Source organism: Lagopus leucura, unplaced genomic scaffold (assembly GCF_019238085.1).
Source record: "Lagopus leucura isolate 7727_CA_CO unplaced genomic scaffold, USGS_WTPT01 Super-Scaffold_100002, whole genome shotgun sequence".
In the NCBI taxonomy this organism is placed as follows: Eukaryota; Metazoa; Chordata; class Aves; order Galliformes; family Phasianidae; genus Lagopus; species Lagopus leucura.
This window is the reverse complement of record NW_024962263.1, coordinates 16,592,527-16,664,615: the sequence shown is the minus strand read 5'-3', so window position 1 is coordinate 16,664,615 and position 72,089 is coordinate 16,592,527. Positions and strand designations below refer to the sequence as shown.

The 72,089-nt window shown below is 33.8% G+C and overlaps 1 protein-coding gene across 2 annotated transcripts; it reads right to left on the bottom strand.

Moving 5' to 3' along the window:
* Window positions 1–13,559: 13,559 nt before the first annotated feature.
* CDH10 (cadherin 10) lies at window positions 13,560–62,215 on the bottom strand. Of its 2 annotated transcripts, none has more exons than XM_042869360.1 (11): window positions 61,985–62,215; window positions 44,892–45,186; window positions 39,460–39,579; window positions 38,718–38,885; window positions 33,447–33,634; window positions 30,648–30,901; window positions 27,508–27,644; window positions 25,357–25,478; window positions 17,143–17,251; window positions 14,969–15,220; window positions 13,560–14,189 (listed from the first exon to the last, which is right to left on the bottom strand). In XM_042869360.1, the coding sequence occupies exons 1-11, from the start codon at window positions 62,213–62,215 to the stop codon at window positions 13,696–13,698; spliced, it is 2,370 nt and encodes a 789-aa protein (XP_042725294.1). In that variant the 3' UTR covers window positions 13,560–13,695. The 2 variants fall into 2 exon arrangements, with proteins under 2 accessions (XP_042725294.1, XP_042725296.1); XM_042869362.1 differs by having other exon boundaries at window positions 13,560–14,183.
* Window positions 62,216–72,089: the final 9,874 nt, after the last annotated feature.

Here is a 72,089-nt window from a genome sequence, read left to right as displayed (position 1 = left end):
TTACTTTTTTTTTTTTTTTTCAGCTTGAAAAATATGCCTTCTGCAACCATTGATACAGCTTCCTTAGAAAATTATATGTCCATTTTTCTAGACTATGAGTGCCTTAATGAAGAATGAATCACCTTTGAAGGAAATGTGTTTTGGGAAATCTTTCAACACCACTGTATTTTCATTTCATAGTATTTGAAAAAAAAAAAAAACTACATCTTTTAATCATACGTGTGGTTTTCTGAGGAAAGATGCTAGAATAGCCATGGGTTTAGGCATTAGAAGGTTTAACTGACCAGGAATGTCTAAGTCCTGAATAGGATGCCATTGCCTGCTGAAAATGAGCTAAAACATTCCCGAGAGTTCATCCAGAAGAGATGCTGAAGAGAATCCCAAGATGTCAGTGTGCAGTCTGTATACTGTGTAGTCTATAGATCACTACAAAAGTATGTTTCCTGTTTAGTTTCATGGAAAGCACAATATAATAAAAAGCACAATAACACTGTTTGATAGAGCAATATCTCTGCTACAAAATATCGTTTTGCAGCATAGTCAGCTCTATTATCTATGCATTTTTTTCCCAGCAATGAACAAGAGCCTGCATGCTGTGCTCATAAAAATCTGCACCAGAAGAGGTGACCTATTGTTTCACAGCTGCTATGATGGCATCTTTGGTAGGAAAATGTCACAGTTCATCTTGTCTTTCTATACAGTGGGTGTGGTAGGACAGCACAGCCTGGCAATTTGCTGCATGGCCTTCAAACTGTTATGGGGTCTTTTGCTACACTGTTGCAAGAGAGAGATGTTAATTTTTTTCTGTTTCTAATTCTTAGTACTTTACAAATTACATTTATAGTGCTACTGTGGAACATCTAGTACTTGTGTATCCTTTACGTAAAAGACTTATAATAATACAGTTGAAAAAAACTATGATTCCAACAATCTAATAATTCATGTAGAAGGAATTAATGCTCTCATTACGTGATTGAGCCCAAAATATTAAATTGAAAGCAGTTTGGTAGTACTGTTGCTTAATATGACTGCTGAAAATATCATAGTCCGATTTTAAAAAATAAAATAAAATAAAATAAAATAAAATAAAATAGTAATGATAATATTGTTTGGGAGGGAGGAGAACAAAGATACAAATGAAAAGATGAGGATTTGAAGTAAAAAATATCTTGATTTCCAAATATATCATTACACTACGCTGTGATTTTACTTCCTTGCTTGGTTTAATGAGTTGCTCCATCAAATATAAACAAAAAATCTAGAAGTGTTTTTTATGTCCTGATCTGTTATTCCAAGGCAAGAACTCACTAAGATAAAATAGTGCAAGTATCTCTGAATAATCTAAACTAATAAATATTTTCTGTCATGATGTAACTTGCTCTCTTCCACACCTGAAACCAATACTTAAATAAAAAGCTGTGGTTAGCGTTGTGGTTTCACCCTGATGAACAGCTGAACTCCACCACTTCCGGAGTGGAAGAAAACACAATGAAAAAAGCGTTCATGAACTGAGACAAGGACAACAAGTTCACCCACCCACAGTTCAAGATGGTTAATGTTTTTTAAATGATTCTGTCTAGAAAATAAATGTGGTGTTCTAGTTCAAAGTCCCTGTGCTATTTCATATACCTCTTAGTCATATAATAGCATAGCTTGTGCAGTCAAAAATCTATATCAAACATTTAGTGAGCAACTTCATCTTTGTAAAATTAATACTTCTAATGATACGTTGAAATTTGAACTAGCTGTACTTCAATAAGAGAAAATTGATATTCCAGTACACTGGAACTGTCATGACCTATACTTGTTTTTCTGAAGTCCTTTATTGGATTCCTGCATACTTTTTAAAATTTCTTTTGCTCATTGTGTGCAGTTAAGATAGGAGACAAGAGTTTAGTTTGAGAAGATCTTGGCAATGTCATAATATTTAACCTACTTCCAGTTTTACATATTGTAAAAATAAACTGCAGTTTGCTGTATGTCAAGATAACTTTTTTCTTCAAGAATTAACAATAAAGCATTAGGTCATAATTGGTAGCTTTTAAATTTAGCATCTCATTTTTTTATTTGAATATACTCAAGAAAATATGACTGATATATGCTGTTCTTTGCATATTCAGCAGAAGAGATTATGTCTTCCATAGGCATTAGGAATACAGGGCTGAAAGTCAGAACTTTTTTAGTGTATAGAGTATTCTGCAGACAGATATGCTTGAATCTCCCCTTAGTGGCCCTGGTGTTTTCAAAATGTGTATCTTTTAGGAAAAACACTTAACAAAGAAGATCACAAAATGGACCATGTTTGTATAATTTTTGCCATCTTCTGGATAAGATAACACCAACCTGTAACCAAGTATATTGAAATCATTAAATGCAATGTGTTATGAGCATGTATAGGACTGATTTTCAAAGAAATCAAGAAATAGTAACTGTAATTTTCACTGAAAAATAGCAGTGTCAGTCAGAGATATGGGAGATTTTCAGTCATAGAAATTCCAGACAAAAATACAGGTAGTTGTCAATTTTACATAATTTTTTGGAGACTAATTTAAAGTGAAAACAAGCTCCATTTCTTCTGGTTGCTTTTATGAATCAGGACAGATGTTGAAGTTCCACTGTCTTTTTTGGTTTTCTTATTTCTTTCCTGCTCTTTTCGCTATCCATCTGACACAGAAAACAAGTTAATGAAACTTCCCTTTGGAATGACATCAGGATATAGTAGTAAAATCTACTGCAAAGTCTTTTTGAACTTAATTATCTTCATGCCCAGAACACAGATTAGTTTATGACCAGCTATACTTAAGAAAATTAAGAAATATGTAGTCTTGTGTTTTACAGTTTTTAGCTCTGTAACAGATCTTCACTGAGGAATATATGAGGGACTGGTGGATTTTTAGAATGAATAAACAAGTTGATTTTTACCTTGTACATACCGGTTTCTCAAATGCAGTATATTATAATAGGAAGTTCTTATTTATTTATATGTTTTATCTTTGCCTGTTCTCTCTCTGTACTGAATGGTGCATGACAAAATCCACTCTAACTGTGAAAGTGATGGGAAACTCAGATACCATGAAGTAGTTGATTTTGATTAATTGAGATTGGATGCTGTTGAAATTACATGAACATTTCCTTACAGTAAATCAAATTCCATTGCCAGACTTAGGGCTCTACTTTATTTAATATCAACAACAGAATATCAAGGTACCAAGAGGTTCTATGGCCTAAAAACTTTGAAGTAGTTTGTGGATGTCATCATCTGACTTCTGTGTTTGTCAAAACTGAACTGAACCTCTCAACTGTTTGAGGTGTATCTACTGCTAACGGGAGAAAAAACCTAACTGATGATAGAAAAAAATGTCAGCCATTTTCAAAAGTAATGCAGTAATATTCTACTGTTATACTATTTTAATAATTTGTGTTATACTTACACAGCTCAAGAATCAGTGGAACTTATTGTTCAGCTCCTGTTATTTTATAAATAAGATTGAATTTATCCTATTGCGGAATGAATTGATGCTCATCCATTTTATACTGTTTAGTTGCTAGGCAAAAACTGGAGTGCTCCCCTCTCCTGTCTGGCATTTTCCTTTTAAAAATGAATTGGTTTCCCCTTAATAGATTATGTAAGATTATTTGTGCATTAAATGGCTTAGAATTTTATAAATAGATGACACTGACTGGAAGGAGTTATTCTCAGTGTGTTTACACAGGCAGTATGTGCGTACAAATGTCGATTAATATTGCTTTTAGTTATATAATTAAATTAATGGATGTAATCACAGAAATGTTTAGTCTTCATTGAAAAGGAGAAAAGTGATAAATAACTATAAAGCTGTAGATCTCCTATCCAAACTGTGAATATTCTTGTTAGCTTCATAGATTATTATTTTTTCTCCTTAACAAAATTTGAGAAAGATTTTCTCTTCTTTTCCAATTACAGCTTTTTGTAGGTACACACAAATCTGTTCTTGGTGTTTTCAACAAAGCCTACTGCCATTCTAGTTAATTGTATTAAGGCATACTTGTGTTTTGTAACACATGCTTTTCTTGATGATGAAAGCACTAGCATCTTTTAGTAATGAAGAACAATCAATCATCTTTATAGTGTTGGAGCTATACAGACTCCAATCTTCAAAGCAGATACTCTGAGGGTTGTTTGGTCTCTTAACTAAAATACACTCTTTCAGTTTACAAGCTTGTTTTATATCTGCAAGAATAATGTTATGTCCTGAACCAAATGTAGAAGGCTAAACCACTTTTATCCAAGTAGTTTTGCTTTACAAATTTGATATTATTCTGATAGTCAAGATAAATAAATGGAAGCTTTATATGAGTCAAGACATGCCTGTGAATCAAATCACAACGAGCAAACATTCATAGTTTTACTAACTAATCCCAGGATGTATTTCTATTCTGTCATATAACAACTATCAAATCCCATTTGAGACTGAGTCATAGGCCTCCAAAAGAGACTATAGTGAATTTTGAGGTGCATATCCCTAGAATTAAGTTTTATCTCTCTTTTCTCCTGCTTTGCAACTCAGTTGGGCAATAAGAGATTTCAGAATATACAGGTTTACAAACAGGATTCGTCTTTGTAAAGAGGACATCCAGCTTCTCTCTGGATCTTGTTCTCCCTTAGGAGTTGATTTATTTGTCCTTTAATTGTACTGGTCACTAAGTACAAACTACAAAGATTCTAATACCCCTAGCATTTGGATTTCTCTTCTCTCCACTTGTGTTCCACCTATATTTTCCATCTGTACAAAACATTGGATAAAGAGACTGTTCTGAGTTTAAACCTGTGATTAATGAATGGCTAATCATATCTAAGTGGACACAATATTCAGCGGTTCTAGATACTTACTGAGAAACCTCTTGTGTTCGTGGATCTGAAATGTCAAAGGGAAAGCTGGAGATATTTTCCAGAAGAAATTGAAGTGTGTTAAGTCTTGAGATCCAGTATTTTTGCCCTACTTAGCTCAATGGGAATAACTTAATTGACACTGAAAAATAAAAAACACAATCTCCTACTCAACATCTTGCTATGTAACACTGGATATGAATCTTCTATTCAAACTGCCTTTTGTGATAGCCTTTCCTCTCTCTCTTTCTCCATCAGTACTCCATTATCTTAAAACAAAGGAAATACTAAATGACAAGGGCAAGGGCTTAAAGTTCTGTGCCCAGATGGGAGAAAATTCAGGAAAGTGAGTCTTTATGGTAGGACAGGTCAACTGCACTTGGAAAAGCCAATAAACTATCCAGAATTGAACTAAAACTAAAAAGAAAATGAAACTGTGTGTAAACATCTGATGTGAGAGAGGAGCACTGGATGAAGATGCCCAGGTGCTGGTAAGAGAGATTGCAGGGGTGGCCTCTGTGAGAAGAGAGGGCACATTGTGAGGAGAAAGGACTGTCAGGAAGGAACTGCTGGGGTCAGACATCAGCTCCATTCTCCAGCCTGTGTGCTGCTGGAAGGGAGTTGGGAATGGAGGAGTGAAGCTTCACCTGGGGAAAAATATTTGGCAAGAGATGGATGTTTTACTTTTTGTCTTTTATTTCCCTTTACCTAACATATTTTAATTATCAGGAAATCTAATTTATTTTACGCAATGTAAGTCTGCTTTGTCCATCGTGTAATTGATAAGCAATCTTGTTTTATCTCAACCCTCTCAGCTTCTAAAACTACTCATTTAGCCTCCTGTCTTGTAGTAGTGGATGAGTGAACAGCTGGGTGGGTGTCTAGCAGATGGTCAAGGTCAATCCACCACAGCATGATAACCATACCTGTGCTTCACTGTCCTTCAAAAGAGGCCCCTGATCATTAACTTTTCCTAGGAAGAACTTGGTACAACAGAAATGAATTTATTATGGGAAAGTTATAAAAAAACAAAACAAAATATTTTTGATTTCTTAGTCTTTATCATTTCAGCAGTTATGTTCTTTCTGTGCAGAAACTTAGTATCTCATGTATTCATTTATATCAATATTCTATCTTAGCTGCAAACCTCTGTCCAGTGAGAGAAAATAAGAACAGAGGTGTTTTCAGTGAATATTTCCTAGTCAGTAATTTAGGAATGTTTAGAGCTAATGGTCAGAAATTCTTTGTAAATATTTTGTTTGCATTAATAAAAACCTTTTTTTAAAAAAAAGTCTTGGCTGAAAATAATAGCATTTGACTGAGGCATCAAAATGTGTTCTAGCACAGACTCCCACAAGTTTTCTTTTTGATTTTTTTGAAAAACTTTAAATTGCTATTATTATATCCCTCATACATATCATAGAAGCATTCTGAAGTTTCACTGGGCAGTTTGTTAGGAGCTTCTGTTTTTTAGGACTAATGGAGTCTTTTCTGCTAGACAGGGAACAGTGAAGCAATCTAGACTCAATCAAGTTTGAAATTAATTCAAATTTTTATGAATGGTTAAACTATGAATGAGTCTTAGAGCAGAGAAATTTGAAAAATTGTACCCATGGCATTATTTATTACACAATGCAGTATGGAAAGAGTTGCATTTCAAAAGAAAAAATTGATGACTTTTAGCACACAATAGTTGCTATTGCACTCCAAAAATACTTCAGTACAAAGGTTGCAAATAATGCTATTACTGAGGTTGTTCTTATTTCTTCTTTCTATGTGCATTTAGTTTTTAAATGCACAGTCATGTGTTGTTGTTTTTTTTTTTTAAGTTTTCTGCTTTACTAAATATGAAGAATAGCCAGAATGCACTTCATAAGTAATTAATATCCTTGACCAATAAACATCATTTAATTTGCTCTGTTCTGCTTACAACAAACTATCAGGGATTATGTTTCTTTCAGTCATTCCTCTGGTGCTCATCACTATAGAAGGAGAGTGTCTCACAAGTAGTTTAATCAGAAAAATCCCCAAGGCCTAAGGCTGTGGAATTTTTGTTTATGTTGTTGTAGTTGGTAGTTTTCATTTTAAATCTCCAGTTTACAAATGTGAAGCTAAGAAAGAACTCTTACAGACAGAAAATGTTGAAATACGTAACTCTAAATTGTTAATCTTAAGGATTGATGGTTTTACATATCAGGAATGATTTTTCACAAATCTGAAACTCAGTAATTCCAAACTATATGAGTAATGATTACCAATACTTATTTTATTTTCTTTTTAGACTCTGTAGTAGAGATAGAATACTACTTGTCTGGTAAGAATGTAGTTTTTGTTAGAACATGTGTAATCCAATCTGCCAGTTTCCATATAAAAATAGGTAAATCTCTGCCAAAAAAGTCATTATGTAGGAGCCTTGAATCATTCCCAAAGCAAGCCTATCCAAAGTATAATTGAGGAAAATAGAGCAACATGATGTAATGTAAGTGACAATATAGGAGCTATGGAAATGATTTGTGCATCAGGAAATTTGCAGTAGGAGTAGGTTTCTCCCTCTTTCTCTCTCTCTCTCTCTCTCTCTCTCTCTGTCACTTGATGGTGAGCTGTTATGGAATAAGGCCAGAGAGATTCAACTCTTAGCAACAATGGAGTTCTTTTATACAATTTTTTTTTTCTTTTTTTTTTCCAGATACTGTAACTAAAGGCCAGAAGACAACCTTCATGGTTTTTTAAAAATCTATTTATTTTCACTTCCTTTACTCTCAGCCTCATTTATGTCAAGACTTCTCAGGTCACTGTTTTGAGATGATGACACAGAAAGTTTTATGCATTTTTGGCAGAATTATGCATGGAAGCTGTCTGAAGTTTCTCTGCTGGAAGTGTCATTTAGAAAGGTTACCGTGACATTTCCAAAATTGGTTCTTGTTAATATGAATGAAACATGTTTTCCATGTCATGCCTATATTTTGTGTACATGTATACATATATTTATTAAGGACACACACGCATACAGTTGCCATATCCACGATATTGACATTCAAAATAATTTTTTTTTTTTTTGTCTATTTGTTCACTATTCTGCCTTGAATGCATCAATAAAGAGTAGCAAACAAAACAACACTTTCAAACATGGAGAAGAGAAAATAGACAAGTTTCCTTCCAATAATACAGTTTTCATCAGCAAGTTTCACCCATTTCTGTTGCTAAATAAAGTGCTGTTTATGGCAGATAAATTTAGTATAATATTTTTCAATGTGTCTGATTGACTTTCATTCAAAGAAAGAAATTAAGTGGCAATTTAAATACAAAACCTAAATATATAAGTATTAAACCTAACAACTGTTAGCAAAGTCTTTGAAATATAAAAAATAAATTTTCTTAGAATAAATTCATATCTTGAATCAATTTATGTTAAAAGGCAAGGTGTGCTTAAACTGAGTTTAAAAAGTTGGAAAAAATTTTTCTATCATTGCCATCTACTTTTCTTCTAGATTCTGTTGTTAAAGCATTTGTTTGTAAAATTACCCCATGATTTTGAGGGCAGAGGGAATGACTCCTGTTTCTCTTACTAAAAAGCACAGTCAACAATAGATTCTTCCTATTTCATCATTCATGTTTTCATAGACTTATCTGCGATGTCAGCTGAATAATCCTAGCCTGCTCCATAATTCCTCACAAAACCTAAACAAAACAAACAAGAAAAAAACCCCAGAACATCTGCCTTTGGTCATCTCTCAACCTCTTTACCTTTTCTAGGCTTAAGACGATAAGGACTTTCAATGTGGCAATCAATGAATACCATATGATAGCATATCAATATATATTTTTTATTCTTTCTGTATAAATCTTAATGTTTGATTTTCTACATTTACTTAAGGTTTTCATATAATTTGCTTTTAGAAGATTTCACCTTGTAATAATAATCACTGCATCATTTCACATCAGTCTAAATTGATTATATATGCTCATTTATTGTCCAGGCATGGTTGTAATACGTCCTTGTGGTTCATAGGACTATCTTTTTATTTACTGGTCTTAATCTTAATTCTTATTATTATTATTTATTTTATTAATTTTATTAATATATTAATATATGAATATATTATTAACTATTAATTGTTGTTGTTGTTGTTTTGTTTTTAAAGAGAAATCTGTGTTCAAATTAAAGCATTACTTTAAAAGCTGTCACTGTGATTTCCTGCTTGATGGGATGGATAGGTTATCTTATTGGCCTATTAAATGATAATAATGATTCTATAATATTCCTTTAGAATGCAACTAAGATTAACTGTAAAAAAGAGAAAACATAAGAAGAAGAAGAAGAAGAAAGGATCCTATCTGCTTTATTGAAAATAAAGATTATGACATCATTGCTATTTTTTACATCTTCAATTAAGTTGAAAGTGATTTTTCAGCCAATTCAGTCACACTGGAGGACAGAATATTTCACTATAAAACTGCAGAGATTATAGAGAAACCCATGGCATTTTTGAGGAGAAAAAAATCATATTCACATATCTTCTTTTATTTACTTTTATCTCTTTATGTTTACTATTTACATAATACATTGAACGCAGTAGATAGATAACGTTATGAATACAGAATCACAGGAATACAGAATGGCCAGGGTTGGAAGGGGCTTCAAGGATCATGAATCTCCAACCCCTCTGCCACATGCAGGACCACCAAGCTCCCCATTTAATACTAGACCAGGCTGCATAGGGCCCCATCCAACCTGGCCTTGAACACCTCTAGGGATGGGGCATCCACAACCTCTTTCGCAGCCTGTTCCAGCATCTCACTACTCTCTCTGTAAAGGACTTCCCCCTGACATCCAACCTAAATCTTCCCTCCCTCAACTTAAAACCATTTCCTGTTGTCCTGCTGTTATCAACCCTTTCAAAGAGTTGATTCCCCTCCTGTTTGTAGGCTCTCTTTAGGTACTGAAATGCTGCAATGAGGTCATCCCACAGCCTTTTTTTCTTCAGGCTGAACAAGCCCAGCTCCCTCAGCCTGTCTTCATAGGGGAGGTGTTCCAGTCCCCTCCTCTGGAGGGAACATCTTTGTGGCTCTCCTTTGGACCCTCTCTAATAGTTTTCTGTCTTTCTTGTACTGGGGTTTCCAGACCTGGACACAGTACTCCAGATGGGGCCTCACAAGAGCAGAGTAGAGGCAATCACCTCCCTGTCCCTGCTGGCCACCCCTCTTCTGATGGAGCACAGAATACCATTTGCTTTCCGAGCTGCAGGAGCATACTGCTGGCTGATGTTAAGCTTTTCATCCATCAAGACCCTCAGGTCCTTCTCCGCAGGGATCGTCTCAAGGGCTGCTTCTTCCAGTCTGTATGGATGCCTGGATGGATTTGCCCAAGTGCAAAACCTTGCACTTTGCTGTGTTGAAACCTCATTAGGTTCACCCAATACTTGAAATTGTTTCAGTTCATCTTGCTGTGAACAGATTCTGATAAAACAATGAAGTTGTGGAAAGCTCTTACTAAATTTTGTAATCACATCAGTAATTTCCTGATTTGGAGAAAAGCAAGGAAGCCTAAACTCTTTTGTTGATATGCTATTATTGCACATATGTTGCTAACAAGCTTTCTAAATATGTTCATTGATTTTTCTTCACAGAAGTTAGTAATAGGGCAAGAGAAAACACTTAGTTGACTCTCCTTCCCACTGTTGCATAAATACAGAGGACCATGCAAGTAATTTGATTTCTGTTACAATAAGGGCAAACTAGTCTGAAAAGTACATAGGGCAATGGTTGATTTGTCAGTCTCCACTACTTGTGTCTAGCAAAGTTAGAAGCTATATAGCCCTTAATAGATATTTATGTAGTGACTCAAAAAAAACAACTTAGAAGATTCTTGGATGATAATAATGTAGCATACGAATATTTTCCTTGTGTAATAGGCAGTATAAAGATATATTCAAAAATTATTGTTGGAAATCTTGGGCAATGGTGTCCTCTGGAGAATGATTGGGAGGAATGAAGAGTAGGCTCCAGATAGATATTGATATTATTGATAAATAATTTGATCCATTACATAACATTTTTTCCAGGACTGTGAACAATGTTTTTACTTGTTATGTAAATACCAGTGTTGGAAATGCTACACACCTACTGATAATGAGCAATTAAAAACATCTGAACTTCCAGGGGTGGCAACTGTTGAATATAGTTGTCTGATTGTGTGCAGAGGATTTTGTTGATTTAGGTGTTGTTTGTTTGGGGTGGTTTAATCAGTATTCATTTAATTTTTGACATTTCTTACTATCAACACTTTCCCTGAAGGCCCTACAAAACATGATTTTTGTGGTTGTTATTCTCATATCGGTTTATTAACATAAGATCTTGTACATCCCTTCTTTCCAATATTTCTATTTCAATAAATTAATTAATATTTGTTTGAATAGACTCTAAGAACCAACTGCTTTCTTGGGAACCAGTGGCCATAATATTTTCAACGTTTCTGAATTTTTAAACATTTGTAAGTCATTCACAGGCTCCGTCTGAAATACAGTTTCAAATAATTATTGTAACACAAACAAAAATAGTAGAATTTTCTTTGATATTTGCTGATATATTTCAGAGAGTTGTATGTCATTTTTTCCCCAGAGATTCTTACTGAGTTGCAGGTAACGGCGTAGACTGCATTTATTTATCCAAAAACTATTTTTAGCAAAAGATGACAAACAGGTGTATTACAGTCTATTTTATCTTGTCCTGGTAAGTACTCAGTTAACTATGTCAAGTGGCATTGATCTGAACTCAACGCTGTTGCAGAGAGAAAACAGTATTGGAAGAGTCTTTTGGCTATAAACATATTGAATCAATGAATTTTGTTTATTTTTTACTAGTACATGCTGCTAAAGGACAAATGAAGGTTAGGAAGGGTGGAAAAATAAGACCAATTTCACTAAATAGTCATAAAAAAAAAAAGAACTCTTTGCATGATCTGTCACGCTTCCAAAAGAACTTTATAACATCTAAATATCTAAGATATTTCTTAATATCTAAGAATTATTTTTCTTTTAAAGAATATCAAAATGAAGATATTTTTGATTGAAATGAAGAGAAATCCATAATTTTCAAAGTTTCTTAATGGATCAAATACTTTAATTTGATATCAAATCAATAAAAATTCATTCTTCATTGCACAGAACTAGCTTGCATAATGGCACTGTATTCAGCTTTCAACTTCACTGCATTTAATCTCTCAATTTAGGAGAAGAAATATCTGGTATAATAAGAATGCAGCAATGCACTTTACAAAGAACTAATGTATTTTCAATATTTGTTGATTTTATGCCAGCAAGAAGTTAAGGGAGATAGAAAAGGAGAGATTGTCCTTCAGATGTACTTCTTTCACAATAAATAAGTAAATATAGACTCTATGACATCCTGCTCTTCCTCTGAAATTATCCAATCTCAGAAATGTGTATAGTTCCCAGAATGCTGTTCACTGAATAGGTTTGTGTAATCTAAAGACTGTGGGAAGAAAAAACATCTTAAAACATCTTGGAATGCCTACTTTATATGATAACTAGTGTGTGATTTCTGTTATGGCTGGCTAATAGCTTGGTTTTCTTTTTGCTAGTCTTTTCCAAGCCATCAGAAAACTGAGAAGATTGGGTGGGAGTTTGTGCTAGTTTTCTGACATTTTGTCAGTCTTCAGCCTGGCAGCTTTAAAGGAGATTACTTTACCCTCAGATAGTTGCAATAGAATGCAGTGTTTTGTCAAGTGATTTGCCATAGGAAAATGTTGGTGCTTAAAAATCATTGCTATATATATATTGCATCATTGCATCTTTCTACACTTTCTTCACTGCAATTACAGATCACATCTAATGATGCAATCATGATCCAGAATGGAGAATTAGAATAAATAATCCAAGTTTTCAAAATGAATTCTTTCCTCAGGTTAATTTTATCGACATGTTTTTAGAATTATGTAATTTAAGACAAAATAATTGCACTCCATCTTTCTAATAAGATATCATTAACTTAGTTCAAAAATAAAACTTTTCTTAAACATGACAACTGTAGAAAGTAACACTTCTGAGCAAGCAAATAGATCTATGACTTGATCCTCTCCCCGTGAGTTTATGCACTTCTGGCTGCACTGCATGCATGCAGCAGACAGCAGCATAGAACCAGTGACACTTGGCTGTGCTGCCAGTGGAGAAATATCATGCTTCCTTTAAGACAGGAACTGATGGCAAGAAAAAGCAAGAAAGCATCAAAATAGTTGTAAAAACTGGTTTATTTCTTAAAAATAAATACAAAAATATAAATATAAAACATCGGCAGATAGAATTTGATGAAATGAAGTTGCACAAACTTTTTTTTTAAACCAGCTGCATATTACACTTATTAACACCACGTGTACATTTTGTTTCAGTTTTAATGTACAGAACAGAACATACTGGATTTTTTCTTCTTTGCCTTCTTAAAAGCTGCACTTGCAAGGGTAGGACATGTACCTAACAGAAGCGGCTTGTACATGAGGTTGCTTAAGGGATTATCACCCTGTTCAAATTTCTGAAGGTAAGGTATTTTTAATTTTAATTACTAAAATGGACAACACTGAATTTCCATAGCTTTGGCTCTTGGAAGGTGATTAAATAAAATACTGTATGCGTTCCAAGTGGCATCCTACTAGAAAGAATGAATTACATAAATGGACAAATTGAAAACAAATTCTAAAGGAAATCATTGTGCTGAGTGGCAGGAAAATTTTCCTGAATGTTAAATACTGTTGAGTGCAGAAGGTGTCTGTAAAATTACTTCCGCTCAAAGGAACAAAGAATGTAGCCTACTGTAGGTTAAGAAGTGTCTTTGTCACTTTCTCCTCCACCATACATTTCAGCAAGCTTATTAAACCGAGGGCCCCATTCTCGGAGGTAATCATAGTTTTGGTCTCCTTCAGTAGTACTCGACTCTAAGGAGCTCAAAGATTCAGCTATTGAATCATTTCCTTCGTAGGCGTAGGTTGCAAGCGAGTCATACGGTGGTGCAGAAGGATCAGTATCATGCTCTTTTAACCTTTGGTTAATGAAATCTCGCACATCTGTGTTATCTGGTGCTGAAGGAGTCCTCCGTGGTACAAATAACGTTTCAGGGATAATGTCTCGTCGAAGCTTCTTATCTTCTATAGCTGCAGGATTCCTCAGTGTGCCAATATCAAAGGCTTGGGTATCTTCCTCTCCACCGCCTTCATCATTATAACTCACAATGTTGTCTCTGATGTCCTCTTTAGACAGGATCAAAGGCTCTTTCTTTCGTTGCCTCTTCAGAGCAGCAAACAGCACCACTATAACTTTAAGGGAGAGGAAAGAATGGGTAAGGACAGAACAATTTGTAGTAGTGATTCCATCAGATACAACAGCTTTATTTCATCTACATTTTGCCAGTCCATTTCTACCTGATCACTGTCTATATCACAGTAGAGACTGTATCAAAATGTGCTTTTTTTGCAGAGAACCATGAGCTTTGTCTATGTGCTCCTCTGGTAATTTAGATGAGTTTTAAAATAGCCAGGTTTACTCTGAAGGTCTTTTCCCATTTTTTAGTATGGAGCATGTTCAAACTGTTTTCCATCTGAACTACAGATTATTAAGTATATTCTGAGAAACACAAAATGGAAACTTTAAAAAATTTACAAATTTTTTATTACAGCATAGAAACCTTTGGATAAACTGATTTAATATGGTAAAAATATTATTTACTGGCTAATTCTGTGTGAAATACATACTGCACGATGACTTTAAGCGTTTATTTAAACAAGAGATTCTCTATCTCAAAAAAAGTTAAAACAAAAGACATGAAAGTGATTTTTTATTACATTATTCCTTCTGCCTGATCATCTTTCTTAAAGACAAGACAATAGTAAAAATGCATTTAGAAGTCTGAAACTTGATTTCATTTTTACTACGTTCAATTGTCAGGCAGTTTTTGCCTTTATTTCCTTTAATTTTGCATTGAGTTTCTCTTGCAAAAGAAGCAAACCCCATGATCATTTATTCTGCCAACCTGCATGATTTTTTGTGTGTTAGACCTGAAGCATTTGCTCTAGGAGGAAAGATACATTTTTCTTACCCAGCAGGATGATGATGCAGAGGAGAATGGCAATCAGTGCCCCTGTACTGAGGCCAGCAGGGAGGAGAAGGGCCTCTGCGTTGCAGGACTGCATGTTCCCTCGGCTGTCACAGGCACAAACTCGGATGGTAAGTGTGCCAGTGCTGCTCTGGATTGGATAGTCATTGTCTGATATCACCACTGGTAAGAGGTATGTACTTATTTCGTGTCGACTAAAGCCATTTCTTCTTGTTAAAATTCTGGCAGTGTTATCTAGATAGATTAAAATATAATGTTATTTTGCATAAATAAAATAGGAAAATAAAAAATAAAAATAAAATAAAATAAAAGGAAAATAAAGAATGTATCGCATATAGTACGTGCAAAGTATAATATTTTATGTCACTGTTAGTATTTTGAAATGGGCTAGTCCTCATTTCATAGTCATATCTGACTTTTCTAGTGACATTCCCATTTAATCAGAAAGCTATTTATAATTTTTTACATACAGCTGGCCTGTTCCTCTGTGCCTTTGCAACACCTCTGAGTGCGATTTGAAAAGAGGATTTCTGAAAGCTTAAAATGTTTTATGGATTAATGCATGCAGTGCACGACACAGTTCCATTCCATGGCTAAAGCCCTGAAATGAAGTGGCCAACTGAGAAAAAATAACCTTCCACTTCACGCTGTTCAACAAGCACTCTGTTCTGAAAGATTCCTCCTATGGATCTTCTGTGACAACACATAGGGGAATGCTATCAGTAAATACAGAATGAGATTTTCCACACCAAAAGACTTTCAACATACTGTAGAACAATGAATTATGTACCTTTGCACATGGAGTAGAATTTTTGTTGGAAAAAAAAAAAAAGACAGTTTTGAGAAGTGAATTTACTAAATTATACTTGTGGCCCAAAAAATAATACATATGTAGTATGCTTCAGCATCAAATCTATTCACTGAGTAGCCAGAAAAGAAATGAAGGTAGTATGTAACAGTAAAAGAATATTACTTCTATTGTCAAAGCTACCTTATACTTCTAAAACTGTGACCCAACACTAGAGTTGCTAACTTGCAAATCCAAAAGGGAGAAAATTCAGATTGAATCCATTAGAAAGAAAATTTCATTGTCATTACACAAATGAATTTCTTGAGGTAAATGGTAAATGTTTTGTGAGCCAAATTCAAGATGAACTAAATAATTAATACAAAATAAAGAAAATAATTTCACATAGAAGAGAAATACCAAGGTCAATACCTCTGCATGGTCACTAGGACATAATTTTTGTTTGAAAAATTAAATGACTTTTTTCTTCATGGCCTCCATGAACTGAAACACAAAGTTCTCTTTTACTGCATCCTTTGATTTGTTTTGTGTATCTATGTCATTTGTTTTCACTCAACATGAAAAACAATGTGTCTGATGTATTTTAAAATACCTTTCTCTGCTAGTGAGAAATCTATATGGTACCTAAATGTTCAACTTCAATTATTCTCTTTACCTACTTATATAATTTATTTCAACCAAATCTTCCTCATGGTGTTTGCAGCCTGTTACTTCCTGTAATCTTCATCATTTATAGAGGATTATTCCCACTGCCAAGTCAAAAAACTTTAACATATTTGAAGGTATTATGATATCTCCCTTCGTTTATTTCTTCTGTAGTCTAAAGCGCTCCCTATTGAACTGGTGATGAAGGCTGAAATGGATGTGTTGTACATGTCTCCTGATAAAAGCTGGACTGATCAAGGATCAAAGCAAAGCCAAAGTGGCCATGTGTTATCAGCCATAATTTTCATTAATCATCAGAAAGAAGCAAAACAGAAAATCAGGTGACATAAATGTGACAGAAAGCTAAAGTGAAACATCTGAACTTGGAAGGTGAAGCCATTTTTTAAGCTTTCTTCTGTCCTATCCTCCCTTTATTTGGTTATTCACTCCAAACCAACATTCACTGATTTTCTTTATAATTCATTTTATCCTATTTTTTTTCCTAAGTAAGTTTTGCCTTCCATACACAGATGAAAATATAGAAGTCCCAAACCACAAACATTCAAATTAAATTTATCTTGCTGTTAACAGCAGCCTTATGGGCTTCTCTATTTGTTGATGGAATATATAAGTAAATTCAAAATATTGCAGGAATGCATGCCAGGTAGTAAAGATCAAACTTCCACGGATCAGAGAATTTTACCTTCATTGTCCTGAACAGTGAAATTAGGGTTAACAGCTGCTAAACTGAAGAAAAATTTTTGTCCCCCAAGAGGATCATCTTTGTCTACTGCACTTATGGTCTGGATAAGCTGCAGGAGAAAAATAAATGCAAACAACAACAACAAAATAAAACAAAATGCATCTAGGTTTTGATGTTTGAATATCTTAAGACAAGCAGAGTGAAGAAACTTCTTATTCAAACTATTTGCATATTGATTTAATATTTAAACTGTGGGACATATCAACTGAACAAATTTTAAACAAATATGTAAGCTTTGTAACAAGAGCATCCATATAGATTTTCTATGGTGGTACATGCATAGAAGAAAAATGGCAACCTAATTCTCCTTTTTTTCTTATTTCAGTATATGTTTATATATTTTTGTAACTATATAAGTGACAAAACTAAAATCAACACCTAAGAGAAGAATTCAGAGCAGATTTTTTGCTTTCGGGATGAAAATGTTATTTCATCAAAAGCATTGCTTCTAATAGGGAAGTTAAAGTTTCAAATAATATTTCAAAATAACATTTTTTTCTAAAGCAAGATTTTCCTATCTCTTATTAAAGTAAATTTTTTTAAAAGATTTTCAACATTAAAAAGTGTATGTTAGAGTATCTTTCTACTAAATACCAGATTATATTTCTACTTGTAAGACACATTATAAGATACTGTGCAGATTCACCACCTCAGATTAAATCCAGTGTCACAGATATGTCATAGCTGTTTGGTACTTGGTTGGAATGCTTTCTGTGATTCCTGCAAAAAGATTTGTGTAATACTTTTGTTTGGAAGTAGCAGCAAGGGATTCATTAACATTTGCTTATCTGTCAGGTAAATGAACTTGTGCCTTTTTATCCACTGAAATTTCTAGATGGAAGGCTGACAAGATGCCACTTTCCAAATAAAATACATTTTTTAAAATCTTCATTGATTGTGTTTCAGTGTTTGGTTTTCTTTTTGTTTGTTTTGTCCCACAGCAATAAAAAAATACTTATGATTAACATTTTTGGAGGGTGCATATATGCAGTTATATGTGCCAATAATAATTTACTCTTGTCCAGGTTTCAGCTCAAACTGAGTTGATTTTTCCTTCATAGTGTCTGATGTGATGCTTTGATTTGGCTTTGGGTGAAAAACAGTGTTGATAATACACTGATATTTCATGATGTTGCTGAGCAGTGCTACACAGAGGCAAGGATGTTTGAGTTTTTCAGCTTCTTGTGGACTGGCTGGGCATCATTTGGCAGGTAGAGAACAATTGCTTATGCATCACTTGTCTTGTATATATATATATATGTATATATATATATATAATTATCTTAACTGTTATCCTTTTTTTCCTCTTCCTTTGTCTGTCCTAGTACATAGTTTTTATCTCAGTCCACAAATTCCACTTTCTTTCTTTCTTTTTCTTTTTTAAAATTTTCTTCCTCATCCCACTGGGAATGGGGGGGAGCAGACTGAGAGAGTAACTATGTGGTGCTTAGCTATCTTCTGTGTTAAACTACAAGAAATCTTTAACCTAGATCTTTAACCTAGATCTTCGTTATTCTTCATATCTCATCCATCATTTTAAATTGCAGTGTTTTTCCAAGCATGCAATAACTTCTAATTTTTGACATTATTTCTTCCCTGTGGCATACTTGTTAAACTCTGTTTTTCCACTTCCTGTTCTTCCAAATCCAGCCATTTCTCTTCATATCGCAGGTTTTGTCAGAACTGATCATTTTTAACATCAACAATTGCACTGTTCTCCTGCTTGCCTTTACAAATGCATGATTAACTCCCAACTTCTCTCTTGTACATCCTGAATACAGCAACAAATTTCTTCAAGAGGCAGGGACCGGATTTGTTTAATGCATCATCTTGCAAGCTTTCTTATCCGGGGTTTTCTCCTCTAAATTTATTTTATCACACAAACCTACATTAACTTGCTGGGAAAGCAGAATAGATAAAAGATAAAAGATAGAAGCATAATATTTTCTGCTAAGGGATGAAGATTTTAATTATTTAATGACTGTATAAGTAACTAGCAAAAAAACTTTAGTGATTTTCACAAACTTAGAGGTATTTTTTAAGTCAAGAAAAAACAAGTCAATTTTACTTCACAAGTGAAGACCATGAAAGTGGTCTGTTGTAGGTGTTAAACTGATGAAAATCAGGTAATCCTCTTGTGATTGCCCATACCTATAATTTAGAATGAGTACACAAATTTTTTTATTGCCTGAAATTTTTCAGAGATTTTTAATCTACTAGAGCAATGTCAATCAATGACAGAACTCTAACAGAACAGCAGTTAAGTAGAACAGCAGTAGACAGCAGGAAAATATCTTCTACCTGTCTATAATTTCTTGTAGCAATTGAAGTTCTCTGGGAACTTCTCTATTCAAATACTCATTCTATTTGTCACTTAGATAATTTGCTTATATTACGATTTAAAAAAAATCTGCTTGTAGGTTCTTAAGTTGTTTTAGGTTGTAAAAAACATCCTTCAGACTTGAAAATTTTTGCATAATTAAAAAATACTAACAAAGACTCGAATAACTAAATATTATGCATTTTCCCACTAGATGCTGGTGTGTATCTTTAAAAGGCAAAGTTTTAGGGACAATCTTAATGAGATAATGTGTATAGATACATTGTTATTTACAACATCTCTACATCTAATTGCAAAAAAAAAAATCACAAAGATAAGCATCATTTGTTTTGCTTTTGTTCTCAATTGGAACCAGAGATATATTTTTAATTCTATTTTAATATATTTACAGAAATTCTTGCAAGTGAAAATATTACTGAATTTTTACACAGGAAGTCCATTAATAGCCCCTTTTCAAAGAAAGACACATATTCATAAAGCAAGCACTCATCATCTCACATGTCAGCGTGGAAAGTTCTCCTTGCACTACCTGTAGTGCACCTGAGTTCCACCTGTATGTCATCATAAGAAGCATGTGCTTTTCAACAGTGTAGATGGAGTTATTTTACATCAGTGCACGTGGTCTTTGAAGGAAGCAGCATCTTTCTGTCAGCTTTTCAAAGCACTGCACATTTTCTGAAGTGTATTCAGACAATACATGGCTACAACATACCAGTAAGACCTGTCCAGCAGGTTCCTGATATATTTGCCAGAAAGCACTTAAAATACAGATGTAGACCACAGTCAGTGATATAGGTTTTTAGATGATTTTTTTGCTTGCCTATTCCATATCTCTTGAAGAGAATAACAGCACCACCAGAGACTTGGATGGCAGATAAGATTCCATGTCCAAAAACATTATTTGGCTTGCTTTCTGTTGACTTGAGCAAAAAAAGTTGTCACATCTTTTTGAGGATAGGTTGAAGTATGCTTCTCAAGTACATTACTGTTTTTTGTTGTCAAAATAGCTCCTTTATACTTGTTTCCTTCAATGTCTGTTATTTCACAGGTTCTTGTCAAAACAAAGAAGTGACACTGATAACCACTCTGTAGAACAGCCACTGTTTACAGTTTTTTCATACTAGCCATTAGTTCCTTCTATTCTCCAAGTCCTGTCTAATGAAGGCATGGGTTGGAGTAATATCTTGTTTTCTAACCTAGTCCAAGCAACTACAATGTGACAGTGATTCTTCCAGTAAGTGTTCTTTTACAGATTTTCAGCCTGTATTTATTGTGATTGCTGCTCCAGTGTTTCAGTTTCAGTCATCTTGGGGCACTGTATGCATGTTATGAAAATGTGCCTTTGTTCACACAAATTTTTAATCATTTTCACAAATCTAAACACTTTAAGCATGCTCCACCACTGTGTTCTGCAGGTAAATCCAATGAATCAACGATTTTCATCTGATTATTATCCAACTGTTTACAGGCACAGAACTGATGGAAGTAATTATGAGTGTAATTAACCATGAGAGCTGTGTTGTACTAGCTTTCCCTTTTGCACAGGTGCTAGGCAGCCACCTGGAATAGTATCTGTATTTTCCTTAACACAGACTCATTCTTGAAGCTTCAAGGACTCATACAGCCTTTAGTATACTCTTATTTGCCTGACTCAGAAACCTCTGGGCAGTTATTGATCGCAGGGTAACTATTTAGAGTCTGTTAAATATAAGCAAATCCACTTGAAGAACAAGACAACATTTCTCATTGGGTACACCTCTTTATTTGTAATCAAGATGTGTATTAGTCTCCTAGTAGCCTTTTCCTTTCTCAGTGTCTTCTAAGTATAAATCTACATTTTAGTAGAATCGAAATGGTAGGCAGTAAACTCAGCCTTACAGGTCACCTACTGTTACATTTTACATTCTAAATATAAATATTTACATTTTGAAGATTACATTTTAAATATAGATATTTTGTCTTACAGCATATATGCTGCTGGTAATGTACATTCTTGTTATTTCTTAGAGAAACTGAATGATACTGAAATATTAATGCTTTCAATTCTCATTCTCATCAGTTTGTCTGTACGATTTTGTATCATTTTTTTAAAATAATGTTAAATAAATGAATAAACATCTATCCAAGCACTCATATCTAATTACAAATCCTGTTGAACTACATGGGACACTGAAGAAAAAAAAATATGACCAAGGTCTACTATCCCTATGCCTTTTCATGAGAAATTGATTTAACATAACAGACTTCCAGAAAGAAAATGAAAGCCTATGAAAGCCTACCAAGAAATAGCTATTTGTATCAGAAAGTTTAAATACTGTCAATGGAATTTCAAAGAATAGAAATCTGGCTATGTGTTTGTTGTTGTTGTTGTTTTTCCCTGAAGTTGTAATAAAATTGTTCTTCACAGCTTTCACAGCTAGAGTAGCTGCTTTGGTAATTGTGCTGACACCACGTCATTATTAATCCAAAGGGGTTCTTGCATAACATGATATGTATTAATATGAATATAATATTGACAGAAATTTATTTGTTTTTGAGATATGATGAGGGGCAAGCCTGGTAATTATTCATTGCTCCAAGCAGTGTATCAAAACACAAATATTACATTTGGTGCTTTTTTGATCTGTTTAATTGCAGTGGGATAGGAAGTGGGGAGAGAGAGTGTGACTTTGGGTTAGCTTAAACAAAATAAATGAACAGAAGGTGGAAACATTTTATCACATTTTTGCATATATTTTCTGATATTGTTAACAACTGTATTAATCCTACAATTTATATGGTTTCATGCAATTTATATGGTATAAAGCATTATTTTCTCATATTAATTTACTATGGGATACCTCCATTAATCTCACTCTAAGTTGCTTCTCAGTGTCAAGAAGCAGTAATAACTGGAAAGATGAGACAGTTTCTCCAGTTGAAAACAGACAGAAATATAAGGAAACAAAACTAGTCAAAGAATGTTGCTAGCTACTAGAAAAAAAGATAAAAAAGTAGAAAGGCGGTTGCTGTATTGGTTGTTTATTCCAAAACTACTCAACTTTGTGGTTTTTAGGTCTTCTGAAAATGTAAATGATTTTTTTTTTTTTACATAAATAAGCTAAGCATTTGTTTTTAAACTCTATGCAAAAATAAACAAATAATCATAAAATATGTTATTAAATAACAACAACAAAAAAACCTGTTTGAAAATTCTATATTGAATTCCATTACAAAAGTTTTATTTTACTGTAATTAGTCAGAGTAAAGCGCTGAGAATTATTGAATAAAATGGTTCAAGAAGAAAATTCTGACATCACTATAAACACTGGAATATATAAAATGTAATGAAATTGTTGGAAATATAAAGATATCAAAAGCCATGTGTAGCAGAAATGCTATATGGCCTGAACCAGTGATTGAGCACCTGATGGGAAGACAGAGCCAATCCAGAGGAGCTCAGGTGCTTTATAGCATTGCACCATTTTTAAGCAATGTTACTGTTGGAAAAATATTCCTGATGAAACAAAGGTATTTTTTTTAATATATGATTCAAATGAGTTAATGATAAGCAATATAAAAAAGAAGTGGTGACAGAAATCGAGTCTGCTTGTATAACGTATGAGGACTTAAGATTCAGGGAAAAAGAAGAAAAAAACAAATCATACATATTTTAAGGTATCTTTGAAAGAGAATTCAAAATGATATAGACTGATTTTATATAATTCTGCAGCAAGTAAAAAGATAGTAGGTATGTATATATTCAGTAAAATGAAGGTTTATAAAAGGAAGACGGCATGCTTGGAAACCCTAACATAAAAACACAACTTTCCTAATTATTTCTGACTAAGTCTTTGAAAGCTGCAAGGAAACATGCAGTTTACATCTCTGCTCTAGCTCAGGAAGGAAGTCCTTCAGCAAACGGGCATGGTCTTTAAGAAGGCCAGAGCATTGCTGTGCTCCTGTGCGTATCCACATCTGTTACTGCAAGGCCTATACCATTGGCTGTATGTTTGTTACTCAGTAACATTCCATTTCACATAAATTTAGAATCCCACAGATACATATGTTTATATATATATAAAAGTGACCAGAATAACAAAGCATGGTGAACAGTCAAAAAGGAAAAAAAAGAAAAAGAAAAAAAAAAAAAGGGGGGGGGGGGGGAAGGAGGAGGAGAAAATTGAACAGAAAAGAGAAATAGCTGATGTGGGAGGATCCAAGCCATACTTAGTATGGATTAATTTAATTCAATCCCTCAAGACAGACTGAATTCTAAAATAATGACTCATTACTGATCTACCTGTAAACGAGAATATAATTACATTCAAATAGATTATTCTTGTTATCCTGAATTGAATTTTTCATTTCTCTTCCTGTGAATTGATTTTATTTTAAGACTTATTTAAAAATTCAGACAGTGTTAAATGATTATTTAATTATTATAATTATATAATAAATAAAATTGGTTATCATAATGTAGTATATCTAATATTGCCACTTCGTTCTAGCAAGGGAGACCCTTCTGAGCTTTATAATTCAAATAAACATGTATAATTTTGTACATACATTTAGTTCCTTATTTATTAGATGTAAGTACTTAAAGTGCTTTCTTATTTCCTTTTTTAACTGACGGCCATTTCTGAATGTGAAGAGAATTGTGGTTAATTTGTGCACTGATGCATTGCTGGTTTTTTTTCGGCCAGAGGTGCTGGTGCTGGAAGAAAAAAATCAGTATTCTACATTTTTAATTTTAATTCTATATCTAAAATTTGAATTAATTAAAATCTTATATTAGTATACACAGGCAACAATACAACTATCACAGGAGACAATATAACTATCAGAAATTTTAGATGTTTTGCCCAAGATTTCCATTTATACAGCTCTAATCATCTTGAAATGCTACTAATAGCAAATATTGCTTAATATTTTTAAGTATTTAATATGTTATAACCATGAAATGTAAGTTCTTTGTTGTACTTTCTGACTACTGTTGCTTTAGAAAAAAAGAATGGCAGCCTGAGTGCAAAACTTGTGATGCAAACTGAATGTAATACCTGTAGGACTGAAACAGTTAAGAGATACTAACACATCTCCCATCTGAAATGCTTGCACTGAGGTTCTACTGTGACCATTTTAAAGCATTTATTGCTGCCTGACTGTGCTCTGGGACGTGCTGTGCTGTAATAGGCAAACAGTTCTTAGTGTTTCTAATATGCAGCTGCCTGTTAGGAACTAGGTATTAAGCACTGCAGTCCTTCTACTTAAATTCAAATAGGCCTTCTGTAGTCTGTAAGAAGTAAATCAAAATCATGTATTGCCATTTCAAAAAAATTCATATTTTGTGCTTTACTTTCAGAAACTTTTGCTGGAATAATGAAAGACAAATATTACAATTGGAAAAGAAAAGGAAAGTGTGACAGATGCATATGTTGTGTAATCACCACTAGCATGGAACTATATGTAAGGTTTGCCACTTGTGAGTTATTGAAAAGATCGATAAAACTTTTTTTTCAATAATTAAGTATAACATTTTGCTTTCTCTGAGAAGGTAACGGCAAAGCTAATTATACCCATATTTCTTGAGCTGATCTAAATAGGCAAAAATACTACAGCATTAGGTTGAGGAATGTGCTAATTCACACGCTGTTGTTGTTGAAATAAATTGATATTTCACTTTAAGACTCACGTAGTACGATACCTGCTATGTTCATTTTCAACATCTGAAAGACGTTTTGGACATATTTTCTCCTAAATAACAGGCAAGAATAATCAACAATTGAGTACCGTAGCCAAATGAGACAGTAGAAAATGTTTTATAAAAGTCATACCTGTCCAGCTCTTGCATTTTCACAAACAAAAGTATCATAGAATACAGCAAACTGTGGGGCATTGTCATTAACATCCAAAATTCTTACATAAACAGGAACACGGGTAGTATCTTTCGGGTTGTCTGACAAGAGAGAAAGAAGAATGAATTTAACTTACTACTAAAAGTATTCTATCTTCCAAATTTAATGAGCAAGAGATATTCAAGATTAGGTTTGAAATTGGTGAAAAAGTAAGAGGATGACTTTGATTAAAAAAATGTATGTATTTGAATCTAGTGAGCAATTAAGACATTTACAAGAAATTAGTGGCTGCCACTGCTGGTGTTCAATGTAAATATAGCACATAGAAAATATGTCCATTGCTATAATGACAAATTTATTTTGTGGATTCAAGTGTATCTTTCTGATATAAAGTTTTGAATTATAAAATGATTTGCAATTGGTTTAACATAAAAGAGACCTATTATTAAACCTCTCCTATGTCTTAGTAAGCAGGGAGAAAATTCAAAAAAGTCAAAGTATACCAATAAAAATGAGAACCAATTAGAGTTTTTATGTTTAAATTGCCTTAAAAAATACAAATATAATTTTTCAGACCTTAGAAGTGGTTACTGTTGTTGGTTTTAACCCATCTCCTCAAATGTTCTGACCTTAGTATCATTTAGAATGTGCTCCCTTGCAGATCGATCTGACCTACAAAGAATCTGAAATAATGTCTTAGACTAAAAATGCAGCTACTGCTTAGAATTGTGCTGGATATCCAACAGCTTAAAAACTGTATGATTTTGCTACTTTAATGGAATAGATAAATAACAATAGAAATTATTCAAAATTACTTGGGATTTTTTTGTTTGTTTTGGTTTTATTTTCCTTTTAAGATGCAACAAATAAAACATGAAACGTTCAGGAAAAACTGATGTTACCTTCACAAGTAACTTACAACATTTTTGTTGGAGAGTGTGATGTTGGTCCTTTAATATGCTGAAATGTTTAAAATGGCAGGTTTTGGACACAGTTTTCACATCCTTTTGCATTTTTGTACTAACTTTCCAAATATGTTCTGTTCTTATAGTTGCTCTCTGACTGAGTCATGCTTCAGAGTTAACATTTTTAAACTAATTTCCTCCTTCCATACTTTCTCCAGAACTAATGTATCCCTTTGGAGAAGTTTAGCTACTCTACGTAGGTCTACAATGTAAATTCTCTCTAACTATCCTGACAAGGAAGTAATTTAATGTTATGATAGAGGCATAAAATTATAAGTTTCTTTAATACATAAGTACTTCTGAGTATTGCTTTTAAAGTAGTGGGCAGGGATGTGAAATAGAGCAAACTTAGGAACATGCATTGCCAGAAAAATGTATAGCTACTGGATGTGCTAGGTATAACCAACCCATGGCAGGAGACACCTGGGGTCCTGACTACAGAAATAGGTCTAGGAAGACTAAGAGTGGTCAAATGAGTGTATGTGGTGTTCCACTGAATTCTTTGCATTGTAGTTCCTTCCAACCATACTTCACTGCTGATTAGCAATTTCTGCTTTTTGTAGTGATGTAGAGTTAACCCTAAAAATTCTCTGGCTTTGAAAGCATAAGATCCACTCTAGCTATTTCAAAGTTCTGACTTTTGTCACTTAGAAAATTTTCTTGCAGGAGTATTAGTTTTAATCTCAACTGTCTAGCAGGACCTCATCTTTCTTCTTTGTACTTTCAACGTGAAAATATCTACAAGGCTATAATTTGAATAGTCCAAGAAATGTTGTAGTTTAGTGATCAAGTGCAACCTAGCTAACTTTTAAGATGTATTGATTCCAAGAATTGTAGATGTAGGTAAAAGATTTATTTTCCCTGAAAAAAAAGAAGAAAACAATATATATATATAAAACATAGATTATAGTCCTGAACTCTGCTACTGTAACATCAAAATCCTGCCATTTTCCTCAAAGTAAAGGGAGGAAACAATTTATTTAATTGAATAATATTTCAGAAGTAGCTTGGATATTAATGATCATTATTAGAAAAAGATGAGGTGGAAAAATGCTAGATGGACATAGCTGCTGTTAGCTATACCCAACTTAATTCCCCAGAATATCTCACATATTGGAGTGGAAAGGCTAGGGAAATTGAATGAAAAAATACCAAACTAGCTTACTGATTTCAGCTGCTATAACACTGAGATTGTGCCATTGTGATATCTCACGATCCAGTGGCTTAGAAGTATAGATGGATCCATTTCCAGAATGAATATTAAATATCCTGTCTAGATCTGTATGACGATCTAGAGAAAACCTATATTCAAAGAAAGAATAAATGTTGTTAATTAATAAAAAAAATGGAAGAAAGCATTTGTTTCAAAAGTCAGTACAGCTGTTGGGTTCTATGCATTATATTGAAAAGATTGCTTTTTGTAACACAAATATTCAGTTTCCGTAAATGAAGTGCTTCCTTTCTTTTCTCCTCCTGATCTTTGGTGGTTAATGTAGTGATTATATCTGAAATTGTACACGCAAATTTGTAAAAATTCTCATGATTAGCTCTCTAGAATGAGAAATAAAAATTGAAAGATTTCATAAGTTATAAGTATGATATAGCAGTGTAATATTCATCAGAACATTCACAGGCATGAAGATCACAAAAAAATGAAGTCAAAATTTCAATATAAGAATTAAAGAATTGTTTTAATCTTGAAAGGAAAATTCTCTTTGATGTTCAGTTCCTTCAGACTGAGACTGACAGCTAATTTCTGAGCTTTTCAAAAGTCCTCTTATAAACTCCATTTCTGTGCTTTAGGATATGTTAAATTAACAGAGATGGAATTAAAAAAAAAAATCTATAAAAATTAGATCATATGCAGAAATTTAACTTTTATGAATGTTAAAGAATCTTTCATGGTGTTATAGCTGCTATAAATCTTCAGGAAACAATTTCTTCTATCACAAAATGACAGATATGTCAAACAATGATCAGTGAACTGTTCTTTACTTCATTTTTTTCTAATATTCAACACTGCCTTCAAAGTCAAGATTAAACCTTTGATGTGGAGTAAAATGTAAGATTTTACAAAATAAAGATCATTTGTCTAATTCTGGCAGTATCGGGTCAATTTATTGTGCAATATGTTAAAAATAGTCATTTATGTTTTTATTAACTTTTATGACTGACCTAAACATTTCATTAAATGTGCCAATTTTTACATATAATATTTAACTGGATTGAGTGAAATTGAAAAATGGTGCAATATGAAAATATCTGTAACAGTTTGATGAATTTTATTTCTACATTTCACCACTTTCAACAAAATAAATATGTATAAACTATTAAGCAAAAAAAAAAAAAAAAAATCCAAATCAACACCAAAATGAGTAAAAACAAAACAAGAACAAAATTAAAGAAAACTTAAACAAAGAAAAATTAAAGAACTGTCAAAAATCTTCTGAAACTATATGAAAAACTTGCTCAAGTATTTTTTTTCTTCACCCAGTTGTCTATAAGTAAGTTATAGAATTTAACAAAATCTTATATTTTTCAGAGAAATTATATGTATGACTATTCTGTTTATATGATAAAAAACTGATTTCCTTAAACCATGGAGCTTTAAAGAAGAAAATAACTTATTTTGACAATTTAGAATTTCAATTAACAGAAACTAATATTTGAAAAAAAGTATTTAAAAAGAAAGTTAAAACCTGAATTAGTTTTACAAACTGAAGCTGTGATTTTTTTTAATTAAACATTAGCATTTAAATATACAAATTGTCTTAATGCCAAAATAATATGACAGCTTCAAAAATATTTTGGTCAGCTCTTCAGGTTAGGGGTGAATACATATTACTTTGCATTTAGTATTGGTGTTGGTAGAGGTAAAATCTTGTAAAAACTTACTCTAGGTACCTGATTATTCTTTGAAGTTGAGAGACAAAGCAAATACTGAAGAGAATACAAGAAAATACAAGAGAAGAATTTGAGCTATGCAGTATGAATTGTTTTAAAGTTCCTGTCTTTAACTGTGTAGCATTAAAAGAAAGGTTTAAAAAAAAAAAAAAAAAGTTGTGTACCATGAAGAACATTATCAGAGTTTTTAATTTTCTTTTTGTAATAAACTAAATCTAAACAGTCCCCTTCATTGTTTGATTTTTCCCCATCATTATTTTCATTTTGCCAACCTGCCTCTTCTAAGTTATTTTCTTAAGGGGAATGTCTTAAGACATCAACAGAACACAGAAAAATTATATAAAACACTTTTTAAATTGCTGTTCTTTGTAAGTAATACTGATGAAGGAAATAAATTCCTTCAGTTCATTGAGTTGTGTTAGCAACAAAATGAGTAAAAGTGCCAAGTTTGTTCCTTTTCCACTCACAATTATGAAACATAACTGCTAAAATTGTCAGCTGTCTCATGAAATTAGAGTGGATAAGGATGCACTGCTAAGTTATTTATATATTCTACAATTTTAGAGGCTTGGCGCTTTCATCTGCTATCTTTTCTATACACTTAAATCACCATAGGAGAAAATTAGATTCAATTTCAATTCCTAATACAGTTTTTTCCACCTGGGCCTCATTCAGCTGCATGTGACAATTTACTTCAAAGTTAGTAAATAATGTGGGTTTTTTTGCCAAATATAGTTTTTGTACTTTGTTAGGCATTTCAGGCGAGACATATCCAACTTGGACAGCTTTGTCTTATCTGTTTCTTAAGAATTATGTATTGTAGCAACAGTAATCAAACTAACTAACTAACTAAACAAGATACAGTTAACTATATCCAGCTAGATGTGATCTAGCAAATAGCATCAAGCAATATCCACAGAAGAGATATTTTGATGATTAATCATTGAGTGACTAATTTCTTAGGGAATTTGAGGAAACACCAGGATAAATCTATTCTATGTACCAATCACATTGGTAGCCTTTATAGCAGGAACCAGAGCTTGGCGCTGCATATTTTCCAGGACTAAATGGCAAAAAAAAAGTGAAATCCCTCACCCATACACTAGTTTTGCAATTTTTCATATTCTGAAGCAAGCAGTCCTGAAGAGCCTACTTGAAATCAGTGTGTAATTTTAAGTTTTCTGAGATAGGAAGTTTATTAAACTAAGAAGCGTTTATTCTCTGTCTTGTGTGTAAGTGAACACCTGCTCTCTGTAGTGTCTGAGGCTTACAAATAGATAGCATCATTTTCAACTCTGGTTGGCACACTAGTAAATATGGGAAAGAACATTAGCACCTTCTACCATGTCTCTTAATATTTTCTTTACCAAATTTCTTTCTTTACAGAGAATCGGAGATTACCTTATAGGGCTTGAAGCTGAATCAGGATCTCGTGCCATTACCGTTCCTATTATTGTCCCCAGCTCAATATCTTCATGAACCTCAAAAAGGTAAGAAGATCTACTGAAGACAGGAGGCTCATCTACATCCTCTACAGAAATTTTCACAATAGTTGTATCTTTGAAAGGCCCAAGGTAATAGAAGCGTGGATCCACATGGGTATTCTCAGCTTCTACTTTCAAGGTATAAAGCCTTCTTGTTTCATAGTCCAATGGCTAAAAATGAAGATGATGATAAGCTAGTAAATTACATTACGTATGAACAAATGTTGATCTATATATACAGTAAAACAAAGACTGAAGCCTTCACAGATCTTGTTCCAAGTTGGGAGAACCCTAACACAGTTCAAATTTTCCAGAGTAAAAATCACTTTCCCTACTAAGGAAATCTCAGTTTTTCAGAATTTTCAGAAATTTTAAGGGTAGTTTCTGTAACTAAATAATACTTGAAATAACCCCAGTTGCAGAAAGATTTCTCAGCACAAATTTACTAGACATTTGGTGAATTTTGCAGTTCTTTCGCAAGCATAGGAAGATGAAATAATGTTATAAGCATTTAAGTCTTAAAATACTGATTTAAAATTCTGACACTGCAGAACAAGGTGCATAATAGTGATATTATTCAAAAAATATACACACCTCAAAACTCTGTATTTTAATTGTCAAACAAATACCTGGCCTTCAAAATCAGTGGTAGATTTCTTTTTTTTTAAGGACAGGGATTCAAAGTGCTCTATATATAGTAAGAGCTTAATTCTGTTCCTCATCACTGAATTTCCTGAAACATCTTTTTTTTTTTTTTCCGCAAAATAGATTTAACATTTTTGTCAGCAGTTCCTTTTTAAAATGGAAGCAAAAGGGTAAGGCTAGAAACAATTGTAGATACAAGAAAAAAAAAATAACGTTCATCTGTTCCTTCAAATGTTTCCAACTCTCATAGATGGAAAGTATTAGCTAATAAATCATACTTCCTTAATTCCCTATACATCTCATGGAGATACAAAAATCATTTTCCTTCATCAAAAATGGGTGGTAGAAAACTTGTTTCTTTTCTCTTTGCTGCCTTTAAATGCAAATATTGTTCATGCAAGGTGCTAGGAAGACAGCCTAGAGCAGAAGGATGCAGTCCAGACAAATTGTAGTCTTCATGCTGCTTCAAACTTTCTTTTGAAAGCAGTCAGAGCAGAAGAAAGAATATCTAAGAATATACGTAGGAAGTGCATCATAGTGTTGTTATATAAGCTAAACATGTGACTACTGGTATTATCTTTAAAGCGCAGCACACTGCTGTTAAGGGATGCTGCCTTCCAGCGTAGAGCAAAACAAGACATGTTCTCCAAATATATAAAATTGTGACACAGCAACAATGAAGTTAAGCAATTATTTAATCTTTCTCTTACACTGATATGTAGAAACTGATGGACGCGGTAGAGAAACACCAGTTTTTTTGTAGTTACTCACCAGTGAAAACTGAAATCATAAAGTGTGTAAATAATAAATACTTTCAAAATAGAACAGTCTGAGCATGTTTTTTTCCTTGCTTGTTAATATAGTTGTCTGTGCTCTCTGAATGAGAAGCTACTTATCAATACAAGAAAGCATCCTGGTAATTTCTGAATGTGTCAGGTTGCTAACGTCAAAACTAGAAGAATTTATTCATTGTAATTCATTGGTAACATTTTTGGAGCTGATACCTTATAACATGAATTTCTCACATTTCATCCAGTTGTTAGTGTATTTTTTAAATATTTTATTGATTTAATATAATAGAAGTTTGTGTGGGAAACCTCAAGCAAGCAAGAAAGAAACAGGCCAAACCTTCGCAGATTTCTAGGAAAAGGAAAAATATCTGGTCCCTAACTAGGTATTTTCAAACCTTCCCAGATAAATTTCAATGAAAGAACACAAAATAACGTATATTACAAAAAGGAACTCACTGTCGTCTTTGCAGAATGTATCTTTACCTTGGTTGTCATTAGCAAGAGATTAGGAGAGGGATGCTGTGGTATAGTAGTGTTTTGTTTGTTACATAATGCTTAAGGTGTTATTTTGTGTTAGAAATACTGCATAGATTCTTTAGAAATGCTCAAAATCCCAAAGAAAAGGACTGAGGCACTTCCGGAGGAAAAATTGTTGAGGACCAGGAGAACGACATTTCTATCTCTGAGATCTTACACCTATGAAAGTGCTTAGCGACAGAAAACAGAACTAAAGCTAGCTCTAAAACAAGTACACTACTATTATGCACTACTTGTGTGTACCAGCTGACCTGCCCGAAACAGGAATAAAACAATATAACTTGTGGTAGTTTCCACAATTGTAATTATGTTTCTTGGCATATATTGGTCTCCTAAATTGAAACTGAGCGAATGACAATCTGAAAGAAGGAAAGCCTATGTTATTCAGTAGTGAGTTAACTGCATATTGATTGCTGAAGAGAATAGCTTGCATGAATATTCGATAAATATATTTGAAATCACAGAAATAATTAGTACTAACGTTGTGAATGGCCTATTTTTTTGCATACTTAGCTGGCAATAATGCTTTAAACCTGCATCTCTGTGTCTCACTGATATTGCTTCCCTGTGTCATTTCTAGTTCATCTTGAAGGGAAACAGTACCATTGAGTCACCAGTGGGGAAATATTTGCAAATATTAAGCATTAGAATCAACATCACATGACCTAAGCACTTTTTTAGAAAGAACACTTGTTCCATAGCATTGACACCAAAGCCATTCAGTGAAACTTTTTAATAGGCACCTTCCGCACAGTAATGATGCCTTCCTGTGTGTCCCTCTGCGTTACAATGTCAAACATATCTGTCCCATCACCATCTACAATTCTGTACTCTACTTCTGCATTTTTTCCAATGTCTGCATCTGTGGCTTTGACGCTGCCAATAGCTGTCCCGACTGGAGAAGACTCAGGAATGCGGAGGTGGATGGTACCTGTCAAAGAGACAAAGAGCCACTCAGGAGCCCCATAAGCCATTACACATGCATTAAGTAACATCATGTGCAGAATTTTGTTTATCTTTTATTCTAGAGATTTTCCTTTGTAATGTATTTGAGGCAAAAAATTCTGTAGAGGAGAATTTCAGGTAGAAGAGTGAAAACAGTAGAAAAACAAAATCAGAGAAAAAAATCCTAGAAAAATAGTTGAAAAGGCCTTTTATTTTCTATTTTTATTTTCCAGAAAATAATTGATCACATTTTTTTTTAATTTGCATAATTTAATTCACATAGTATTTAATGTGAATCTTTTGGGATGCATTTTACATCTATACAACCATGAAAGCAATAGAAGCACCAAAACTTCCCTGACTTCTCCCGCCAAGTATAAGAAGCAAATTGAAATTTTCACTTTCAAAATTAGATAACCAGGTAAAGTGTTAAATAAACAGGGGGAAAGTTATGAAAATCCACAAGTAGGTGGACTCAGGAAGTAGCATGCATATACCCAAGTAAGGAAATCGATAAAGGAAATTAATAATTATGTGTGATCAGAAAGAATTACGAGGAATGGCAGTGGCCCAACCCCAACATATCCTCAGGAAAACAGAAGTGAGGATTTTCAGTTTCTTTTAATAGAGTATGTTGCAAGGCAAATACAGAGTGACAAAAGTACTGCTTCTGTTTTTGAGGAGACTGACTGAAAAAACAGAAGCACTCTTTTTAACTCAAAAGTTTAAGAATTTCTTTTATTCTGCAGAATTACTTTGCCATTATTTGTAGTTGCCAATATGAAAAAAGAAATAAAATCTAAAAAAAAGCCTCAAACACATTCACATATACTTTATTTACTAAATATTGATTAGTAAAGAGTAAAATTGAATTTCTTACAATTTTCAGCAGCTTTTGATATGAAACTGGTATACAACACCAGAATTAATACTTTATGACCATAAACACTCCATATTCTATTCATATGAATTAATTTCTGTGCAGTTGATTTTTGGTGTTTCAGTCAAGTGATTTGTCTTGCATTTGCTCTGACATATTCATTACCTTTATCTAAAACCTAAATCTGTGTACTTTGCTACATTAGTGTTTAATCTCTGTGTAATCTGTTAATGTTAAAAAAAAAAAAAGCCTCTGCTTGCATTTAGTGTTTATTTAGTCCTGCGTGAGACTACAGTGAAAGACTGCTCTTTTTGCAAATATTTTATATGTTGTAATAAGCCTTATTGTTTGTCAGCTATTCTTTTCAGTTGTTTGTTTTTTGTGTGCTTAAAACTACATCCCCAATCAGTGCATTGTGGACACTATATTGACTTCTACTGTAATGCCCAACTTGTTAATTTATCTATAAAGTGCTAAGTACAAATGGATACACAGTGGATACAGATGCTGAAAATAATGAGAAATCTATCATCTGACAGACTGTTTTAATTTTATGTTGAAACTATACATTAATAGAAATCTGCACCATATTATAAAATACTGTCTTTTATTATTTTTGTCACTGATGACTAGAAATTATTTAGGACATTAAGCATGGGAGATACTGTAACTTTACCCACTGTATCAGAACATAACTACACAAACTAGATTAGTCTTTCAGAACTCTACTGTAAATCCCTTTTGTTTCACTGTTCTTCTTCACCAGTGAGAGTCGTATATTGTTTGCATTTATTCCAGGGAGTTATATTCTTGCAGATGTTGGTAAAGATTAAAAGAATCCTGAGATGGAGAAGAAAAAAGCTTCTCCGTACGGCAAAGAGAGTGGAAGCAAGGTGAAAGATTGTCTACATATTGTGTCAGTGTACACAGTATCTTTACTTCTGGAAAACAGTTGGAAGTATGACAGTTGAAACAATGATCCTAAAACTGTCTTAAATTGCCTTTCTGTTCAGAACCTTGATAACAAGTTTGTGAAGGCAGAGCAGGAAGGGCAAAAGGTGCCACTTTTGTCTGATCTGAGAACAGTAGAGTGCTCTATTGAGACAAACAGGGTGACCACCTGTCACAATGGGCAGGCTGAGACAGAAACCCAGACTGAGAGGCCTTGCCCTGCTGATGTGTCACCCTCAGAGGAGCGAAAGACCTGTCAGACCTTCAGCTGTGGGGAATTCCAGAATCAGCCATGAAGGATGAGCAGGATGTCATGGGTGCAAGTGTGCCCAGATTGATGAACTTTTTGAGCAGTGGCCAGAGTATGAGAGCTGATTTAGTTGTTCAAGCCACTCTCCATCTTATTTGAAAAGTTGAGGTTGCCAGGTGAAATCCCCAGGTACTGAAAAGGACAAAGGAAGACTTGGGGAACTAGAGGCTGGTAAGCCTCACATCTGTGCCTGGGAAGATCATAGAGTGGATTCTCCTGGAAGAGATATAGCACATGCAAGGTTCACCAAGGGCAGATAACACCTTGCCAATCTCATAGTCTTCTATGATGGAGCAATAGCATCAGTAGACAAAGGAAATGCAACTGATGTAAGCTGTCTGGTCTTATGCAAGATATGCATCACATCCTTATCTCTAATTTCAAGAGAGATGAATTTGAAGTGTAGACTATTCAGTGAATACAGAATTGTTTGGTTGACTGTAGCCAGAACATTGTTGTCAATGGTTCCATGTCACAAGTAGGGGCCTCCAAGGGTCAATTTTGGAGCAAGTGTTTTTTAACACACAGGGAGGATAGAGTGCATTCTCATCAAGTTTGCTAACAAGACCAAGTTGAGCAGTGCAACTGACACAATAGAAGAATGGGATGCCATCCAAAGAGACATGGATGGAATTGAAAATGGAACCCATGTGAAACTAATGAAGTTTAACAAGGCCACATGGAACGTGTTGAGGCTGAATCAGGGCAATCCCAGATATGTGTGCAGACTGGGAGAAGAACTCATTGAGTGCAATCCTACAGAGAAGGATTGCGAGTCCTGGTGGATGAACCAGCAGTGTGTGCTTACAGCCCAGAAGGCTAAGAATTCTCTGGGCTACACCAAAAGAAGGTTGGCCAGCAAGAAGAGGGAGGTGACTGACCCCCTCTACTGTCCTTGTATGACCCTGTCTGTAGTACTGTGTCCAAACTCATGGCCTCCAGCACAGAAAGGTTGTGGAGCTGTTGGAGTGGGTGCAGAGGAAAGATTTTGTGCTAAATGTCAGCATGTGATCACAGAAGAACAGTCACTTAGAGAAACAGTCACTGATATAGATACTCTTTTAAGGGGATTTTTAAGAGTGGAAAAATAATCTGAAGAGGCCCCAGTTCTCTACATTAGGGCAAAGAGGAATCAAAGCTGTTTTCATAGTTTTCACAGTTTTTCTTAATTCCAGTGCATTTCTTTGTGGGAGAAGTTTAATTCATCCTTTTATGCTCCTGAGTCCTATGAAAACATATGAAAATTTTTAATAATTGATAAATTTTGGAAGAATACAATAATCTTATGAACCTAACAGGAGTCTGTTATTAGTAGGACAGAACTGAACAGGCATCAGTTCTCACAGTCTCATTGAATTCTATTTAGAGATTAAAATAAAGATTCTTAAAAAAAAAAGTAACCGCTGACTTTCAACTTTGTTATAACAAGTGAAATTACATTAACCTTCATAAATATTTTAAATTTCATTTCTAGTGAAATGTTTGTAGTTAGCATGGCAGAGAGAAAAACAAAGTAAAACGAAAGCCCACCAAGAATTAAAATTAATTTAAACAAAAGGTCCCATCTGATTCATACAGACAATAGAAAAGTGCACATATATTCCTGGGATGCTACACCAGATCCTCATCTGAGTCCAATGAATATGGTGGTGGACTACCACTTAAGTCATGTAAACACAGTCTAGAAAGTCGATTCCACTGCTTTAGGTATTAATTTCACACAATATTTAAGAAACAAGAAAAACAAAACAGAAAGACAACAAGGAAGGAAGAAGAGAGAAGAGAACAGGGAAGGCTTAACTGCATACTTAACACTTTAAAACACTGTGGGAATACAGGCCATAAAAAGACAAATCAACAATAAATTCTGTCCAGAATAGGGCTTGTGTAGCTATGCACAAACTATAAACATTCAATTGCTTGTGATATTCCTATTTGAGTGTATTTTAATTCCCATGCTGATAACCACCTTAGCTAAACACATATATGCTTCAATTACAATGCTAAATTGAACAAAAGTGCATGCTCAATTTGTACCATAAAGAACATAATAAAGTCAGAACCAGTGTCACTTATTTTGAGCCTGGAGGATGATCGTCAGTGACTACTGGATTTAGTGGAGTTACACAGAAGAAAATGTTTGTTGAGGATAACCTAAATTGTTTATGATCAAACCATTTTGCAAATATTATGAATTCAATACATACAAAATGTTTTAAATACATTTAAAATACAAAACCTTAATGAATTTCTAGTTAGATAAAATTTCCACATTATGTAGAGACTAATAATGGTTTCATACTTTAATTTGAGGATAAAATGCCTTGATAGCTATACTATCAAAAGTTAAAAATCAGTATAAAATGCTTTGGACAGCATAAGTAATCAAAAAAATAAGTTAAATGTCATTTACTTCCCTTTTGGACGTCTATCAGATTGTGGAACACTATAAGTAGAGAAGTACAAATCTACTTGATTTCCTTCAAGTAATTCCTTTTTCAGGTTCTCCATGATTAAATATTTAAGCAGATAATACAATTCAAGCATTTCTGTATATCTGCAACAACTACATGTTTTATTTTCTGGTAGGGAAATCTCTAGGAATTAAGTAATATCTATGGGGAAAGAAAAACACTGCTCTAATGCTCTTATGAATTCACGTCTCACCCTTTCACATAGAACTGGAAGGTATCCTAGGCCTGCCATCGCTATAGCTGATCATGTAAATGTTTTCCTAACAAACAAGTGCTGTAACATTTAATATTCTGCTTTAATAATAGTGAATAAATCAGTATATAAGCCTTTTTGTTGTTGTTGTTCATGTGTGCCCTGTAATCTAGATTTACTGTAAATTAAACCAGATGGTCATTGCTTAACTCTTTAGTTTGAACCTCTTATACTGCAGGACAACAATTAAGTGCAGCTTACTCTGGGGAAATCGAGGTGGATTGTCATTGACATCAGTCAAAGTGATGTTCACAGTGGTGGTCCCTGATAATCCACCCATCTGGCCTCCCATGTCCTTTGCCTGGATAACCACTTGGTACTGCTCCCTGTTCTCTCTGTTCATATTTGGTAAAGCAGTCCGGATGATGCCTTAAATAAAGAGCAAACAAAAATTGTTAATCATCCTTTTATTTTTGACATGCAGCAATCTACTGCATCCTTTTTTGTATTAGTCTGTGAAATGCATTTTTAAAATATTCATTTCATGCTCTAAAGTATAAATTTATGTTCATAAGCTTTATAAATAGTCTTCAGTACAATCTGTTAAAAAAATCCCCTTCATTCTACATCACAGCTCCCTTTCAAGTTTACATCCCAAGCTAAAGGTGATTCAAGATACTTACACAAGACAAGGTTAGTGGGTAGAAAGAACACGTTATTAGACTAACAAGAACTGTAAGAAAAACCCAAGCAACATTTTCTGGTACACAAATCCTTCTTCTTGCCTTTATCACTTAGATCCTCAAACTGTTGTAGCTATTTCAATTGTACCACTGTAACATTACTTACACTTCATAGCATTAACAGTAATAATAGTTCTTATTATAAATGTAAAAACTCACGATAAGTTATAATGAAAACAGCAAAATATATTATTTCATTTCAGTTAGCTTTTAAATTTTTCTTAGGGTGATTTTCAAAATGAAAGAGCAAGTTTCCTTACCTGTTTCTGGTTCCACAGAAAAATATGGCTGCCCCTGAAGTATGCTGTAAATGATTCTGGCACTGTTACCATACGAAGGGTCATCGGCATCCGTAGCTGTGACTTGCACGACGGAGGTACCTTAAGCATCAAAAGCCAGCTTAGTTTCACATGGTACTAAATAGAGATCCAAGAACTTTAATTTCCATTTGAGTAGACCCCACAGAAATTTTCATCTAATGCTGCATTTTTCAGATGTTTATCATCTTAAAATCAACTTCAGACTTGCACTGTTCTGTTCCATTCTATATAAATTAGATCTAAACTTCCATAATCCCACAAATTTAATTAAGATGCAATTAATAAAGGTAAATGGTAGCAGTGGTTGAATTCTTATCCCTACTTTGCTATCTTTCATTCATACTTACGTACTCACTTTCTGTTATTAGAGGACACGTTCATTTTTATTGCAATAGATCTCTGCTTTTCATTCCACAGAACAATTTATGTTTTCTTTTGTTTTGCTTTTGTTGTCAGCTAATGTTTTACATTAGTGACAAAAAAGATGTTTAAATAGGTCATCAGAAGTTGGAAAAAAACTAGGCATCAGTTCTACCTGTCCTTTAAGTGGAAAAACAGATATTAGCAGAAGAAATACTGTCATAAGGTCTTGTTTACCTCAGTTGTATCCTTTCAACTAAATACTGCCCAATATTCTGAAATAAAGCATCTGTAAATTGAAGTAATATGGAAGAACTATTTATTCCCTCTCAGAGCTACGTTACATATTTATTCTAACATGCATAGGAAAACATGCATAAATAGAAATAAAAGCTAAGCTTCCTCTGTTTCTCTGAGAATTCACAAGTTGATGACAGATCTACTTTTGATAAATCAGTTGTTCAGTCATGTGAACAATTTTGCCAGTATCAATGATATGATAATGTGTCTAACTTATTAGTCAGTGATGAGTTTTCAGAAATGTTTAGGTTTCAACTGTATTAGAACAGAAATGCTTATGTCAGCAAGGCCCTAAAAGTACTTGCATCTCATAAAGAAGTCAATAACAGGCAAATTCCTAGCAACATTATTACTGATTTTAAAATAGAGTGAATCATTGATTGAACAGAGCAGAGCCTCAAACACAAAATTAAAAAATTAAAAAAGCTGCACAAATATAATGAAAAAAAAAAAAAAAAGGAAGCTTTGAATACTTTCCAAAGAACTAATGACTGTTTTAGTAAGCATCCAGAATAGGGTGAAAATGAGAACATTTGTTAACTAAAATACTGTTGGGAGAGCTGTCTTAAAAACTTGGCCAATTTCTGATTCACAAGTGTCTCATAGGCCACACAAAACTCTATCTTAAATCTGTTGAAGATATTTCTGTTAAAATACATAGAGGCCTTGTGGTTGAATAAGGAGTATTTCATTGAATCTGAAATGCACTGCTTAGACCATCCTAGCATGCAGCAAACTGCTGTGCGATTGTGCATGCTAGCTCCTAAACATTACTTGCTCTGAAATAGCAGAGTAGTATTGCGTAAAAGAAAGATAAGAACAAATAATGTTTGGTAACCTTAGTTCCACGAGTTAAAATAATAAAACAATAGAAAAAAAAACCTAAAAGAATACAGACAAGTACTTCTTCAGTGTGATATCATTTTCTTTTTATGTACACAGCTCTCAGGATATAATCCTTTCTCTTTCCTCCACAAACTGGCAAATACTTTTGATATGCAAACGCAGACTAACATGTCATTATAAAAAAAAAAAAAAAAAAATTCTTCTACTTTATATTCATTCACTGAAGTCGCTGAAGACAACTGATAACTCAATACTAGTAGTATATTGTATGCACCAGTCTGAAGTTTGGACATCCCAAGGCACTGATTTTGATCATTCGTGATGATGTGAGATGTGAACTTAGTCCTCGCCATTTAGTCCAAGTCTTGCTCTCTGCCTTTTATGTGAGAATCATCAGGATCCAAAGGCTAATCTGAACTCTACAATAGGACATAAGGGACACAGCGATGACATTACGAAGAATGTGGCTATAGTATTACTCAGGCATGAATAAGACTTTGAATTATACAACTTCCTTCTCATATTCTTTTAATTTCATTACACAGTAAACTAGAATTACATGGATGCATGCTAGACCCAGAAACAAACTGCCATTTGTCACGTTATTGCAATTTTCAGAAGGCATATTTGAAAATGATTTTAATTATACTTTGAATTTCCCTAGTGTCTGATACTATAACAGTAATTAATACACTTGGCCCTTTTAAATGGTTGCTTTGCGAACATCTCCAGACAACATATAAGCATTAATGACTTCAGCCTCACCGTGTATTTATGATATAGAAATATTAGAGACGAATCACTGAAGATAATTAACTGGGAGCAAGGAGGGGAATATAAACAGCAGATATATATTGTAGAGCTGAATTTGTAACTTATTTCCTATACTCAAGTGAGTTATGAACTATTTAAATGCATCTGCCCTCAGTGGTAAATTATGCATTCAAGTAACAAGTTGAATTAGCAAAAACCTTTTGTTCTTTCTGGTAGAAAAGAGGAAATAATGAGATCTGTTCTCCCCTGTAACAAAGTATTTAATACAGCACAATAACAGAAGTGGAAAGGGTTGCATATTCAGATAAGTCTATGTCAGCAAACTTTGCTTACATGGTCATACCATAACTTGGAAAATAATAAGCTGAAAACAAGGAAGTCAGGGGATGCTTGTAATGCTAAAATGGTTCTTTTAAGATGGTTTGTAAAATATCTAAATATGCAATATGACCACGTTTTTCATAATCTGTTATTAACATTATAAAATTGCAAGTCATGAAATACAAAAGATTTGGTGTGAGAACTATGAAAAGGAGAGTAAAGAAAAATGTTGGTAATAGAAAAAAAAGAAGCGAGTGTAATGAGATAAATGGTATGGCAGAAGAAAAGAATTAAGCTCTGGAAGTTGTTGAAGCAGCACTAATGAGGGAGTGAACAAAAAGCCTGGGGAGAAACCCAAACAATAGTAACTCAAAATGCTGTCTGAAGACAAAAAGATAGCCACAGTTAGGGATGACAAGCTAACTGTGGGAGACCAAACCTGTAGATCACACGTAAACCCAGTGAGAGATCACACTGAAGAGTATATTGTTATCTGTAATGCATAAGTGGAAAATAGCTGCTGGGGAGCACGACAGATAGAAATGCAAAGTGCTTCTGGGAAAAAGATTCATAAAATTTTGCTTAGCACTGAAGATATAGAATGAAATAAGGATAAATAATGATTAAATTGTATCTAGCTACCATAGATGAACAGAGAAACAACATCAAATAAAAGAAGTGGTGTACTGTTCTGAAAAGAAGTCTTGATCAAGAAGACATGGAGAGTGAAGAAGAGGCAAAACAGAAGGCTGTAGTAAAAACCAGAATTTCATTGTAAGAAAGTGGAAAAAAAAAAAAAAAAAAAAAAGAAAGTGAAAGAAGGGAAAATATCTGCAGAAAAATTTCAGGAGAACAAGATGTCTTCAAGGCTATTGACCTAAATGTGAGATCTTGAAGTTAGCCCGTTTATCCCTGCCTTTACTATGATTAATGAGCAGCAAAAGAAAGATGAACAAGGCAATCCTAGACTACGATTTATCTCTACATTTCTTTTATCTCCAAGTATTAAATTTCCTTAGTCCACAGTCAATATGAAAAAGAAAGTGGAAGCTCTAAGATTTTTTTCTTTTAATCCAACTGAAATCTTGACTTGGGTCTCCAGAATATTCAGCAATGTTCTTTAAATATACTTTCCCTAAAGGTAACTACATTTTTAAAAAGACACGATTCTAGAAATCCAATCAGCAAAACCGGTAAAAATTGGTATTACTATATACTATTATTTCTATTTTAGAACAATAAATAAGGAAGCCTTTTCAGTTCTTCATCAGATGGAATTTCAGTGCAGACCAATATACAGTCACAGAATCACAGAAACAGGATGCTCAAAGCCCCATCCAGCCTGACCTCAAACACCTTCAGGGACTGAGATCCACAGCTTCTCTGGACAACTTGTTCCACCATGCTGAGAAAATGTCTAATTTAAATCTGCCCCCTTTTTGGTTCAAAGTCCTGATAAAGCCCCTTTACCACTTTCTTATATGTCTCCTTTAGGTACTTTAGGTGATTTAGATACTATCTACAAAAATCTAATACATTTGCTTTCCCTGCCTTCCATCTGTGAATACAAAAAAAATATTGCTGAATGATGACTTCTTAATGTTTCAATCACAACTCGCAAGAAGACAGAAATATTTTTTTAAGAACAGAACATTCGTATTTTACTTTCATGCGTTGCTGTAGAGCTTTGCTATTATCTTTCATTATTTTCTTACTCTTTAAACATTAAGCAAAGTAGAAAAATTCTAACACCTGTATGTATAAAGTATCTAAATGCACTATTTGATTGAGTAGTGGACGCAGTGGCAATAATTAAAACAGTAATAATAGATAAAAAATATTGAAGCTACTGTGGACGTTTTCTGGATATTTAGAAATTAACATTTTATCTACAGTAGTATAATGAATGAGTGAATTATTATTTTAAGGGAATATTTTGAAAACTCTCAAAATACAGCCTAAAGATAGTTCTGCACTAAATAGAAGCTTGCATTCCATAATACTGAATTCCATGATACAGGCCAGAACTTAGTAGTTGTGGATAAAAATCCATTCTGTTAGGTTCATGTCATTCATTTTGATAAAATTCTGACATGAACAGAGAATAGTGTTTGTCTTACCCTTAACACTTGATCATGCCTAGCAAACTGAGTTTGGTTTTTCACAATTCAGTATTACTCAGATGTGGAGTCATGATGGAAAAAATCCTTGGGAGACTCTAGGCACATATATATCAAGGAATGACAAGGGTTTCATATAATGTAAAGTTCTTGCTAAGCATTCTACCTGAAACTGAATGCAAAGAGGAGAATGAAGAGCAGACAGTCTACATACAGGCAGTGCATCAACAGTACATGAGCAAACAAATAACTTTCCTTGGCCACAGAAAGAGTGAAAGACAAGACAGCTCTCCATGTAGTGCTTATCATCACTTGGCACTTCCAGTAAAATGAAAGAAAAGTTCATTAAGCATTCAAAAATTAATTTATTGATCTTATTCTAATAATTCTTAAAGAGGAAAGTGATCACCATTATTTACTTTCTGTTTCTATTTATATTCCAAATGACTTTAAGTTAATGTTTTAAACATTCTTAGTAGAAATCACATCTCTTTCTGGATGAAATTCTAGTATTTGTATGAGCAATCCAAACTTAACAGTACTTATTCCATAAAGGACTCCAGATATAACTGAATTTTCAGAAGACAGGGAAAATATCTCTTGAATAACATAATTAGAGCAGGCATTTCTGTTGCAGTCTAAAGCACTCACCCACTACTGACATTTCAGGAACACTAGCAGTATAAATTTCTTCTGGAAATGTTGGTTCATTGTCATTGATGTCATGGATTTTGATGACAAACTCAGATTCAGGTTCCACTGGTCTCAGAGTTCTTCTGTTAATAGCTTGGGCACGCAGGGTGTAAAAGGCTTTCTCCTCCCTGTCAATTCTCCGAGTAGCATGAATGTCACCTGTTTTCTCGTCAATTATAAAAAGAGTACCAGCCCCATCTCCTGACAAAATGTATTTGAGGGATCCATCTCCCTTATCCTGGTCAGAATGAAGCTGAAGTGAAAAACAAGCAAACAAAATAGGTCATTTTATTTAGAAGTAATAAAAACATTTTTAGTTGCTATTATTATAATAGATAAAATTATTTTGAATCCATCAAACAAGAAAACAGTCTTTTTCAATCACTTCATGATGTTATAATGAAGCATTTGACTCTTAACATAGCTCCAAGAATCTTTTAACTTGACTGTGATGGCAGATTTCAGTTTTGCAGCGACACCTGTTCTCTGCTAAGAAACCTTTGCACCACAATTCTTAAAGAAGATTTTTATGTTAATACTGACCTTTTCCTTCCTTGAAGAGATCCTATTAAAAATTCACAACCTGCTGTGCATGTTGTAAATTCACTAAGCAGATAAAGAACATGGCAGGATACATGACAATTAAGGAAAACAGAAGAACTGTCTCCATGTCAGACTAATTTTAGATTTTATATATTGTATTATTTATATTTGTTCTAAACCAGAATTCATTTGAAGTCATTATCCTTTTAATTCCATTAAAAAATGTAAATATCCTCAAAGAAATTTACAAATTTATTAGGGATTCAGATAATAGGTCTAAAGTCAATACTATGTAATATATAAGTAATATAATTCATCTATTAACGACCTTCAGTACAGACTTATTTCAATACATCCATACTGAAAAAAACCCTTTTTGCATTTCTTTTTTTTAGTACAGTATTGTAGTTGACTAACTATATATTTGGATACACTTATCACAGTTTCTCTCATCACCTTTCTGCACCTGTATCATTGATATCATATCTAACTGAAGGAATCTGGAATTCAGATCTATTATCAATATGAAATGCTGTCATGGTTCTATGTTTTTATGGTTTCAGTATTCCACATCAAAACATCATGTAGTGTATGGGGCATTAAAGTGTCACTGCCCAATCCCAGCTACCTATCCCTGTACATTACAGAAGTCACGGGATCTGGCCCCTCCAGGGGGGGGGGGGGGGGGCGTCCTTTTGCTGCCTTGCAGTGGGTGCTGGAGGGTGCTTTCCTAGCCGTTCCAAGCTTTTGAGGTTTGACTCGGTCCCGGGAACTCTCTCTCTCTCATCGTGTCTGATTTATTCATCTCAATTTCAATTAAATTGTATATATTATGTTATTTTGTATTCCAATATTATAGTAAAATAAGTTTTCCTCCATAGATTGTTGCCGCTGCTTTTTTCCTCCCTTCCTTCCTTCCCATTTTTGTGGGACTGGGGTGGGGGGGGGAGGGCAAAGGCCTGTCGCCCCTGTCACGGACATAGATTGATCTGGTCAACTCCGTGACAAATGCATATTTTGCTTTTAGATTCAGCGGAAGAGTTATGTCAAGAAGAAGTCTCGATTAATTTTAAAGGTTATTTTGAATACTTTTGATTTTATGCATGCAGCAAAAAGAAACACATTTTGTAGCATATAGACAAGAAGCTACCTGTGTACATTAACTATGATCATAAACTTGTACTTCCATGCAGAAATGATAAACATGATCAGTTTAAAGACATTCAGGGAGTTGCAGGTGATGTAAATATAAATGACAAATCTTTCGTGATTTTTATATCATTACATGCCTCACAAAGCTAGGTCTGGCATTATAAATTCTCAGCTAAATTCAAGCTAAATGGCCATGTGATAATAGATTGAGGCTACAGTGTGCTCTGTAAAAATTCAGAAGCCACCTAGCAGTGTTGGGCAACATCATTTCTGTCAAATTCTCTAACTATGGCCCCATGTAAACTGTCCCAAAAAGTAGTATTAGTCAAAAGTAATTCACAGACCTTCCAAGGAATTTTTTAGGGAGAGTGATATTTAGCAAAATATTCCAGGGAGTTGTTTAGTAATTTATCAACCCTGAAAACTGTGTTCTTGCTCCTGGGGATGTTGCCTAACACCAGGAGTACAGAAACAGCATACTGAAGAGAAATAAATCAGAGAACAGACAAAAATCCACAATACGTGAAGCTTTTGAAAAAATGCCCAATTAAGGATGCAAAGATCATTTAACATACTCATTTGGTAAGTATTCAAGATAACATCAACACTGACGATTTTTTTCTTCACTTCTCCTGTTGCTATGTGCGCGTAAAGATTTCTTACTAAACCAATTTGAAAGTGAAAAATGTTCTTTATGTGCCACTTTTAAAAAATCATTAACCTGTTCTCCCCCTCTAATTCAAAATGTATACTTTTAAAAAAATAATTTTTTATTTATTTCTGAAGATTGTTGAACTTAGAGACCTTCACAAACAAGGAATGGTTGTGCTTTTGAATGGCGTATTTATAAGGAAGACCTGTTAGAATAGTTAAAGCTACAACACTTTACATTTTCTAAAAATTGTTAATCTTTTCACCTTGACAAAATAAGAAGTTTTCAATTTTCTAATATATACATAACCATTTTTCAGTTCTATCTATCTAGATATTGTTAGATGATTCAGGAGGGCTGCTTTACTTAGCAGCCTTGACCACCAAACTTTACCCAGTCTGAAAATCATGAGTAGTGTCTCAATCAGGACAGAAGAGTTTACCAGTCTACTATAGTATTAAGGAAAAAAAAAAAAAGAAAAAAGAAAAAAAACCTTTTGTTTCACAACTTTTAGTATAAAATGTTTCCTATAGATATTTTGGAAAATGGGCAACTCTGATTCATATCAGCCTCACTGAGAAATAGAGGGATATCTGTTTCACTCAGCAATTTTATTGCACAAAATGATCAGCTGTAAAGCAGTGGTTTTGTTTTCATATTTGTTACTGACATTTTGAAAACTGTTGTTTCAGTGAATTTCTTACTGTTTCTCTACAGAAAAACTTCCCAATTCAGATGCTAGCAGTATGCATATTTCACCTGCTAGTTTAAATTTATACAGCCCTGTTTTGTCATAAAGTAACTGCAAGTGCTATAAAACAGATTTGTGTCTTTAAGGTACGTGCAGTCATAAGTACAATTGGTTAATGAAAAGATGCTAGAATCAAATTTAGCTCAATATCTTTTCATATTTGTAAATGATCCCTCAGAAGTTGTGAGATGAACAACATAATAATTCTCCTCTAAAAATGACTTGAAAATTATAGTGTGGGAATTCTATGTTAATCATCTTCCAATGATTCAGATCAAACTTGCCAATTACAAGAGTGATTTTTTTTTTTCTCCTGTGATTGTTAGCCAAGTCTGAAATCTCCAAATTGAATATAAATTTTGTGAATCCTATTTTCATTCCAAAAGTCAGGAGCTGCTACCTGTGAAAATACAGAGTAGATCATGATAGAGACATACTACTATATGGAATACTTATGAAACACGTAATGATTTATGACAATGCCAGATAAAGACTAAAATCTCTACCACAAATTTGTATTTGAAATTCAGAAATCTCTATAAATTTTCAGTGATTGGTATTTAGATAACTAGAGACTGGACTATGACAGTATTAACAAAAAATAGAATAATCTTTACACTGAATTTTGTAGTTGTTAATACAATTCAGGTCATTTTTCTGCATGGTTTTAATATACTGTAATGTATAGTATACTTTCTAATATAGTTTACCCTTTTTTGAAGTCTTCATGAAATGATAAGAATACTCTGTTATCACCTTGCTAAACAATTTTACTCACCTACTTCAGAATAATGTTTTTTTAATTATTATTTTATATAATCTAGAATAGGTTTTTCTTACTTCAGTCTGCAAAATATTTGCCAACATTTCCATTTAATCCATGTATTGCAATAACAAAAAAAACTCAGTATGCTCCACAATTAATCAATCTTTCAGATTTTATTCAAACAAGATCTGGATTTCCCTTCATTATGGACCAATTTCAGGGCTATAACATTACCTATTAACTATTTTCTAAGGAATCATATTAGCCATATATGCCAAAATGCACCTTTGGAATCATTCACAATTTCGCTCTAAGTTTTCCGCAGCACAAATGATAATATTACTGGGTACTTCCTAGAATAATAATAATAATCTCACTAAACGTATTCTTACAGTGGGCAGATTTGATCTGCAGAGAATAATAGGCATAGAATTACCAAAACAGGGATATTTATTTTAAGCTCCATGAACTGAGCTATTAAATGATGCAGTTGTTTAGTGTTAGCTGAAATTATTAAAAAAGACTTTCATCCTTACCCTCATTCTTATGTCCTTTGCATAGTCTTTTGGTTGCCAGATTTAACTATATTAGCTTTGAACCAGCTTTACTCACCAGATTAACTTATTTCAATTTATCCTTAAGGTAACATTTAAAGCATCTCTTTTAAGTTAAGAAACATTTTACATTTAGTTTTAATGAGACATGTGACATATTTAATTTAAAATAAAACTCTGTCATATTGCCAGTTTTCAAGTCCCATTTATGTTATTTAACAAAGAAGCGAAAAGTGGCAAACTTCAAAAAGAAAAAAATTTATGAGTTCAAGAAATGTAAAGCAAGAGCAAAGTAAAATACAAGCATAACAAGTAGCACAAGGTGAGGAAAGAAACTATTTTGCTTCCTGAGAAGCAGCAAAAGGTAGAAATGAAAAGCACCAATGTGCACTGCATTTTTAGGTTATACCAGTTTACATTGAGTCATTATCCAAAGGAGATAAAAATCATTACTCTTATTTCTATAAGGAAAGCTTAGAACTGTTCCTTTCTGACCAATATTTTTATTGTTAATAATATTTTAAGGTGCTAATATACAAATTAGAATTTTTAATATTTTATACACATCCCTGTTGAAGTAATCTCTATATAAGAATCAGAATGTGATTTTTCTCAGTCTTCTACAGACATCACAATCACAACACATTGTCTGCAAGATTCTCAGGTTCCACAGACTGTGGAAATACACCAAATATATTACTTAATCCCTTTATTTGCATCTTTTGCACATCACTGTGGCTTATTCTAAATGCAAAAATCACAGTCTGGACAAGGTAGATGGCCTTGTTGCTGACATCAACTAATTATCAGCTGAAAAAAGCAGTTTCCTTTTTTACAATGTATCGCATGAACCATCATACTCCTTTCTTAAGCCAAAGTCTTTAGCTGATATTCAGAGAGCTAGAACAAGAAACTTTTTGCTTCATTGGACTGTTACAGCTTCTACTCTAGAAAATACAGAAGCTACCACAAACCTGAGACTAATTGAATTTCATACACTGAAGGCTTTTTCCATGAGCCAATATGCATGGTTTCTTCTACTATTAATGTAATAAACACAGTCCCTATGTTAGATGCAGACAGAAAGTAAAGAATTGGCACCAGGATTACAATGCCCTTACTTTCTGTTATCTTGGCTAAACACCTCCAGTAGATGACTGCATATTGATAGGAAAAATTGAATGAAGAAACAATTGTGAAGTGCTAAATTTATATGAGGAATACATGAACTGCGTATGTGACTAAAATGGATACAAACAAATACAGTAAAAAACAAACAAACAAATGAAGCCTATGCCTGTTGTTTCAGGTTCAAATTCATTAAAGAAATGGGCTAAATTAAGACTCAATTAATGATAACAATAAAAGAAGTAACTGAAAACAGATTTTAGGTAACAATTTTTGTTGACAGCTTATATCTGTCTTCTTAAAGTACCCTAGGTATTAGCCAAAAACAAACAAACAAACAAACAAAAATATTAAAAAAATCAATTACTAGTTTTTATATATCTCAGAGAGCACAGTTAGCACAAATGTATCTTACTGGACAGTTTGCACTGTATGTACAAAAAACATTGTTTTTATTTTATTTTATTTTATTTTATTTTATTTTTGAAACAAATATGCAACACAACTGAAAACAATGATGCTTAGTTCCTTCTTCTTACTTCTGAAGCCCCATAAAAACACATTTAGGACAATTCTTCTTGTTTCCATCTTTAATTACTATAAAATGTAGATTAGCAAGAGCAGAGAAGAACTTCTATGTTTAACGTGTCTGAAATTTCTCCTCATGAATATTCTACAGTATATGTGCCTCCCAAAGATGAATACTTGGGGAAAAAATAAATATACCATAGAGAAGTGAATAATAGCATCTACCCCAAAAGTGGTAAAAGTCAGCTTAGATGGGAGGTGTATATAGCAGAATTAAGAAGTAAATTGACATTTTATTACTGAAAGAATATTTTAATAATTTTAAAAAATTACTTCCATGATAACACAACATTATGGTGAACTTGATCCCAAGGAAAGGTGTAGAGGGGTGAGACCATGGTTATATTTTCAATTTTTCTTTTGGCCTCAAGAAGTTACTGATGAAACTGAACTGGTGCTACATTTAATACAATATTTCAAACAAAAAGAAACAAAGGTGTCTTGGAACAGTCCTTACTGATTTCCTTTCATAACCCCAAGAGGTCAATGAAGTTGGTCCTTTAAGAGATGCCTGGTCCAGGAGAGATGTACTGATATTTTGTAACATTACAAGAATACTCAAGGTATTGCATCTGCGAGAGGAGACATTGAATATGCGCAAATCCTTAAATGTAACAAATTTTTATTTGGCTATCAGATTTAAGTTAGTTCTTTCATTGAGTTGTAAAAGAAATTATTCTAGAGAATAACACTCTTAAGAAAAATCATGACTATGCACCTATTACTAAGTAAATGCACTATTTAAAACACTACACACAACTACATTACAATTACAAAAGTAAATTTAACTTAATTTAGTCATGTTTGTATTAAGACTAGGCAGGTATTCGTAACTGAAATTTAAATCAAAAACTGCCCTACGAAAGCAGCATCAGACTGAAAGATGCCAAATACAGATCTGGATATAATTTTGGCAACATAAATACAGAATATCTTATCCTATCTCATCTTGTCTTATGTTATCAACAACATCTACAGTCCAGTGAACTGTATTTGTCAGCTACAGATATCGGATATTACACTGTTAAAAAACTCCCATATACTACATAATAATTACTTTTCCTGATTATTTGCTGTTTCAGTAATTTGTTGCATGTATCACTATTTCCAACTGTGGTAACTGATGAATAGGCCAGGTTAAGATTTCCATATGACATTTGCTGGTATTTGTAAAACTTTAGTAGTACTCTTTACCTAATCTTCTATATCCTAATCTCCTGTAAAACATATTACTTATGTAATGGGATTTTTAAATTATTATTATTTTTACTAATTGCTTTAGTGTAATTGTTATTTATATCAAAAACTTCAGTTATTTCTGTTTTATTTATATTGTCATAGAGAGATTATTCGTTCTCTTCTCTTTTCCAGGATTATACCATTTCATGAAGGTTCAGTTCTTTCCCTATACATTAGGACAAGTTCGTTCTTTTTTTCTCTTTGCAGTATAAATAATTCTACAGCCTTCCTAGAAGAGTTCATAATTCTCTTTCATGGTACACAGTCTTACATGGTACTTGAAATAGTACTCCTTGCTCTGTTGGTGACTAAATTTTCTATAGTGTGTCATTATTCCTTCCTAGCAAATACATTATTCAAATCTGCACCATTATTCTTAAATGATAAACTCAGTCTAACCTTGTGCAGCTCTTTCCAACAACACACTGATCGATGGTCCTTTAGTCTTCACATTTATGTAATTTGGCTTTTACTTTCAAATGGGCTACTTCTGACACATGGAGAATGGTCTGCCACATAACCTGACCTAACTAAAGAGATAATTAAGCAATCAGTTTCTTTGTTTTCTAGCTGCTTTATTTATGAGCAGGGCTTGCTGTTCTTTCTGAATGACCTAAGACATTTTGTTCATAGCTAAGGTATTTCTAAATCCTCTGAAAATTCCTTTGTGGAGCATCTTCCGTTGCATCACTGTATGAAAATGTAGCAACACTCCTGAACATTAGTTCTTACAAGCAAAATATATTTTTAAAGAATAAAAAAATTGGTCAGTTCTGAAAGATTTTGCAAGTAAAAAAAACTCTATCAGCTTACAAATGTCTTTTACCTCTCCTGACTCTGTCCTCTCACGTGCGTATTTATATGCTATTTGTTTGTATCAATTTTAGTCACATTTGCAGTTCATGTATTTGTCATATAAATTTAGCATTTCACAATTGAAATGATAAATTCATTATAAGCTTACCTAAATTTTTGGCAAAATCATCCTTTCTGTTTTTCATCTACTTTCCTGAAAGGACATTTCTTTAAATTCCTTCTCTTTACATCATAAAAACTATTAGGATTTCTCTCATTTATTCTGTTTACTTCACCTCTTACACAATTTAAGTAGTCATTTTCCTCGCTATCAAAATTTGAAATATGTATTTGAAATATATAGATCATTTTTGTCAATTAATACTAAACAAGACAATTTATAATCATGATAATTTCCTAAGTAGTAATAGTTGCTAACTGTTATATTATAAAATAATATTTTGTACTTCCTAAATGTGCCATTTAGGATGGAACTGTAAAATGTGAAATTTTAATTTGTATGTATTTTACATCAAATGCCTTACCTCAGAAAACGACATGCAAAAGTTCTTAACAGATGAAGTACTTACAATAAAAGGAAGAAATCTTAATTTCTACTTCATGTCTCCACATGTCTAATATAATTTATTCCTCTAATCACTGTAACATATGCCAGTAATTACAAAATCTATTATAACTTTTTAGAAAGAACAAGGAACACAAGAGAGTTTCTAAACTAAGTGGGAGGAAAGAGTTTTCTTCTTTCCCTGGCTATTTTTTGGATGAGGAATGCATAAAATATTCCGCATGATCATCTCTACTCTGCCATGTCCCCATTTTGCAACTATAGTTTTATCCTATAATATTTCAAACCAAAAAGTCCAAACTCTATTTCCAGTTCTGTTGTCTTATTAAGTGTCATTTGCTTGAGAATTTTTGAGAAAGGACAACCATGCTTCAGGAAAGTATTAGCAGTGAAGTATCCCAAACTTTACATCAAGTGGAAATGTATTACATTCATGTCTTCCCACCAGTGCTTTGAGATACATAGGCAGTCATGTTCCAAAAAATGCAGGATTGAAATAATAAAACAAGAAGTAGAGGCAGTATCTACCTCTTTGTCCAAATAAAAGTGACACAAGAAAAATTAATTCAATGTGACTCTGTACTGCTTATGAAGAAGTAATGCTAAATACAGATAGCACAATTGTACTGAAGTTATTGATGCATGAAAGAAAACATGAAAGACATAGAGCCAAAGTGAAGGCGAAAAAACAGCTACAGCTAGGAAAGTTAAAAGAACACATTGACAGAGTTGCACTCTGACTAAAATATTGTCAAAATAGAGAGCAATTTTTTTTTTCCCCTTAGTGGCCCAGTCCTCCTTTAACATTCTCTGTAAAATAGCTATGAAAAGTTTCAGGAAACATAAATAATTGAGTTTGAGGAAGTATCAGGAAAATGAATGATGTTTTGGAAAATGTTGGTTGTTTACTTCTGAGAACAAATGTTGCTCTGTTCACTAGAGGCCTCAGATACATTGACTGTACAACTATAAAACAGAAAGTACTGGAGGGTTTGATAAAACCTGCCATTACAGTCTTTTTGGTTAAGCTTATTTTTAATTATCTTCAAAGAGGAAAATGCTCACAAATATAAGGCAATGCTTCCAGCAGGAAGGCATTTTAAAAGGGTAAACATCAACTTTTAACTTCCTGGAACTTTTTCCCTCATGGGTATTTTGTTGCAAGCCACCGATTTTCTCTCAGTATCACCCCTGGCTCTTCCTTGCTATCTGTTTATACAAGATATTTAAAAGGTCATCTGCATTTGATTTAAAGAAAAAAGAGACGAAAAAGCCCCTAAAGCATTAGCCTTTGAATTGATGTAGAAACTATTCACTTTTTATTCATTTATTGTTTCAAACAATGTGTAGGTCAAACATTTCTAAACTTTTTTTTCTATGATGTTTTTTAAATCCTTGATTGAATGAATGCAATTTAATGAACTGGACTCTAGTTTTATTGAGCTATGGCTTTGAATATAGATCATTCCAATCTTTCCTTTTTGGAATATCTTTCTTTGACAGCTGGATACCATTTTAAAATTGAAAGAGAAATTGAAGTTAAAGGAACTGGAGAGCTCAGATCAAGTGTTATGCTATTTTTGAATGCAATGCATAATCTCATACAACCTCTGAGTTTGGACTCAACCCAAGAGAGCTTTAACTCTTATCTAAGATTACAGCAAAATGCATCTTATTGGTGATTTTATATCCACTGGAAGGATGTCCATAACTTTCCCCTTTGTAATTCTTCCTGACAATTTATCAACAGTATTGTACTTTGTGTTTAATCAGAGCTGAATTGTCTTTTTTAGAAATTAGATTCACAATGACAAATAACTGATATTGGGAGTATTAGGAAAAAACCAAATCAAACGTTAAAACAGTTTTCTTAGAGACTGAGACAGGCATTAGCAGGAAGCATACATCAGTGATTGGGGTCATACTGACCTCTCAGCCTTATTATCACTCACCATCAAACACCAGAATCAATCCTTTACTCAATGGATTATTCATTCTATAACTGCTATCTCTTCATCTGAAGGACAAATTCTGCAATTGGAAAAGGAAGTCTGTCTTACATGTACCTTACTGTGTGCTGATCAAAACCATACACAATCACAAAAGAAATCTCTGACAGTTTGTATCACAGTTTGAGTTGTCAGGTTCTGATTCTTTATTATTATTATTGCAGTTCAACAACACAATCTTTGAAGGTCCCTTCCAACTCAACTAAACTCTTTTTTTCTCTTCCCTCCCCACCCCTTCTCCCCTCTCCTACTCTCAGTTCTCCTCTCCTCTGCTCTCTTCTCCTCTCCTCCCCCCTCCTCTCCATGAAAACATTCACACATAGGTTGCTCTGAAAGTAACACCTCCTCTTTATTTCCATGGAAAGAAAAATAGATACAAAGTGCAAAATAACATTCTTCCATAAAGCAAATTCTCAGTTACAAAACACTATTTTTCAACACAGTTACCACCACAAGTTACGCATTTTCACCAGCACTAAACAAAAACCTGCATGGCACATTTGTGCAAATCTGCACTTAGTAGAAGAGAGTTACTGTCACTGCTGCCATTGCTGAAAAACACCACCCACTGCCTCACTGTGCTCATATCCACTGTTTGGTCTCCATAAATGTTCATTAAACATTGAAGAATGTCAATGGGTGCCATTTATTCTGCACTAAGAAATTCAGTGATGTTCCTTTGCTTCATAGGGTCTTCTGTGTCAGATGCCATTCTGTCAGACTGCCCCAGTGCTTCCTTCTGTCACACAGCAACATAATGTAACAGAGTATTGGTGGGAAGGCTCAACCTCTACTGCCATAGTATCAACATTTCTCTGACGTCACTGACCAATATAATGAAATTGGAGGCATTATTTTAAGAGCAGCCTTCATACTTTCCTGGCTTGCATTTACCATTGTACCCTGTAGCATGGAAAAACCATATGATTCTATGATTCTATAGCTAGCCAGCTGATTCTAGCTGCCAGCTGATGCACAGAAAAGCAATATGCAGATACTGCTCTCTACTTATATATACATTCATTTCTGAGAAGATTTGAAATACATTTATGGATGAAGAAAGCATATGAAACTGCATATGAAACCAGTCAGAATGACGTACAAACTCATGGAGAAACCCATCCTTCAAGCTCAACAGTTATGAAAGTGTTGTTTGTCAGGTACTCATAACAGATTAAGTTTATCTTGCTTATAAGCATACTATGGCTGTTTACAAGGGTGGATAATGATAGGACTGGAGAGAATGGTTTAAAACTGAGAAAGGGGAGGTTTAGGTTATTTTAGGAGGAATTTTTTCAAAGACTGGTGGCACACTGGAACAGGTTGCGCAGAGAGGTTGTGGATGCCCCATCCCTGGAGACATTCAAGGCCAGGCTGGATGTAGCTCTGCGCAGCCTGATCTAGTAGTTGGTGACCCTTCACATAGCAGGCGGATTGGAACTAGATGATCATTGTAGTCCTTTTCAACCCAGGCCACTCTATGATCCTGTGATCTATGTGCACATGATGCGGGCCTAGAATTGACAACTGTCACAGGCTTCATTGCCAATGAAGATTTGATGCAGATACAAACCATGGTGCTTCCCCTCTTTTAACCATATCAAATGGTAAAGAAGGTGTAGACAACAGTTTAGAGAACAGTTTATCCCTAGCAGCACCCACACAGGCACTGTCATTCTTTGAGCGATTTTCTTCCCTTTTCTTAGTACATACAGTAATAAAAATACAGAATACCTGCCTTTCAGTTCTCTCAGACTAGAGAGTCTCTGATAAACTAGTGCTTGAATGAACAATTAGTTAGCCTACCTTTACATTTGAGTAAGACTTTGTGTTTTCATTTTTCTATTCTTGTATATATCTTCCCCTGCTCTTACTCTCTTTCCTTCAGACCCAAGTTCTATCTCCTCTAATACATCACTTGTCAGTCTGTGTAGAAACCCGAACCTGTACCCCCCAAAGCAAGCTTTCATATTCCTGCCATAACTTGGTACATTAAACAATCTTCACAGCCTACGTGTTTAGTCTTGCTGAGAAGCAAAAAGCTTTCTCAATGTTGATGTCCCTCAAGGGTCAGTTCCACCACAATGCACTATCTTCCATGAAATCAGGTTCTGTAAGTACAACCTGCATTTTGCATCCAGTAGAGTTACAGTTCAAGTCCCACATCAAGACTTACAAAGAATAAACTGTCTTATTTTACTCTGGCAGTAGAATTCCAAATATACATGATCACAATTCATTTATTCATTGAGCAGAATATCTTTCCTCCTTTCTGTTCTTTATTAATCTCTGTCACAAGAATCTGCTCTAGCTGAAAATTTATCCTTTTAAGAACTTTGGTGCCATAAAGTTGATTCCCTACACTTGATCTTCACACCAAATATTATGCATATTCAATTCAAAATAATACTTTTCAGTCTCTGTGGCAATGAAAGTCATTTAAAAATTCATCCAGGAATCAAAAATACAACTGCTTTTTGAAAAACACTAAAAAACACTGCAGTGTATCTAAGAACTTAAATGTCTCAAAGAGCTGAAATATTCATTCTGGTTGATCCTCTATACACTAAAACTACCATGATGAAAATTGCTGGAAAATAATGTTATCTATCTCATCAAGCACAGGTGGAAATATCTGCTGGACTGAAACAGAAGGGTAGATCAAAATAAATAGTAAAAAAGAAAAATATACTTAAATGTGGATTAATTTATTTGTGAATAATAGTGGATTAAGACATTGTTATTACACAGTGGTGTTTCATTAAGAGAACAACTGTCAGCATTTAAAGGCAAAATGTTAAATAATTTTCTCTAGTTAAACAAACTAAAAACATATGCTCTTTTTCGGAACAAATTTAAAAATGAGTAATTCCTTGTAACAGCACCACTTTGAAAAAATAATATATGGGCCTTGAAACTATATACTAACAAAAAGAAATAAGAACTGTGAATAAGCTTTCAATATATTAAGAAAGAATAATACAGCATACGTAGACTTCCTGCACAGAAAAAAAAAAATAATAATAGAAAGGTGGTATTAATCATAACTCCAAATCCAAATCCCAGTAAAATGGCTTTTCTGATATGAGGCTTAAGGTTTATTTTGAACATTCCCATGTTGCTTCTCTGGAATTTTAAAAGTGTCCTTTCTCAGAATTGTTGTCTTCTAGTATAGATCAGTAAATTGTGAAATAAATATATGGTCTCCTTTCCCACACTAATCTTTTATGGCTTCTACCTTTACTATAACCTATCATTGTAACTATTATTTAAGGTTCTACATACATAAAATTTACATAATATTATTCAATAGTTTTGATTTTTCCCCGAGATGCTACGTACTATGTGAAGACTATCAGTATTTGTTTTACACTTCAAAATTTGCTAGCAAGGAGTGCTGCAGGGGTGACCTCTGTGAAGAGTGACGACTGCCCCCATTTCAAATAGGAACTACTTCTAGTGAACTCATATAACTTATATAACAATTAAGAAAATGTAAAAATGCTTCTCAGCAGCTGTGCAAAACAAGAGTGAGAAACAGCCCTGCAGGCACCCAGGTCAGCATAAGAGAGCAAGAGACGCAGAACAGCAGCTCTCTGCAGCCCAGGGCAGGCCCATGGAGGAGCAAGCTGTTCCCTCACAGCCCACAGGCTGTGTGGAGCAGATCTCCCTGTGCAGCCAAGGAAGAGCCTGTGGGGCAACAGTGGATGAGGCCTGAAGGAGGCACAGCCCATGGATATCCTTGCAGGAGCATCCCTGGCCAGAGCTGCAGCCCAATGGGAGCTGTGGGGAGCAGTACGCGAAGTTTTTTGTTTGATTTTAGTTTTTACTGCCCCAGTCTGTTAATAATCGGCAATAAATTAAATTAAATTACTCTTCCTTAAGTTTGGTCTGCAACAGCAGTAATTGATGTACCTGTCTTTACCTTGACACAAGAGCTTTTTCACCATATTTTCTTCCTTTCTGATGAGCAGGGGGAATGAGAGAAAGTCTTGGTCTACATAGGGCAGCCAGCTAACATTAAACTATCACACCATCTTCATTTCCTGAAATAATAAATACTGACCTGAAGCAAGCAGTGAATGTTCTGAACCAGTCAGTTCTGCTGACCTTCCTGTTTAGACTATGTTACTGTTTCACAGGCAAGGAGGAGTTAAAAGACTCTTCCACAGTTACTGGATTAGGCATCCCATTCATTCAGAGAACCCCATTTCCATAACATTACTCTGGGTAAGCCTTTTCATGCTGACTTAACAAGTAAATAAATGAATACACAAATTCTATTCTGAATTTTAGCCAGTGGTTTCAAGAGTAATGAGATATTCAACAGTTTTCAATCTCCCTTGACAGATACATTGATACAGTATGAGAAATTTAAAATATATATATAGCATTTATGAGCTCAGAAAGCAAGCAGATGAAAATTCACAAATCCAGATGAATCTGGTAATCTCACTTTGCAATTCATGCTAATCCTTTCACTGATGCATTTGCCATCTAACTGCTATTCTCAATTTTTTTTAAAATGGTAGTTTATTTTAAAATATTTAGTACTTATTTTTTACTAAGACCTGTTAATGATAAACGTTCTCTTCTAGGGACCTTCTAGTCACTGGTCACAAATAATTTATTGCTAAATTGTGCTCCCATAATTTCCAAATACCATCATATTGCAAAATAATAAATAGAAAGGTGGCATTTTATGCAACCCATCTATCCAAATCACTTCGGGTTTGGAGAATATCAGATAAAAAGAAACCCAGAGATGTATTGACTATACAACCTAATTTATGCGTCAGAGTGCACCCTCAGCAAGTTCACAGTTGACAAAATACAATGAGTGATTGATAAACCAGATGGATCTGCTACCATTCAGAAGGATTTTAACAGTCTGCGAAAAAACAGCATCCTGGCTTGCATGAAGAAACGTGTTGCCAGTAGGTTGTCTGAAGTAATCCTTCCCATCTATTCACCACCAGTGAGACACATCTGCAGTGTCAGGTTTAGTTCTCTAGTAGATGAGAAATGAAGCTGCTGAAGAGAGCCCAGTGAAGGGCCACTTTGATGATTAATAGCCTGGAGCATCTTTTATGTGAGGAGTGGCTCAGAGAATTTAGACTGTTCACCCTGGAGAGGTGGAGGCTAAGCAGGGACCTTTTTTTACCTGATGAGAGGAAGTGAGGATGAAGAGACAGACATTTTTCATTGGTGCCCAGTGTTCAGAAAAGAGGCAATGGACACAAACTGATATACAGGAAATTCTCTTTACAAGTAAAAAAAGCTTTTTTACCTTGTGTGTGGTAACACACTTGAAGTGGTTGTCTAGAGGGATTGTGGAGTCTCTATCTTTACAGATATTTAAAAGCTGAGTGGACACAACCCAGAGCAAAGCCTTGCTTTGAGTAGGAGAGTTGGACTAGATGACCTCCAAAGCTCTATTACAATCTTGGCTATTCTGTGATTCTGCCATTTTCAATAAGGCAACATTTCTCTTCAGTATTTTACAAGTGAAATACCATGTTGATATCAAAATCTGGATTATAGATAAAGAAAATTCTGTTTTTATCATCTGCCAATGTTGCTAACTAGTAACCATGACTTCTACTAACTTCCATTTTCAAGCAAATTGCCATTCTGAATTAATTCATTACTTTCTTGTACCTGTTGGAATATTATTTGGCATTACATCTTACTTATTTTTTGATAAATTACATGGCAAAACAAGCTGTACAAGAATTTCATCAGACTTCTGCTGTACTTCAATTCTTAGCCACCTCATTCCTTTCACATATTTTTAATGGACATTACTCAGTGCAATTTATCACAAGGAGAACTAAAGACAGATATATATTTTTAAAATAGGTTGCATTCTTCAAGCATATGCACAGAAAACAGATGTGTTATTTTGTACGAAAGATGAAGTATTCAGATAAATATTTGAAAAATGGTTTTATAATTAATTGCAAAAGATTAATAAAGAAGAGAAACTGAGTGGGCTGCTGATAGGAGTGATATGCTAAGGAATACCAGCTAGTAAAATATGTCTTCATTTGGTTCATTGAAATATTTCTGAATATTGCTATATTACTTTTAGCAAGTCTGACAGTACAATCAATGGTAATATATATATTACCTAGAAATCTGCTTCTTAAGCATGAGTGTAAAACATAGAAAATAGAGCTCTGTAGAAACATGAGTGTCCTGGTTTCAGCTGAGTTGAAATTGGTGATGAAACCAGGACAGTGAGGAAAATTGACAATAATGCAGAAATATTAGTGAGAAACCTACCTTGCCTACATACTGATAGTCAGATCCTGTGTATTCCTCTAAAAGGAAAAACTGATTCCACATCCAGCCTCGCTTCTGGCGGTGAAGTGCTTTTCCGTCACTCCCTGATGCGCGTCCCACAGAGCCTTTAGGTCTGAGATCAGGAGTCCTTCTGAACAGCATTTCTGTGCGGCAGGGATGCAGCAGCCACATCCAGAGCAGTAGAAGTAACAGAACTTGCTGTATTGTCATAATTGTCCACTTGTGATATTGTTTGAGCTGGTCAGCAATGGGGAGTCTACAGCTTTGTTTTTCCTGATTTGCTTTCTATGTTTCTAATTCCTGATGTAGCCAAGTCATTTACAGCAGCTCATCTCTGGACTGCACATAATAACCAGATCCTGAAAGCAGAGGAGAAAAATGTAAGTTGGAATATATTTACTCACTAGTGTCCAATATCCCATGCTACCCTGCAGATAAAAAAAAAAACAACTGTGCCATGGAAAGCTGGTTAGGAAGCTAATGGCTGTCTTGCAAGAGGGGAACATTGCAAACACACTTCTTCCTGAGAAAGAACAAGCGTGTATTCAAATGATAAATTTCCCCATTAAAACCTCACAATTTAAATACCTTTAAGAATATTTTTTTTTAATAGACTGGAGTATTATTACTATTGGAACATACACTTTAAATACTGCAGCCTTTACTTCAGATGTTTTCCACCTGATATGATTTACAAGAATTCTGGTGTTTTATTAATCTTGCTATCAAGAGGACGGAAAAGCTAACAAAAAGTAGCTTCAAAAATGAGGAAAAGGTAAAACTCCAGTTCTCCAGGGTGTTTTAAATTGCAAAAGAGAACATCATATGCATCAGAAATAATACAACATGACAAGAAGCAAGCTTTTAAGTATTACAAGTTCTTGAGGTGATCTTAAAATACATAGAGAGGTGCAAATTTCCCCTTAAAATGTAGAAAATATTTCAAAAAATAAGGCCTGTTCTGGAAGTCTCCTGAATAATTTTAATTTTGCAAAATAGTGAAATAAATCTTATCCAGGGAAGTGTTATAGCAGAGGAAAGACAATCTCCTAAATCATCTTTGCTTTGTCTCCACTTTTTCTTCTTTGTTGTGCTTAAGGTTTTCCTTCTTCTAACAGTGCCATGATATATCATTTTAGCAAGACAAGTTTCATCAGCTTCTCTTCACTTCAATACTGGCATTTAAAGAATAGTACTTACTGCTAGTGAGATCATTTGATGATTACCTCCTTCAGGACCTCATAAAAATTATGGCTTGGCTTCTTAATAGGATATATTTTCTGAAAATTTTAATAAGCTTTTAATCATATATTTTTTTTAACACATCCACAGAAAATCAAACTTATGGACTGGATTTATGGTACCCTGTATACTCCTCCAATTTTGGCAGCAAAAGTCAACTGGTAAAAACCCTGGGTTTTTTTTAGTCCTCTTTTCTGATTTTTGATAGATCAGTAATATTGCACAGCCGTCCCATGTATTCTCTCATTTTAATAGCACTATACTCTAGCCAGTTATCACCTTAAACATTTTATTTTTCAAATTGAAACAGTGTAAAAATTACAGACATTTTTTTGGTGTTTGGTTTTGATGCTAATGTGGTATGCAATATATTTCCAGTAAGTGATGATTTTATTAAAGCAAACATTACAGCAACATGTGAAAAGCTTATAAAAGGTAATGGTTTCTAATAGATAAAAGAATGTGTGCTTGTGTAGTGAACTAATGACTGAACAAATTCAGTTAAGGAAGCATCTTTTATCTTAAGAGTTACGTTATCTGTGGAGAACATTTTCACCTCTCCGCCAAGAAGACTCTGTAACTTGTCACAGCCACCATTTTCAAGGACTTCAGCCCCAAGGTTGTCCCCAGTAACTATCAAGCAATCATTTTTGTCTAAATAAACAACAGATTATGTATCCTATCATTTACCTCTTCTTTTCTCATAATACTTTGAAAAATTTTACTTTATTTTTGAATTTGAACATTATTCAAAACAAGGAGTCTAAAGTACGCCACTAATAACACGTCAAATTGCATCATAATCACAGAATCATAAAATCATTGAATGATTTGGGTTAGAAGGAACCTTTAAAATCATCTAGTTCCAAACCCCTGCTATAGGCAAGGACACCTTCCACCAGACCAGGTTGCTCAAAACCCCATCCAGCCTGGCATCCACAACCTCTCTGGGCAAGTTGTTCCAGTGTCTCACCACGCTCAAAGTAAATAATTTATTTCTGATATCTGGTCTAAATCTTCCCTCTTCCAGTTTAAAGCCATTAGCACATACAAACTGAATTTGTGGTCCTTCACCTTGGAAATTATTTATCACAACTCATATTTACATTCTTTTGAAATAAAGGTATAATGAGCAAGAAACTATGATTTATTCTCAGAAACTTATAAACACTTTTTTCTCAAAGACCACAAGAATTTCAAACTTGAAATGAGCTTTTCAGGATGTTATTAGTTTCTGTAAAAATAGGAAAGCTATTTTGTGTTTTTTGTGGTTTTATTTTTGTTTGTTTGCTTTGTTTTGTTTGTTTTTTTCTTCATTTGGTTTGGTTTGGTTTGTTTGTTCGTTTGTTTTTTTTTTTTGAAAAGGAGATATAGTAGTTCCCTTTTGAGATGTTTTTTCTTTTTTTCTTTTTTTCTTTTTTTTCTTTTTTCCTCTTCTTATTGCCATCCCTATATATAATCCACTATTCACACATTATTATTTGATGTAGAAGTGTTGTTAAATTCCTCTTGGGAAATAATGCTTCAATATTAGGGGCTGTTATTGAATTTCTTTCTTGTTAAATTAGGTCAGCAGAATGAAAGCTCAGATGAAATTTGTTAAAGTTTCAGAAGTAGCTAATGTACACGGACTTGGCAAGCATGGCTGCTTAATGGATGTATGTATCAGTAAGGCTTTTTCCTTCCTTTGAGACTCTTGATGGAGTTCAGCATCCTGCCCTAAGTGTTTGACAGTCGCCTACACTAAAGCAATAAGTTATCTTTAAAAATAACATAAAAAACAATAACCCTTGTATTTTTCAAAGAGCAATGAATAGGCAAAAAGTCATCAAATAAAAAGCACTGGAAAAATAAAGAAATTGTTAAAGCAAATTAAATACAGGAAACCTTTTAATATGCAAGTACAGAAAACAGAAGTCCCAAATCTGTAATATATTACCTGTTTGATTTATGTGATATATCACCAGAACTAAAGCAGTCAATTCAGGAAGATAAATGTATCATCTTTTTTGAAAATCCCTGCAAATTTCTTTTTTAAGATGCCTAAGTTTTGGTGAAATTTCTAAATTAAAAGAGTGTCTGAGAACACAGCAGTATGTTTTTCTGGCTTCAACTAATCTTTTACAGTAGTGCAGTAGTTTTAAATAGCATTAAATTATTTTAAATCAAATTATTTAACCAGTCTTTCTCCTCACATCTCTTTCTTCTTCCAAAGGATGATTTCTCCATTTCTCCCACAATAGAAATTAAACAAAGAAAAATAAAAAGACTGCAAAATTTAAATCTTTTAAAAAATACCAAGTATATACAAAAATTATATATGTCTGTGCAACATGCCACTAAATTATATTCAACATATATGGAGAAAAACGGTGCTCTACCTTGCTCTTGTTTATACAGGTTTTTGTTTGGAGTTTGTTTTTAATTATTATTGTTATTATTATTTTAAGAATCTTCAGTGTGAAAGAGATGGATCAATCATTGGCAAAGCAATTAATCGTTTCACATTTAGCTTTCAGCTAACAATTTAGAAATAGTCAGTTGTTACTTTCCACACATTAATCACAATATATTCAGTTCTAATTTTCTCAAAATTTGAAAAACACTATGTTTTCTTTACTCGGTCATGAAAACCATCTAATGATGCAAAAAACATATTGCATTTCCCTTGAACTCATGAGATTTAATAGACACACAAAATGGGACATTAATACCTTCAGTTGATGTATTAATAGAAATATTCTGAAACATTTCAAGAACTGGCCTGAAGATATTTCTGCACTTCCCTTTCTGTTTTCTCCATTTCTGTTTCTATTGGGAGCCACAATCTAGTCAGCATCTCTAATTTTGTGTTTTAGACTTTTTTTTTTTTTGTCGTTTTATAAAAGGAAAACACTTTTGAAACTGAAGATGCATTGCAACAAATTAGGTTAAACTACACTGGAATTTTATGAGAACAATTTTTAATTTTATTACTGTGAAACGAGGTAGAACATACTGTGGTGTTTTTTTTCTTCTTCTGCAGAGGTGACATCAGTAGAGCTGTTCCTATATATATTCACAGTGAGAAACATTTCATATTTTCCTCTTTATTTCTTGCGATCTCTATTCTCATTCCAGGCACCATTACAAAGCTACCAGCAAAAGCTACAAAAGACCTTTAAAATATGAAGAAAGACCTTTTAAAGAAAGACCTTTAAAATATGAAGAAAAAGCCCCATTTCTTGGCCAGCTTTGGAAGAGCATACTTTCGTTCTAACCATATTTCCCATGTCTTTATTAAAATGGGGAGGAAAGTTCTATGTTGTAGAAGCAATTACTTGAAAAACATACCTTTGCAAGAGACCTTTAAAAATACAACGAAGTATTTATCTCTGTAGGTAACTTACAAGTATAATTTATCCCTCAAGGGAAGAAGAAGACGATATTTTATGAAGATTTTTAAGAGTTTACTTGAAGCAAACAAATAAGTTATTTCAAATGATCGATTTTTAATGGATTCTAATCTCATTATTCCTTTTATTATAGATTTATGTTCTTTGCTCTATCTATTATATCCCAATGAAGTAGTCTAAAGCTGTTCACAGTATAATTGCAGAGTTCTGAACTAAGGAGATAATTGGTAAATTGTCAATAAGCTGCACATTTTGTAGCCTCCAGCAGAACATTTAAACAGTGCAGTGACCACCATGCAGTTATTAAATTATAAATTATAACATGAATTTGCAAAGTAGTCAGATGTACCTTTGACCTTCAAAACTTAATCGTCATTGTGAAGTCCTGCAATACTTGATCCAGTTAGGATTTTGAGTCTGAGTATTCATAGTCTGATGCTAAACTAAAAAAGACAACTAACTTTTCTGAAATTACATAATTTAATTAGCTATAGAAATCCTATTTTCCAATATATTCAAAGTTATTTCACTGAAATGATTCTTATGTTATTTTCGTAGTTCACAGGGAGAATGACAGAAAAAAAGGAAAGAAATGAAAAGGAAATACTGAGCACTATAACTTTTCCTATAAAAGTTAATATTATAGGCATGAATGATTTCATAGACTCAAACCTTATGTCTTCTTTTTAATCATATGTACATATATATGGGTCATTCTGAAACTAATGCCTCTATTTATTTCTGTGAAAACTACAATACACACAAAAAGCACAATAACATTATTTGGGAGAGTACATTCTCAGCTACAAAGAATTAGTTTTCAATGTAGTCATCACCATTAGCTATGCATTTTTACCAGTGTTGAACAAGAGACTGCATGCTGCGCTTGCACAAATTTGCATCAGCAGACATGACCCACTGTGGCTGTTGCTGCTGTTGAAATGCACCGCACTCACCCCACTGTGCTCTTCATAATGCTCTTCAATAATCCACTGTTTGGTGTTTATAAATGCTCAGCAAGTATGGATGACGTCAAGGGGTGCCACTTTTTCCATATGGAGGAATTCAGTGACGCACCTTTTACTTCATACACACTTCCACATCAGACAACATTCTGTCAGACTGCCCTTTTGCTGCCATCTGTCACATGGCAACAAAATGTAATGGAATACTGGTGGAAAAGTTCAGCTTCTGCTGCCATATCACCAGCATCTGTCTCTGATGTTATGGGCAAACATAATAAAATAGCAGGCATTACTTTCAGCCCTTCTACACATACTGGTTTTGAAGCAGAAAGCTAAAGATTCTGTCACCCACTGTTTGGTCAGTATATGGTTCCTGTGTGCTGACAATACTCTGCAATTCTTCCCTGTCCTTGAGGAAGACAGAAACCCTCAGTCTTAGAACACAGCAGGATATTGAAATAACAAGCAGAATAATGGAGAAAAGGCAGATTTTGCAAAATATTCTTTCATAACCATTCTGACTGTTTATTAATGAGGTTTTTGTGTCATACTTTGATATCTAACAGTAAGTCATCTCTCTCTATGTATGACATCATTATTTTGTTTCCACAACAAGACTTCAAGAGTAGCATAGTATTATGATAAATCAAAATTTAATATTGACACATTTGCTTTTGTTCTTATTTGGTGGGGAAGCTTTTTTATGCAGCAGTGACAAAAATGGTAAGTGACTTGTGTATATGCAAAAGTTAAATCTATCATTTCTGTCAGGTGCCCAGAGCATTTCATTTCTTGTTGCATCCTGTTCTCACTTCTACATGCCTCTATCATATCTGATTATAGAGACTGAGGGAACTTATACAGCTCTTGCTAACTGTCTGGTGCTTTTCTGCATAATTAGGATGAAAATTAGAGAGCTTACTTATAACTTTCATGATGATTATCAGAAAAAAAATTATTACCCCTAAATCTAAAGAGATTCTATGAAAGGTGCTGGATACTATTTTTTAAATTAATAATAATAATAATAAAGAAATGGAAAGGTCATAATAAATTGCATAACATAGGAAAAAACTGAATATACATAGGTCTGGAGAGTATAATTGAGGCATAGAAGTACAGTAGGTCTGAACAATCTCAGTACTGTGGATTGTTTTATCACACATCTTCTAAATAATGAAAGAAAACTCACATAGAGAAAATGAAAATATATGAACAGAATTACTATTTTAAAGTATTAAACCATCCTTTCTCTCCACTGAGACTCATTCATTTAAAATGTCAAGTTTTTAACATCATAGTACCAATATGCAAATGATTAGAAATGAGGCTGGCAACGAAGTGCTTAGGAAAAAAAAAAGTAAAGGAGAGGATAACTGGATCTATTTGTCTAACACTCAAGATTAAAAAAAAAAAAAAAAAAAAAAGATGGGGAAAGTGGTATGACTGCTGAAAATAAGAGATTACTCTATTTGTCCACCACAACTGGTATAAGAAATTTATTTCACTTACAATGATTAGGTTAAACTTTGACAAAACCTAAGGATATTCAACAGCTAAAATGAGGTGGGGCTGAAACTTGAAACAAGCAAGCTAAGTGTGCTTCTTTCAGGAATGGTTTACATACAGCTAGTGTGAGCACAGCATTTACCAAAGTCCTTTTTTAGCTCTGTCCTGTGGAACTCCATCCTGTTTTTCCATATCATTATTTCTCATTATGTCTTCCTTCAGTCACCAGTGGCCACCCTATTTTACTAAATATGAATACAAAGTTTTTGAACAGCTCAATCATATTCTTTTCCATTTATTCAATTTCATCTCATGCAGAGTTCCTGTTTTCTGTTGAAAACAACTTCAGTTGTCCTATTTTCCAGCCAGTGTAACACACAATTCCACACAAAATGACACAGTATTTGTCGCATAGTTCCCTCCTATTTAGGTGAGGTCTGAGCTGGTCTTCTGTGACTCTATCCATAGTATTTTGGAGTCACATTTACACTACTAACTGTCTGCTATATTCTCCTAGCTTGGAAGTGAATTTTTGTCTCTTTCCTACTCTTTCCTGACTTCATCCTACGTACTTCCTAAATGCTTTATCTCCATTACATTTAGCTATGGCCATGCTACCTTCCATAAGATATGCAGACTCCTTTTATAATGGCAGACCTCTACTTCATCTATTAAAAAAAAAAAAAAAAGCAAACAAAAAGCAGTTATGGGTTTTAGTATTTGATTGTATTTTCTATCTTCCCTTGTTTACTTAATAAAAAATCACTGTTCTGATATTTAGCATGTATGATAGGTAAAAAGGAGAAGGGAGTGCTGGTATAGTAGAGGAGAATATATCACCGTAATCTGGATACAAGAGCAAGCACTGAAGAGTATAATAAATAGAATTTGTAAATATCACAATTTCTTATTCTACTCAGTCCATCTTTCATAGATTATGATTTTATTTATTTATTTATTTATTTTAATTTAATAAAAAGATCAGAAATTTCTGTCTGCATGTGTTAAAGAGCCAAAATTGAGAAACTACCAAAAGTCTAGACCTGGGGGCTTAATACTCTTTCCATCTATCCCAAAGGGTTTTCCTGAATAAAGTGAACTGTAATGAATAATGCTAAATGGTTACAAAAAAGACATGCTTTTCCTTCAGGGCAGTGGAATTTTAAATTTCCTAGTCTTTGCTGTCCAGTGCTTTCACCTGCCGGCAAACTATCAGCTTTGTTAGAGAAATAGAATAAGCACAGAAGCGTGCCAAATATCTAAAAACTCACCATAATCTCATCAGGAGTTTATATCTTCAGCTCAGGCTGAAACCTTACAGCTTCAGAGAGCACAGGCAGTTCACTAAAGCATAAAGAATTGGGGCACTGAGAGATCGTGCCTGCTTAGAAAGCTGTATAATTTAATAAAGTGTTCATTGATGTCTACACAGTGGCTCCTCAAACTTGTGTTATTGCTTGTGCCTGCAGCATGGTTAGTCCCATTCCTTCTAATTAGATGATAGCAGGAGGATTACATTCTCTCTTAGCAGACAGGAAAAAATGGAAACAACCATTTCTCATGGAAACTCACACCTGAAATTTAAGAAAGAGTAACAGTAAGGAAACTAGTTCAGTCATATCTATGTACCTCTTGAATTCATTAGAATAGAAGCATTAGTATTGAAAAATACAGCTTAATATTCACAAATCTCAGAAATGATACATGGTATTACAGAATATTTCTTGAAAATTTGAAAATTTAAGCCACTTTCAACTTCAATTAATTTTTTTAATACATTAAAAAGTTCTACACTATCTTTTTTCTGTTTAAACAGCAAATTAAAAATTACATCGTGAGCTGACAGATTTTGGGGATGGAATGAAATTGTGAAAAAGAAAGTGGGTGTTGATATTATCTTTTATAGTACTAATTTCCTCTGGTTTGATAAAATTATCATAATTTGATCATAGTCAGTGAGTCAGAATTTATAATTAGTTTGGAAATTGTATTGTGTTATTCTATGGTGAGAAACCACTGTTAAGAATAAACCTCATATGTGCATATTTTACAATAACCTGTGCCTAACATTATACCATCTACTGTCTTGAAATAATGTGTATAACATCAACAAGATGAAGCACTGTACATCAGGTGTTCCATGGAGGCAATAGAATAATTTTATATTGTCTATGCAATGTGAAGTTATTGGCTGTGCAACCTACATGTGATGATGCCCGCTAACTAGAAGATTACATTCTGCTTTTTGCTCCAAATAGCTCTTTCTTTAAATCAAAATACAACAGGTTGAATCAAATTCTTTTCAAAATTGGTTTGGCACCAGCATAAACTGAAGATCTCACATAATAAAAATGACCCATTTTTTGTCCATCTCTTAGGAAGGTGTGACTAATTCTGAAGGTAAATACCTACTCCTAAGTGGCACATCACTCTCATAACAAGGCACCAGAATTGGGCATAGCAAACTGTGGAATGGTGTGGGTCAATTAGAAACTTCACTGATGAGGAAAACTCATAAGAATGCCTCCATCTACTTTGAAACTCCACCAGCACTGCTTAAATGGACACTCAGACAACTCTTCCCAGTCAGTAAATACCCCTTATGTATCCACTGCCACTTACATGAGAATATATAGGTAGATGCTGATCAGGTAAATAAAATTATGCATATTCTGACACAGGGCACAACATTTGTGAGGACTGTCTTGAATTCGAGTCTTTTGCAATATCTACATATGCATTATACAACCTCTTTTACCTCCTCAGTCTTCAAGTCAATAAATGTTTGTTAGGCCAACACAGCACATTCAGTTTGATCAGCAGCATTGCAAAAAAAGAGATGTAGTTGTGGCTTTTGGAAATGTTCTTGGAGGAGATCTGATGAATATTTTTGCGTAGTATAGTTTGAGGGGGTTTTTTAACATGCCTTTCATGATTGCTGGTTATACAGAGAGATGTTGATCTACTGGTTGT

What these genes read in the sequence shown, in the direction of transcription:
- CDH10 (XM_042869360.1), bottom strand. Translation starts at nt 62,215, where the DNA reads ATGACAATACAGCAAGTTCTGTTACTTCTACTGCTCTGGATGTGGCTG. An exon ending in TCAGCTTCAAGCCCTATAAG is followed by an intron (nt 27,645 to 30,647) that starts GTAATCTCCGAT and finishes CTTTGAATATAG; the next exon opens with GTTTTCTCTAGATCGTCATA. An exon ending in CACTGTTCAGGACAATGAAG is followed by an intron (nt 15,221 to 17,142) that starts GTAAAATTCTCT and finishes TAATCTATCTAG; the next exon opens with ATAACACTGCCAGAATTTTA.